This window comes from Sminthopsis crassicaudata, chromosome 5, assembly GCF_048593235.1.
Source record: "Sminthopsis crassicaudata isolate SCR6 chromosome 5, ASM4859323v1, whole genome shotgun sequence".
Lineage (NCBI taxonomy): Eukaryota > Metazoa > Chordata > Mammalia > Dasyuromorphia > Dasyuridae > Sminthopsis > Sminthopsis crassicaudata.
The window spans coordinates 205,568,776-205,640,864 of record NC_133621.1 but is presented as its reverse complement, the minus strand read 5'-3'; the positions used below and the strand labels follow the sequence as shown (position 1 = coordinate 205,640,864).

Below are 72,089 nucleotides of genomic sequence, written 5' to 3'. Positions count from 1 at the left end.
TTATAAACTTCTGGACAAGTGCTCATATGTATGTGTTGAAAACTCACCAAATTGACTATGAAACATTCCATTTTCCTTAAATCAGAGACACATCCATTTTTGTGTCAAGAATATGTTTAGCAATCTGGTGAAACCTATGGACCTTTTCTCAGAATAACCTCTTTCTATGAATAAATACAGTAGATTAGAAAGAAAATCAATTATATTAAAAACGCAATTATTAAAATATTTTTAAAGCTCACAAGCCCCAAGTTAGGACCCTCAGCCTTAATGTAATCTTTGCCTTCTTTGGCCACAGTAATCCATAATCAAAAGTAAGTTTAAAAATGGAAGAAAAAATTAAAAGGCAAAATAAGCATCTTTCTAGTCTGAACATCTATTCAAGGCCACAAAAAGTTGATGTTCCTGAGACAAAATAAGATCTAAGGCATCTGAAGACATTTTTTTATATTGTGGTTATCCCACTGTACAATAAAGGGAGTTCCCTTTTCCTCCTTGACTTATCTGATGTTTCTATGTACCCATTGTCTAAAGTCCCTTCCAACTCTGAGATTCTAAAGTACTCTTTTCTGATTCATTTTAGATATATCTGACTCACAGATGCCAAAGATATTTGGTAAGAAATGAAAACCTTAGTGAATCATTTAATTATTTAAGTTATATCTTGATAAGCAATTGGCTTCATTTTTTTCCTCTTGAGTTGAATGACTTTTTTTTTTTTTTACATTGAACTGGTTGATAGCTTTTTTATTATAAGAACACAGTCATAGAATCATGGCATTTCAGAGTTAAAAAAAAAAATCTCAGTGTCCAGCTAGTTTTATTCCTATGCCAGAAAGAATTCCCATTATGACACATCCGGTAAATTATCATCTACCTATAGACCTAAAAGGGGATTGAAAATGAGCCTATTTCACTTTTGGACAGCTCTGATTGTTAATAAGTTTTTCTCTTAACTCTGTTAGCCTTAGTTTCCTTCTCTATAAAATGAGCTGGAGAAGGAAAAGGCAAATCACTTGTGTCTTTGCCAAGAAAACCCCAAATAGGGTCAGGAGGAGTCAGATATGACTGAAAAACAATAATTCATTACTTCCAGTTTTTCTTCCTGGGAACAAACAAAACAAATTTACTCTCTCCTCCATATGACAGCTCTTCAAATACATGAAGACAGCAATCATGTCTCCTTGGAATCTTCTCTCCTTCAGTCTTTTAGTCCCTTCAAATTCAATCCCTTCTCAGTTCCTTCAACCATTTTTCAGATAACTAAGTGTCAAATGCCTAGCCTCCATGAACACAGAGTGTCAGTAATCTCTAACCCTAACATGCATAAAAACAGGGAGAAGAGCCCATAAGACATTTTTAAAGACTTTATTGTTACCAAATTTTAATGCAAGATCATCTTTGCCCTTTACTTTGGTAACTATGGCTTAGACCTCAGGCAACTTACCTATAGCCCAATGGAAAAGACTTTTCTCAGATACATACACAACATAAGGTGACAGAAATATGGACTCACAGAGAAAGCCATTTAAGTAAGTAAGTTCAATTCAATTAGGTTCCATAAGGTAGCCTTGCAGCAGTGCTCTGTGGTTCTGCCACAGATGCCTCACTACCTCAATTATTCCCCTTTCTATCAATAGGCCCATAACTGTGTCTGCCCTTATGAGCTGCCTACCTACTGGCAACCTTAGAGTGGTTAAATAAGCAGCATCTGGATTGTGATTAGTACAATATAAAAGGATTTCTGCTACAGAAGCAAAAGGAGGTGTACCTCATGTCACATGGAAGAGATTCCTCCTAGGACTCTCTCATTACATTAAGGCCTTGAGAAAAGGTTTGTTGAACCAGCATTTCTTCAGAGTTTTTAGGGAGGTAAGTATGGGAAATAAGCTGTTGTACTTTGGATATCACTCCTCTTCTGAATATCCCTATTTCTCTTCCTCACCCACTCTTTCCATTCACATAGCCATCACCCTAATGGATTTCTTTTTGTTCTTGTTCAGTTGTCTGAATCATATCTGACTGACTGGAACCCCATTTGGGGTTTTCTTGGCAGTGATACTGGAGTGGCTTGCATTTATCTTCTCCAGCTTATTTTACAGATGAGGAAACTGAGGCAAAATATTCAGTGACTTGATCACATAGCTAGCTAAGTGTTTGAGGTCAGATTTGAACTCAAAAAGATATTCTATCCATTATACCACATAGCTATGCTAGATCTAAAATTTATTCTAATCCCTCTATTTGGTTCTTCTCAACTGGACTATTAGAATAGCCTCCTTTTTGGTATCAGTCTCAAGACTTTCTGCCCTATAATATATCTTCCACATAGCTTTCTTTTTTTTTTAATTATTAAAGCTTTTTATTTTCAAAACACATGAATAAATAACGTTCAACATTCACCCTTGCAAAACCTTGTGTTCCAAATTTTTCCCTCCCTTCCCACTACCTCCTCCTCTACATAGCAAGTAATCCAATATATGTTAAACATGTGCAATTTTTTTATACATATTTCTCACAATTATGCTGAACAAGGAAAATCAGATCAAAAGGAAAAAAATGAGAAAAAGCAAAATGCAAGCAAACAACAAAGAATGAAAATACCATGTTCTGATCCACACTCAGTCCCCCATAGTCTTCTCTCTGGGAGCATATGGCTCTATTCATCAACCTATGGACCTCTTCTCAGAATAACCTCTTTCTATGTATAAAATTAAATACAGTAAATTAGAAAGAAAACCAATTATATTAAAAACACAATTGTTAAAATATTTTTAAAGCTCACAAACAAAAGAGCCACATTCACCAGCATTGATCATCATACAATCTTGTTATTGCCCTATACAATAATCTCTTGGTTCTTCTCACTTCACTTAGCATCAGTTCAAGTAAGTCTCTCCAGACCTCTCTGAAATCAGCTTGCTGATCATTTCTCATAGAACAATAATATTCCATTACATTCATATACCTTAACTTGTTTAGCCATTCTCCAATTGATGGGCATCCACTCAGTTTCCAGTTTCTAGCTACTACAAAAAGGGCTGCCACAAACATTTTTGCATATTTCACCTATCTTTCAAAGTGATTTTTTTTTACAATACAGTTCTGATCATGTCACTTTCCTCTCTTTACCCACTCAGTAAACTCCACTGATCTCCTAAGAATCCAGAATCAAATATAAACTTACTTGCATAGCATTTAAAAATTCACAGCCTGACCTCTTCCTATATCTCCTGCCTTCTTGCACATAATTCTCCTCCTAAAGGCAACCAGGTGGTACAATGGATAAAGAGTTAACCTTGGAATGAAAAAAACCTGAATTCAAATTTAGTTTCAGACACTTTCCTCAACTCTCTTCTTGAAATTTCTGGTTTTCTTTAAGACAGAACTCAAGTTTTAATTTCTATATGAACTCTTTCTGGATATTCCACACCTGGGACACAAAACCATCTTGTATTCATAGACTAAAAATGGAGAATATTTTAGAAGTCAATTCCAACCTGCTAATTTTACAGACAAGGAAACTAAGGCTGAACAAGTGACTTGCTCAGGGTCACATAGTTATAATGGATTGAAATCAGATCTTCCTGCTTCTAAACCTAGCATCCAGTGGGCCATCTAGACGCCAATTTTTGTATGTGTTTTATATAGACACATATATTTGAATGTATAGTCTCATCTGTTAGAATGAAAGCTCCTTTAGCAATTTGGAACTATACCCAAAGGGCTATCAAATTGTGCATACCCTTTGATCCAGCAATGTTTTTTCTGGGTTTGTATCCCAAAGAGATCATAAAGGAGATAAAGGGACCCACAGGTGCAAAAATGTTTGCGACAGCCCTTTTTGTAGTGGCTAGAAACTGGAAACTGAGTGGATGCCCATCAATTGGAGAATGGCTGAATAAATTGTGGTATATGAATGTTATGGAATATTATTGTTCTATAAAAAACAATCAGCAAGATGATTTCACAGAATCCTGGAGAGATTTACATGAACTGATGCTAAGCGAAGTGAACAGAACCAGGAGATCATTGTACACAATAACAGCAAGATTATATGATGATCAATTCTGATGGACGTGGCTCTTAACAATGAGATGATCCAGGTAAGTTCCAATGATCTTATGATGAAGAGAGCCATTTGCACACAGAGAAAAGACTATGGGAACTGAGTATAGACTACAACATGGTATTTTCACTTTTTTGTTACTATTTGATTGCATTTTGTTTTTTTCATATTTTTTCTTTTTTTGATTTGATAGTTCTTGTGCAGCATGATATTTGTGGAAATATGTATAGAAGAGTTGCGCATGTTTAACATATATTGAATTACTTGCCATCTAGGCAACAGGATGGAGGGAAAGGAGGGAAAAAATTTGGAGCACAAGGTTTTACAAGGATGAATGTTGAAAATTATCCATGAATATGTCTTGAAAATAAAAAGCTTTAATAAAAAAAAAAGTAAGCTCCTTGAGGATAGAGACTTTCACTTTTTCTTCAAGATTATATATGGTGAACTCTCATCAACAAGAAGCACAGATCCTCAATGCAAGAACTAAAATCCCTACTTGGAGGCTTATCACTACCACATTAGAAAGCAAAAGTTGTACCAGATGGGCTTCCTCCTAATTTCCTATCCTGAGGTAAAGGGGACCAATGCCTAACACTGTGACTATTACATATGAAGTCAAATAATTTGTGAATTAAGCTCTTTCAGTCATGACTAATCTTGTCATAGTCATTAGACATGACCCAAAGAAGTAATTTCCAACTTGAACTAAGGATTTCCTAATGTTGGGCCCAAGTTCAGATTAGGTTAAGATTCCACTGAACAACATTGACTGATTCTGATTGTGATCCCCACACTCAGGTTTGAAAAATAGTCATTTCAACTATTTTACTTTGAGATTATATTCTACCCATCATGGATAAAGATGGTGATTCTTATTGGATATTAGAATAATAATTGTAGAATTAGAATGAACCCCAAAAGCCATCTACTTTACTTCCTCATTTTTACAAATGAAAAAATGGAAGCCCAGAAATATCAAATGACTTGTCCAATGCCACAAAAATCACTTCTCATTTTCGGTTTTTACTTACAGTCTTCTGCATATCTATGTGGTAAATAGTTCATCAGTATTTGATGAATAAACGAAAGATAAGAAAAATACGTTCTCTCTTTAAACTAGTCTTCTTTTGAGTTGGTTTTTCCTTGGAATGGAAATTAGACAGCCAACTAATATGAACATTAGTTCAAGAAGAACTTCAAAACAGAGATAAGGAAAAGGTCCCAACAAAGTATCTTCATGACTTTTGAAATATAACCTGAACTTCTGATGTTGTCCAGCCAAATCTATTAAAGTGAGCCTTATTTATATTGTCCTCAAAGGACTTCATTTTCTGTTTCTTTTTTACTTTTATAAGTAAGATCAATCTTTTCTTTAATTCCTAATTCCTAAGATATTTAAGTTTAAGTGTCAAATAAATGAAGATACACTAAAATGTAAAGTTGTATTACTTCCTTCCTTTGTCCCTCATAGCAAATGTCTTCTACAGAGCAAACCAGATCAAGGATTTAGCCCATCTTCTTGCTGGAAGTCACATTCTCCAAAGAAGCAACAGAGGGATTCTTCCTGCTGCTTTCAATCAGCTCCAAACCCAAGGACCAACTTGTCAAACTTACAAGGTCATTTCACACAAAGTTGGGATCAGGAAAGGAAGTTTGGGGCATTTAAGAAACATTTATGCTAAGAAAATTAAATTGAAAGCTAATGATATTCACCAATGTCAGCCTATTGGGAAGAACACAGATGAAGTATTCTCTAGAGATAATCCTGGAGGAATAACTAAGGCCTTTTGGTGCTACTTTAATCACACTTCTAACAGGTAACTAAATCAGTCTTCTAATCCACAGACATAATTAAGACCATCTCAAATTCCTTCAGGGAGATGGTCTATTGACTATTGACTTTTCATTTTTGCTTACTATATATCTATCCATCAAGTCAATCCATCAAGTATATCTTAACACACTGCATGTTTCTTTATATTCAGCAAGAAAACATTGATTCACTGGGGACAACATATCCACTCAAAGATTTGTATGTCAAGATTGAGGAACCTTCAAGTCATGGACTGGACTTTGTATTTACATAAACAGGAAGCTAAAGAAGGAAAGAAGAAAAGGAAAAGGGAAGAGAGGAGAAGAAAGGAGAGGAAAGAAGGGGAGGGGAAGGAAGAAAGAAGAAAGAAAATCAGACTTTGAATTCTATCTCCCCCCTTCATTAATCAATCAATTAACATGTGTTAGATGCTTAAAAATGCTTGCTTAATTTTAACTTTTTGACTTAACAGCTAGGTTGTTGCAAGGATCAAGGAGAGAATTATATAAACATATATAATAACTATAAGGAATTATCAATTTTCATACAAAATATTTTAAAAATAAATATCAGATTTCTAGTGATTAGATAGCATGTGTCATTTTCAAAACTTACCTTGAGGTTGGATGTTTTATTATAATATTGCTGATGAAAAAAACTGGTTTGATGCACATATGGTCTAGAGCCTTAACGACAGAATCTCAAAGTTGGAAGGGTCCTCGAATGTGAATTTGGACTTGAACAAGAATCCCCTCCCTATTGAGCCCAGGGTCCCGGGGACAGTGGCCAGGAGCCTGTCAGGAAGGTGGACTCAATGAACGAAAGCCCATCCCATTGGCTCCATAAAGTTTTAGAACCTCCTTGTGCTTGGAGGTGAGGTGATCCCACCCTGCTGTGCACAAGGTTTGGAAAGACTTGCCTCCATCCAGCTCTTGTTTGAAGACCTCCCGGGAATGTCAAGCCTATTACCCTATCAGCCTGTGTCACTTTTTAAAAGCTGGCATTAGTAGGAAGATTTTCCTTATCTTAAACCCAAATTGCCTCTCTGCAATTTCTACCAGTTGTCCCTAGCTCTTTGATCTGGAAACAAAAGGTGCAAATGTATCTCTTTTTCCTTCCAACAGCCCTTCAAATACTTAGACATCTCTACACTTCCTGTATCTTTTCCTATCTTTCTTTCCTAAACTAAACATCCTAAATTCCTTCAGTCCTTCTTTGACATAATCTTGGGGTCTTGTTCTCATTACAATTATCCCTTCCACATTGCAAAGTTAGAGGAGGGGCACTCCTATGATCTAGAAAATCCCTGTGAAAGATTTTGGCTCTCCCTTCATACCAGAGCAGAAATATGTGTATCATAGCATTAAAAAGCAAACTACATTAATATTGCAAGTACTATATGTATATTTGAAGCATTTCTGATTTCCTACACTTTTGATGTCAACTGCTGGTCTTTATGTGTCATAAGCTTTTACAAAACTCCCCCAAAATTCTCGTTTAATTTCTTATGCTGATCCTCAATGTATTCAGAAAACATCAGGAGAGAAAGAATCATTTTTGCTATCAGGTCTGTCACAGAGTGCTATAAAGGTGATTTTGCCCAAGCATGCAAGGGTTTCTCTGATGTGGCTTTGCATTACTTTGTTATCCTGTGGTGGTATCTTGATCTTTGATCCTTTGTGTCAATCTGCAACTTACCATCTACGAAACCCTATCATGGGAAGACCAAATTCTCATATTGTGTAACCATGGACAGATAGAAATCTCCCCAATATTTTTCTGCATCAAGCAAACTATCCAGGTAGGCACAATATTCCTGACTGATTAAAATGATCTCCATTCTTACAACTTGATTCAATCAATGATTATGTGTGTAATTTCCAAGATAATGAGTTTTTCTGTTGTTAATACTATTAATTCGTATAACCACTTACCATCTATGCCCTTCTCTCAAGAGTAGCAGCTCTTATAGACTCTGAATTGTTCAATTTTCAGTGTGAGCATTTGCATCTTGGAAATCAGCAATATACAAATCAGGGCTTTATTTTTGTTTTGTTGATATCTAAACACTAGAAAATGATGGAGCAAGCATTAATAATATGTATAAAGCTTAGTTTTCAAAGAATCGGTTATTAGACAATGCACATAAGTTCAAGATCTTACCATCTCTTAATTAGTACAACTGCAAAAACTTCTTAATTGATCTCACTAGTTATTGTCTCTTTCCTTTGATCAGTTCTCTGCACAACCTTAAAGAAGATAACTATTTCCAAAAAGGCATTCTAAAAATACAGAGCTGAAGATATTGCCTCCTAGTAAAAAAAAAAATTTGTGTTTGTAATCTAATGTAGGATTAGCTTACTTTAATAAGAAATTATTTTTAAAAGGAAAAAGGACCCACAGGTGCAAAAATGTTTGTAGCAGTTCTTTTTGTGATGGCAAGTAATTGGACATTGAATGATGCCCATCAGTTGGGGAATGTATAAATGTAATATAATATTGTTTTATAAGAAATGATGAGCAGGCTAATTTCAGAAAAACCTGGAAAGAATTACATGAACTGATGCTGAGCAAAGTGAGCAGAACCAGGAAAACACTGTAGTAACAAGAAGATTATGTGATGAACAACTATGATAGATTTAGTTCTCAGCAATACAATGGTCAAGTAGACTTGGAATAGAAAATGTCATCTATATCCAGAGAACTATGGAGACTAAATGTTGAGCAAAACATATTATTTTTACCTTTTTGGTTTTTGTTTCTTTTTTCTTTCTCATAGTTCTTCACTTTTGCTCTGATTTTTCTTTCCCAACATGACTAACATGGAAATATGTTTAAAATTACTGTATATGTATAATCTATATCAAGTTGAGGGAAAAGAAAAGGGGGGACTAGAACTCAAAATCTTAGAAACATGAATGTTGCAGGTCAATTTCAACATATTTGTAATAGAGAGAATCATCTGCATTCAGAAAGAGGACCAGGGGGACTGGATGTGGATCACAGCATAATATTTTCATCTTTTTTGTTGTTCTTTGCTTGCTTTTTTCCCTTTCTCATTTTTTTTTCCTTTTTTGATCTGGTTTTTCTTCTGCAGCATGATGGATGGAAATATGTGTGGAGGAATTTAACATATATTGGATTTACATATATTTTGAAAATAAATAGCTATTATTTAAAAAATGAAAACTATTTTTAAATGTAATTTTTAAAATGAAATACTATTGAAAAGTTGTAAGGGGCCTTTAAATGGGTGCCACAGTGCATCGGGAGATTGAGGCCCGGAAGTAATTTCTGTGGATATTAGGACTGCCCTTGGGCGGGATCCTGGCCATATTGAGATAGCTTCATAATGGGTGACTCTCTCGCTGATTGGCTGTGTGTGTGACCTCACAGGCCCTATGTAAGCCCACTGCAGGCAGCAATCGCCCTCTTTAACCTGGCCTTCTTCACCTTGGCTTCCTAGCCTGGGTGGCCAAGCCAAGATGGAGAGCCAAAAGAGGTAAGGGTTTTGGTAGTGAACACATGGGTCTTCTGACCAGGTGTTCACTTGGGAACCAACAAGTCAGGGCATCAGTCAGGGCATTATGTGAGTAGGTATAATAAAGGCTTTTAAGATTACACGTGGTTGTTCTTGAGTGCGCTACCGGTTATTAAGCTATAGATTCAAGAGATTGTGGCCAGAGATCTTTGAAGGCCTCAGAGGAGGCGAGCCGGGTAGAGTTCACACTGCAAAGGACAGTGGTCAAAGGTACTCTGGTGGTCTAGGACAGACTAGTAATTGTAACTACCAGGAGAGCACGTTACAAAAAGTAAAAAAGAAATTATTTTTGGTTGCTGAATTTTAATATAATTCATTTTTTTGTAATGCTATGTGTTTCATTTCATGCATTTTTAATATATTCTTCTGAGAAGGTTCATAGACATCCACAAGCCACCAAAGGGATCTATGACAAAAGGAAGGTTAAGAACCCCAGGGTTAAAAATAGCACACAACATCCGTTGTGGTTTTGCCATTTGGTTCCAATTTGCCACTTGCTACCTGTGTGACTTTGGGCAAATCATTTAATTTCTCCAAGCCTCAATTTTCTTTCTAGTTTTATTATTACTTCCTTTTACATACTTTCCATTCCTATCAAAATTGCTAATTGTTCACCATGATGGTGTTGTTTTTGAGTCATTTTAGTTGTATCCAACCTTTTATGTCCCTATTTGGGGTTTTCTTGGCAAAAATATTGGAGTGGTTTGTCATCTCCTTCTCTAGCTCATTTTATAGATGAGACCATATAATAAGTAAGCATCTGAAGTCAGATTTTAAATTAAGGCCTCCTGACTCTAGGGCTAGTAGTTTATCTACTTCACCATTTCTTCCCCATACAATTCTCTGTATATATAACATTTAATCTCATACCAACATATAAGTGATACCCTTCATGTGGAACTTATTCTTTCCTTACTTCCACATGAAGGAATCTCAAGCTGTCTTCCAAACATAGCTCAAGATATACTGATTACATTCAGCCTTTCCTGATTTGCTCTCACTTTTTTTGAAATCATTTTGTATATGCTATGCATATATTTGTATATACATATACGTATCATGTATGCACATTTGTATATGTCTTACATATGCTTACTTATGTCTGTGCCTCAACCCTGTCCCTTCCAGGAGAATGCAAGGTCTTGAAGAAGAGGAATTTTTTTTTGCTTTTGTCTTTGGACCTCTTAGGCTATTGCAATACGTTGTACATAGCAGATATTTAATAAAATTGCATTTACAGAATTTAATTAAAATATACAAGATCCTGATATTCAAATGTTGATCAATTAATAAGTGTTTATTAAAAATCTGCTATATAACAGGTATGGTGCAGGCCCTAGGAAAACAAAGACAAAAGTAAAACAATCCCTGCTTTTAAGAAGCTTACATTCTAGGGCGGAGCCAAGATGGTGGAGAAAATACATGTGAATTTCTAAGCTCCTTTTTACCCTCAATACCAACTAGTTAAATCAGCCTCAAAAATACAAGGATTAGACCCTAAAATCAAAACGCCAAGAAATATAGTGGCCAAGTTCAAGAACCATCAAACAAAGGAAAAGATATTGGAAGCTGCTAGAAAAAAACAATTCAGATATGGAGGATCCACAATAAGGATAACACAGGATCTAGCAGCGTCCACATTAAAAGAACGCAGGGCCTGGAACATGATATTCTGAAAGGCTAAGGAACTTGGTATGCAGCCAAGAATAACTTACCCAGCAAGAATGAGCATCGTTTTCCAGGGAAGAAGATGGACATTTAACGAAATAAATGAATTCCATCTATTTTTGATGAAAAAACCAGACCTACATAAAAGGTTTGATCTTCAAATACAGAACTCAAGAGACTTCTAAAAAAGGTAAAAAGAAATCTTGAGAACTATACTTCTGTCAAAAAAATATGTAAAGAACATATGTACAATTTGTCTTAGAAACTAGAGGTGGAAAGGAGATTATATCATAAAAAAGTATAAAGTGGTGGTACTACATCTCATGAAGAGGCAAAGGTAACCTATTATATCTGAGAGAAAGAAAGGAGGGAGATGAACATAGCGTGTATCAATAGACATATTCGATTTATGGTGAAACTTCTTCCACTTCATTGAAAAGTGAAAGGGAAGGAGTAAGCTAAGGGGAAGGGAATACAGTAATTTCGAGGAAAAGGGGTAAAATAAGGGGAGGATCTTTAAGGTGGGGGAGGGATCCTAAAAAGGGAGGGCTGTGAAAAGCAAGTGGTGTTTACCAGTTTAATACTGGATAGGAGGGTAAAAGGGAAGGAAAGGGGAAAAGCATAAGCAGGGGTTAATAGGATGGCAAGCAATATAGAATTAGTCCTTCTAACCATAAATGTGAATGGGGCAAACTGCCTCATAAAGAGGAAGCAGTTAGCAGACTGGATTAAAAGTCAGAATCCTACTATATGTTGTTTACAGGAAACACACCTGAAACAGGATGAGACATTCAAACTAAAAGTAAAAGGGTGGAGCAGAATCTATTATGCTTCAGGCAAAACCAAAAAAGCAGGAGTAGCCATCCTCATCTCAGATCAAGCAAAAACAAAAATTGATCTAATTAAAAGAGATAAGGAAGGGCATTATATCCTGCTAAAGGGAAGCATCAATAGTGAAGCAGTATCGATATTAAACATGTATGCACCAAGTGGTGCAGCATCTAAATTCTTAAAAGAGAAATTAAGAGAGCTGCAAGAGGAAATAGATAGCAAAACTATAATAGCGGGAGATCTCAACCTTGCACTATCAGAATTAGATAAATCAAACCACAAAATAAATAAGAAAGAAGTCAAAGAGGTAAATAGAATACTAGAAAAGTTTGATATGATAGATCTTTGGCGAAAGCTAAATGGAGACAGAAAGGAATATACTTTCTTCTCAGCGGTTCATGGAACCTATACAAAAATTGATCATATACTAGGGCATAAAAACCTCAAAATCAAATGCAGTAAGGCAGAAATAGTAAATGCATCCTTTTCAGACCATAATGCAATCAAAATTACATTTAATAAAAAGCCAGGGGAAAATAGACCAAAAAATAATTGGAAACTAAATAATCTTATACTAAAGAATGATTGGGTAAAACAGCAAATCATAGACATAATTAATAACTTCACCCAAGAAAATGACAATAATGAGACATCATACCAAAATGTGTGGGATACAGCCAAAGCAGTAATTAGGGGAAGTTTTATATCTCTACAGGCCTACCTGCATAAAATAGAGAAAGAGAGGGCCAACGAATTGGGTTTACAACTAAAATTGCTAGAAAAGGAACAAATTAAAAACCCCCAGACAAACACAAAACTTGAAATTCAAAAAATAAAAGGTGAGATTAATAAAATTGAAAGTAAAAAAACTATTGAATTAATTAATAAAACTAAGAGTTGGTTTTATGAAAAAACCAACAAAATAGACAAACCCTTAGTAAACCTGATTAAAAAAAGGAAAGAGAAAAAGCAAATTGATAGTCTTGAAAATGAAAAGGGTGAACTCACCACTAATGAAGAGGAAATTAGAACAATAGTTAGGAGCTACTTTGCTCAACTTTATGCCGATAAATTCGATAACTTAAATGAAATGGAAGAATACCTTCAAAAATATAGCTTGCCCAGATTAACAGAGGAAGAAGTAAGTAGTCTAAATAGTCCCATCTCTGAAAAAGAAATAGACCAAGCTATTAACCAACTTCCTAAGAAAAAGTCCCCAGGACCAGATGGATTTACAGGTGAATTCTACCAAACATTTAAAGAACAACTAACTCCAATGCTATGTAAACTATTTGAAACAATAGGGATTGAAGGAGTCCTACCAAATTCCTTCTATGACACAGACATGGTACTGATACCTAAACCAGGTAGATCGAAAACTGAGAAAGAAAACTATAGACCAATTTCCTTAATGAATATTGATGCTAAAATCTTAAATAAGATATTAGCAAATAGACTTCAGAAAATCATCCCCAGGATAATACACTATGACCAAGTGGGATTTATACCAGGAATGCAGGGCTGGTTTAATATTAGGAAAACTATTAGTATAATTGACCATATTAATAATCAAATTAATAAAAACCATATGATCATCTCAATAGATGCAGAAAAGGCATTTGATAAAATCCAACATCCATTCCTACTAAAAACGCTTGAGAGTATAGGAATAAATGGACTATTCCTTAAAATAATAAGGAGCATATATTTAAAACCTTCAGTAAACATCATATGTAATGGTGATAAACTAGAACCTTTCCCTGTAAGATCAGGAGTGAAACAAGGTTGCCCACTATCACCATTACTATTCAATATAGTACTAGAAACTCTAGCCTTGGCAATAAGAGCCGAGAAAGAGATCCAAGGAATTAGAGTAGGAAATGAAGAAATCAAATTGTCACTTTTCGCAGATGACATGATGGTATACTTAGAGAACCCCAAAGACTCTGCTTAAAAGCTATTAGAAATAATTCAGAATTTTAGCAAAGTCGCAGGATACAAAATAAATCCACATAAATCCTCAGGATTTTTATACATTACCAACACAATCCAACAGCAAGAGATACAAAGAGAAATTCCATTCAAAATAACAGTCGATAGTATCAAATATTTGCGAATATATCTACCAAAGGAGAGTCAGGAACTATATGAGCAAAATTACAAAACACTTGCCACAAAAATAAAGTCAGATTTAAATAATTGGAAAGACATTCAATGTTCTTGGATAGGCCGAGCGAATATAATAAAGATGACAATACGCCCCAAACTAATCTATTTATTTAGTGCTATACCAATCAGACTCCCAAGAAACTATTTTAATGACCTAGAAAAAATAACAACAAAATTCATATGGAAGAATAAAAGGTCGAGAATTGCAAGGGAACTAATGAAAAAAAAGTCAGAGGAAGGTGGTCTAAGTGTACCTGATTTAAAGCTATATTATAAAGCAACAGTCACCAAAACCATTTGGTATTGGCTAAGAAATAGACTAGTTGATCAGTGGCATAGGTTAGGTTCACAGGACAAGATAGTGAATAAAAATAGCAATCTAATCTTTGACAAACCCAAAGATCCCAAATTTTGGGATAAGAATTCATTATTTGACAAAAACTGCTGGGAAAACTGGAAATTAGTATGGCAGAAACTAGGCATGGACCCACATTTAACACCACATACTAAGATTAGATCAAAATGGGTCCAAGATTTAGGCATAAAGAACGAAATCATAAATAAATTGGAGGAACATGGGATGGTTTACCTCTCAGATTTGTGGAGGAGGAAGGAGTTTGTGTCCAAGGGAGAACTAGAGACCATTATTGATCACTAAATAGAAAATTTTGATTACACCAAATTAAAAAGTTTCTGCACAAACAAAACTAATGCAAACAAGATTAGAAGGAAAGTAACAAATTGGGAAAACATTTTTACAGTTAAAGGTTCTGATAAAGGCCTCATCTCCAAAATATACAGAGAATTGACTTTAATTTATAAGAAATCAAGCCATTCTCCAATTGATAAATGGTCAAAGGATATGAACAGACAATTTTCAGATGATGAAATTAAAACTATTTCCACTCATATGAAAGAGTGTTCCAAATCACTATTGATCAGAGAAATGCAAATTAAGACAACTCTGAGGTATCATTACACACCTGTCAGATTGGCTAAGATGACAGGAACAAATAACGATGAATGTTGGAGGGGCTGTGGGAAAACTGGGACACTGATGCATTGTTGGTGGAGTTGTGAAAGAATCCAACCATTCTGGAGAGCAATCTGGAATTATGCCCAAAAAGTTATCAAAATGTGCATACCCTTTGACCCAGCCATACTACTACTGGGCTTATACCCCAAGGAACTACTAGAGAAGGGAAAGGGTCCTGTATGTGCCAAAATGTTTGTGGCAGCCCTTTTCATAGTGGCTAGAAGCTGGAAGATGAATGGATGTCCATCAATTGGAGAATGGTTGGGTAAACTATGGTATATGAATGTTATGGAATATTATTGTTCTATAAGAAATGACCAACAGGAGAAATACAGAGAGGCTTGGAGAGACTTACATCAACTGATGCTGAGTGAAATGAGCAGAACCAGAAGATCATTATACACTTCAACAATGATACTGTACGAGGATGTATGCTGATGGAAGTGGATTTCTTCAACATAGAGAAGAGCTAATCCAATTCCAATTGATTAATGATGGACAGAACCAGCTACATCCAGAAAAGGAACACTGGGAAATGAATGTAAACTGTTATTTTTACCTTCTGAATCCAATTCTTCCTGTGCAACAAAAAATTCGGTTCTACACACATATATTGTATCTAAATTATACTGTAATATATTTAACATATATAAGACTGCTTGCCATCTGGGGGAGGGGGTTGGGGGAGGAAGGGAAAAAATCTGAATAGAAGTAAGTGCAAGGGATAATGTTGTAAAAAATTACCCATGCATATGTACTGTCAAAAAATGTTATAATTATAAAATAAAATAAAAAATTAAAAAAAAAAAATACAAGGATTAGAAACACAACTTACCAGCCAAAGAGAATCTGGAATTTCATCAGAAAAGGTTGGTTCTGAGGGGAGGAAAAAAAAAAGACCAGCACAGACAGGGTTGGACTAGGGGCTAGCACATTGTGCCAAATGGGCTGGGAAGAACTCTGGGATCAGAGAAGCCACTGAGATAGAGGAATCTGGAATAGACTGATATCTCTACTCTACTTGTAAAACAGCAGATCAGTAGAGAAATCAAAGCCACTTTAAAAAAAAAAAAAAAAGGCCACAAACTATAACTACCTCAAACCAGAAGTGACCTAACACCGATCTCGGCATGGCTGTGCAGCTGCCTTCTGCTGTCTGAGGCTTTTCCTTGGGACAGTTAAGAACCTGAACAAGGGGTACACAGCCCGGGGCAGCTTCTAATCCACATAGTGCGGGGCTCAGCCTGAGGCAGTGGAATTCCCGCAGCAGCAAAACTCCCTCAGTAGCAAAACTCCCACAGCAGTAGAAGCCCCGCAGCAGTTAATGTGCTTCCCCGGCAGAGACTTCTGGTTTGAGTGAAGGGGCTTTTCCCGGGTCAGCTGCTAATATCTCTCTCACCTCATTAAAGGGGGGGGGGGGAAGGAAAAGGGAAAAGGAAAAGAGGAATAAGGGATGGGTACAAGAAAAGGGAAGGGACTTAAAAGGAGGGGGGAGGGATACTAAAAAGGGAGGGCTGTGTGACACAAGTGGGGTCCATAAATTTGGTACTGGGGAAGGGGTTCAGGGGGTTCAAGGGGAAAAAAGCATAATCAGGGGATAATATGATGGCAGGAAATACAGAATTAATAATTTTAACTGTAAATGTGAATGGGATGAATTCTCCCATTAAGTGGAGGCGGATAGCAGACTGGATCAAAAGTCAGAACTCTACAATATGTTGTTTACAGGAAACACATTTAAAGCCGGGAGATACATACAGAGTAAAGGTAAAAGGCTTGAGCAGAATCTATTATGCTTCAGGTGAAGTAAAAAAAAGCAGGGGTAGCCATCCTTATCTCAGATCAAGCAAAAGCAGAAAGTGATCTAATTAAAAGAGATAAGGAAGGAAACCATATCCTGCTAAAAGGTAGCATAAACAATGAAGCCATATCAATACTAAACATATATGCACCAAGTGGTATAGCATCTAACTTCCTAAAGGAGAAGTTAAGAGAGTTGCAAGAAGAAATAGACAACAAAACTATAATAGTGGGAGATCTCAACCTTGCATCTCAGAATTAGATAAATCAAATCACAAAACAAATAAGAAAGAAATTAAAGAGAAATTAAAGAACATTAGAAAAATTAGGTATGATAGATCTTTGGAGAAAACTGAATGGTGATAGAAAGGAGTATACTTTCTTCTCAGCAGTTCATGGAACCTATACAAAAACTGACCATATATTTGGACATAAAAATGTCAAAATTAAATGCAGGAAGGCAGAAATAGTAAATGCTTTCTTCTCAGATCACAATGCAATAAAAACTACATTCAACAAGAAGTTGGGGTAAATAGACCAAAAAGTAATTGGAAACTAAATAATCTCATCTTAAAGAATGATTGGGTGAAACAGCAAATTATAGAAACAATTGATAATTTCACCTAAGTTAATGACAACGATGAGACATAATACCAAAATTTGTGGGATACAGCTAAAGTGGTAATAAGGGAAAATTTTATATCTTTAGAGGCTTACTTGAATAAAATAGTGAAAGAGAAGATCAATGAATTGGGCCTGCAACTCAAAAAGCTAGAAAAAGACCAAATTAAAAACCCCCAACCAAAAACTAAACTTGAAATTCTAAAATTAAAAAGGGGAACTCAGTAATATTGAAAGTAAAAAAAACTATTGAATTAATAAATAAAACTAAGAGTTGGTTTTATGAAAAAGCCAGTAAAATAGATAAACCTTTGGTAAATCTGATCAGAAAAAGGAAAGAAAAAAATTAAATGAAATGGGGGATTTTTCCACCAATGAAGAGGAAATTAGAGCAACAATAAGGAATTACTTTGCCCAACTTTATGCCAATAAATTTGATAACTTAAGTGAAATGGATGACTTCCTCCAAAAATATAGGCTTCCTAGATTAACAGAGGAGGAAGTAAACTGCTTAAATAGTCCCATTTCAGAAAAAGAAATAGAACAAGCTATTAATCAGCTCCCCAAGAAAAAAATCCCCAGGACCAGATGGATTTACATGTCAATTCTACCAAACATTTAAAGAACAATTAGCCCCAATGTTATATAAACTATTTGAAAAAAAAAGGGGATGAAGGAGTCCTACCAAACTCCTTTTATGACACAGACATGGTACTGATACCAGGTAGGTTGAAAACTGAGAAAGAAAACTATAGACCAATCTCCTTAATGAACATTGATGCTAAAATCTTAAATAAGATATTAGCACAAAGACTTCAGAAAATCATCCCCAGGATAATACACAATGATCAAGTAGGATTTATACCAGGAATGCAGGGCTGGTTTAATATTAGGAAAATTATTCGTATAATCGACCATATTAATAATCAAACTAATAAAAACCATATGATCATCTCAATAGATGCAGAAAAAGCATTTGATAAAATACAACATGCATTCCTACTAAAAACACTTGAGAGTATAGGAATAAATGGACTATTCCTTAAAATAGTCAGGAGCATATATTTAAGACCATCAGTAAGCATAATATGTAATGGAGATAAACTGGAACCTTTCCCAGTAAGATCAGGAGTGAAACAAGGTTGCCCACTATCACCATTACTATTCAATATTGTATTAGAAATGCTAGCCTCGGCAATAAGAGTTGAGAAAGAGATTAACGGAATAAGAGTAGGAAATGAGGAAATCAAACTCTTTGCAGATGATATGATGGTATACTTAGAGAGCCCCAGAGATTCTAATAAAAAGTTATTAGAAATAATTCACAACTTTAGCAAAGTTGTTGGACACAAAATAAATCCACATAAATTCTCAGCATTTTTATACATCACCAACAAAATACAACAGCAAGAGATACAAAGAGAAATTCCATTCAAAACAATTGTGGGGAGTATAAAATATTTGGGAATCCATATACCAAAGAAAAGTCAGGAATTATATGAGCAAAATTAAAAACACTTGCCACAAAAATAAAGTCAGATTTAAATAATTGGAAAGACATTAAGTGCTCTTGGATAGGCCGAGTGAATATAATAAAGATGACAATACTCCCCAAACTAATCTATTTATTTAGTGCTCTACCAATCAGACTCCCAAAAAACTATTTTAATAACCTAGAAAAAATAATAACAAAATTCATATGGAAGAACAAAAGGTTGAGAATTTCAAGGGAATTAATGAAAAAAAAAAAAAAGTCAGATGAAGGTGGTCTAATGTTACAGTCTAGCTGTACCTGATCTAAAGCTATATTATAAAGCAGCAGTCACCAAAACCATTTGGTATTGGCTAAGAAATATATTAGTTGATCAGTGTAACAGATTAGGTACACAGAACAAAATAGCAATCTAGTGTTTGACAAATCCAAAGATACCAACTTTTGGGATAAGAATTCTTTATTTGAAAAAAACTGTTGGGAAAACTGGAAATTAGTATGGCAGAAATTAGATATGGATCCACACTTAACACCATATACCAAGATAAGATCAAAATGGGGCCATGATTTAGGCATAAAGAATGAGATCATAAACAGATTAGAGGAACAGAGGATAGTCTACCTCTCAGACCTGTGGAGGAGTGTTAGGTTCTTACTAAGTGCTTATGAGATAATGAGATGATGGGTTCTTACTAAGTGCTAAGTCGGTACTTAACAATTCTCTAGTTCCGGCCTTTGGGAGGAGTTTTACCCCTTCGAACCTCTGGGGAGGAGCTTGCATGTTTAAGAGGGGCAAGTTCATTGGTTGAAATAGAGTTTTTCCCAAAAGTCCCTGAGTTATTCCATGCCCATTTTCTGGGAATATAAAAGAGGGCAGCACTCGAGAGATTAGAAGTCTTGTCTGGGCCAGACCTGAGGTGGCTCTCTGGAGGGAGAGAAAGAGTCTCTACACGAGGTCAGAATTGGCAGCAGTTATGTCCAAAGGAGAACTAGAGATCATTATTGATCACAAAATAGAAGATTTTAATTACATCAAATTAAAAGGCTTTTGTACAAACAAAACTAATGAAAACAAGATTAGAATGGAAGTAACAAATTGGGAAAATATTTTTACAGTTAAAGGTTCTGATAAAGGCCTCATTTCCAAAATATATAGAGAACTGACTCTATAAGAAATCAAACCATTCTCCAACTGATAAATGGTCAAAGGATATAAACAGACAATTTTCAGATGATGAAATTGAAACTATTTCCACTCATATGAAAGTGTTCCAAATCACTACTGATCAGAGAAATGCAAATTAAGACAACTGTGAGATATCACTACACACCTGTCAGATTGGCTAAGATGACAGGAAAATTTTTTTTTTTTTAATTTATTTATTTATTTATTTTTTATTTTATTTTATAATTATAACTTTTTTTTTGACAGTACATATGCATGGGTAATTTTTTACATTATCCCTTGCACTTACTTCTGTTCAGATTTTTTTCCCTTCCTCCCCCAACCCTCTTCCCCAGATGGCAGGCAGTCTTATACATGTTAAATATATTACAATATATTATAGATACAATATATGTGTGTAGAACCGAATTTCTTGTTGCACAGGAAGAATTGGATTCAGAAGGTAAAAATAACAGTTTACACTCATTTCCCAGTGTTCCTTTTCTGGATGTAGCTGATTCTGTCCATCATTAATCAATTGGATTAGCTCTTCTCTATGTTGAAGATATCCACTTCCATCAGAATACATCCTCGTACAGTATCATTGTTGAAGTGTATAATGATCTTCTGGTTCTGCTCGTTTCACTCAGCATCAGTTGATGTAAGTCTCTCCAAGCCTCTCTGTATTTCTCCTGTTGGTCATTTCTTATAGAACAATAATATTCCATAACATTCATATACCATAATTTACCCAACCATTCTCCAATTGATGGACATCCATTCATCTTCCAGCTTCTAGCCACTATGAAAAGGGCTGCCACAAACATTTTGGCACATACAGGTCCCTTTCCCTTCTTTAGTATTTCCTTGGGATATAAGCCCAGTAGTAGTATGGCTGGGTCAAAGGGTATGCACATTTTGATAACTTTTTGGGCATTATTCCAGATTGCTCTCCAGAATGGTTGGATTCTTTCACAACTCCACCAACAATGCATCAGTGTCCCAGTTTTCCCACAGCCCCTCCAACATTCATCGTTATTTGTTCCTGTCATCTTAGCCAATCTGACAGGTGTGTAATGATACCTCAGAGTTGTCTTAATTTGCATTTCTCTGATCAATAGTGATTTGGAACACTCTTTCATATGAGTGGAAATAGTTTTAATTTCATCATCTGAAAATTGTCTGTTCATATCCTTTGACCATTTATCAATTGGAGAATGGCTTGATTTCTTATAAATTAAAGTCAATTCTCTGTATATTTTGGAGATGAGGCCTTTATCAGAACCTTTAACTGTAAAAATGTTTTCCCAATTTGTTACTTTCCTTCTAATCTTGTTTGCATTAGTTTTGTTTGTGCAGAAACTTTTTAATTTGGTGTAATCAAAATTTTCTATTTAGTGATCAATAATGGTCTCTAGTTCTCCCTTGGACACAAACTCCTTCCTCCTCCACAAGTCTGAGAGGTAAACCATCCCATGTTCCTCCAATTTATTTATGATTTCGTTCTTTATGCCTAAATCTTGGACCCATTTTGATCTAATCTTAGTATGTGGTGTTAAATGTGGGTCCATGCCTAGTTTCTGCCATACTAATTTCCAGTTTTCCCAGCAGTTTTTGGATGACAGGAAAAATTAATGATAAATATTGGAGGGGCTGTGGGAAAACTGGGACACTAATACATTGTTGGTGGAATTGTGAAGGAATTCAACCATTCTGGAGAGCAATTTGGAACTATTCCCTATTGTCTTTCTACCCAGGTTACTTATACCTTTGGAATCCAATTCTTACTGTGCAACAAGAAATTTGGTCTTACACACATATATTGTATCTAGGATATACTGTAACACATTTATTATATATGGGATTGCCTGCCATCTAGGGAAGGGAGTAGAGGGAAGGAGGGGAAATTTTGGAAAAGTGAATACAAGGATAATGTTGTAAAAAAATTATCCATGCATATGTACTGTCAAAAAAATTATAATTATACAATTAATAAAAAAAAAAGAAGCTTACATTCTAGCAAACAGGAAAAACATCTATAGACATACATAAATGTATATATGTGTGTGTTTTACATACATACACAAAACACATACAATTTACCCTGGGGGAGTTTAGAAACAGGAAAGAGTCTTGTGGAGTATGGTGCTTGAGCTAAATTTTGAAAGAAGCCAGAGTTTCCTAAAAAATAATGCTTATGATAATTTTACTTGCCCAAAAAGCAAGCTGAAACCCTCTCCATCTTGAGCTTCATTTCCACAATATTCAGAGCTGAAGGGAACCTTAGAAGTCCCATAGTCCAATCTCTTTATTTTATAAGGGAGGAAGGTGGGGGCTAATCCAATTAAATGATTTGCCAAGTGTCACCCAGTTAACCAATTTAAAAAAAAAAAACTGAACCCTTTAGCTATAAAATCAATATAAATAATTTTATTGTTGTCTATGACAGCACACTGCCTCATCTGGATTTTCTTGATACCTATATCTTGGATTTCCTGCCTTTCCCTCATCTCGCATATACCATTCTTACTCAGAGCTGACATCACTGATGCCTACAGTCTTAATATTTCTCTGTATCTCAAAGTTGGGGGACATAGCATATAACTGAATCAATTTTTATACTACCCATTCAAGATCCTGAAACACTGTAAAAAAAAAAATTAAAAGATGCTCTCTGTCCTCAGGGAGCTTATAAGTCGTTTGAAGAATTAAGTCATCATCAAACAACTAATATTTATACAAGGGAGTAGTGGAGGAAGGAGTGATATATAGAACCTATTATGTGCCAGACACTTTACAAATATTATCTCATTTGATCCTCACAACAACCCTGGGTAAGAGGTATCTCCTAAGGAAAATTGGATTTCGAGTTGTAAAAAACCTGGAAGATTATTCAGTGAAATGGTTGAAGAAACTAAGTCCCAAGGAGGCTGATCATTTGTCTGAAGTCATGCAGGAAGAAAGTAGCAAGGACAGGTTGTGTTGGTACTGATTATTTTTAGGATCAACTTTCTGAGAAAATACATAATTAATAAAAATGAATGGTTGTAGGAAGTTAAATGATAGTCAAGTGATAAGTTGTTCTTTTGATGGGAATCTATGAGTCTTTTCTGCCCCTTACCTGTTCTTTTGTGTGTAAGAAATAATTACCTGGGGGCAGATAGATAGTGCCTTGAATAAATCACAAGCCCTGAAGTCAGGAGGACCTGAGTTCAAATGTGACCTCAGACACTTAATACTTCTAGCTGTGTGATCATGAGCAACTCACTTAACCCCAATTGCCTCAGCCAAAAAGAAAAAAAAGAAAGAAAGAAAGAATTACTTGCCCCACATTTAATTTACATTGTACATTGAATGCTTTTTAAAATTCCCTCCTTTGGGAAGACCCTAGACTTAGGCCAATATACCTAAAATGTAATAGTCAATGGGGTTTGAGGGTTTAATAAACCTGAATATAAGAAAAGGAGACCACCTTCTCTTTAGGTGCTCCTAAAACTCAACCAGAGATCTATACTACCAGAATAGTTCCAGAATAAAGAAGCTTCTTGAAGAGATTAAAAAAAAAAAAAAAAAAAAAAAAAAACCTGAGAGGGTCAGTGCCACAATGGTTCTTAATGTTAGAGATGGGGCTTGGGTCAAATAATAGTTTAATAACTTTCCTTACTGTGAGGAGTGGTAAGTATGATTATCCCTACTTGATAGTTAAGTAAACTAAGATTCAAAAAGGATAAGTAACTTTCCCATAAACACACAATTAATAAGAGCCAAGACTTGATCTCAAATCCCACAGTTGAATGCCCATTCTCCCTTCTACCATTCTATATCACTACTGAAAAGTGACAGTGACAAAATGATGTAATGTGCTCTCCTGGCAGTTACAATTTCTAGTCTGTCCTAGACCCACCAGAGTACCTTTGACCACTGTCCTTTGCAGTGTGAACTCTACCCGGCTCGCCTCCTCTGAGGCCTTCAAAGGTCTCTGGCCACAATCTCTTGAATCTATAGCTTAATGACCGGTAGCGCACTCAAGAACAACCACGTGTAATCTTAAAAGCCTTTATTATACCTACTCACATAATGCCTTAACTGATGCCCTGACTTGTTGGTTCCTGAGTGAACACCTGGTCAGAAGACCCATGTGTTCACTACCAAAACCCTTACCTCTTTTGGCTCTCCATCTTGGCTTGGCCACCCAGGCTAGGGAGCCAGGGTGAAGAACGCCAGGTTAAAGAGGGCGATTGCTGCCTGCAGCGGGCTTACATAGGACCTGTGAGGTCACACACACAGCCAATCAGCGAGAGAGTCACCCATTATGAAGCTATCTCAATATGGCAGGATCCCGCCCAAGGGCAGTCCTAATATCCACAGAAATTACTTCCGGACCACTCAATCTCCCGATTTGCTGTGGCACCCATTTAAAGGCCCCTTACAATTCCCTTTCTCTTGTTTTGCGGGAACCACACATCTCACCAAGCTAAACTTTTAGCACCAGCTATAGTTCACTTGATCCATGAGATGACAGAGTGTTATGCCCAAGGAGGTACAAAGCAGCAGATCAGTAAACAGAAGTATGACAATAAGAACCAGGCTCAACAGTGGCCCAAGTGTTCAACCCATTCATCAAAGTCATACTCAAGATAATAAGCCAAAGAGGTTGGATGCCAATGAGGTAGGATGTCAACACTGAGGTGGGAAGTCAACAAGGTAAAACATCACAATTCTAGTTAACAAATATCAGTAGGTAGGTTGTCACAATTCTAGTTACATTTATCACAGTTCTAGACCAATTCTAGTTTCTTACAATTTTCTGTTGCACTTATTACAATCCTAGAACAATTCTAGTTTCTCACAATTCTCTATTGCACTTTTCACAATCCTAGAACGATTCTAGCTTATCACAATTCTCTATTGCACTTTTCACAGTCCTAGAGCAATTCTAGTTTCACAGGTGCACATAAGCAAATTCATGTCCAATAACATTGTCTCAATAACAATGGCAGGTGGGTGTGTTGGTTTTTCACCCACTAATTTAAAAGCATAGTCCTTCAATAGAAAGCATAGGGCAAAGCCTCTCCCCAGGCCACCATATGGCAAGTAGCCACGGGAGGAGCAAGCAGGCCCATTGTCCATTTACAGTCTTTATATTGCATATCACCAGAAACAGTCCATTTCAGCTGCAACACTGGAACTGGGTCTGGTGTCTCTGGTGTCACGGTCAGGAGGGGCATTGCTGCCATCAGCGTCTGGAGGGCTGCGGACATCTGGCTGGTCCCTCTGGGCTGTTGTCTGGTCCTTCTCTTGGATCCCCAGGTTACAAATGTCTCTGATGGGGATGAACTCTACTGCTGGATCTGCACCTAGGAAAGAATGTACCCAGGGTTTGGGGCCTTTCCAAATGCCATCCAGGCCTTTCCACATCACAGTGGAAACAAAGTTGTTGTCAAAAAGATGAACAAAAGTCAGTTTGTCACTTAGCTGCACTTTCTGTGTATGCCCGAAGTGCATTGCTAAGGTAAAAGGCAAAGAATTTAAAAATGTAAAACCAAAATAGTTTAAAAGTATAAAACCGAAATAGATTAAAAATATAAAACCAAAATAACTTTAAAATGTAAAATCAAAATACTTTGAAGATGTAAAATCAAAAGTGTTTAAAAATGTAAAATCAAAATTTTAAAATTGCAAGCAATCACATATACGTATTGCCACATCTTGTACATATCCCAAAATTCCCTTCTCTTGTTTAGAAGAGAAGATCTTGGGGATACAGTCTGTGCAGTAATGACTTTACTAGTAGGATAAGAAATGCCAATGGAATGGGCAAAGTCAAATTCAATGCAAAAACACCTAAAGGCAAAATATTTGTAAGCCAATCCATAAACTGTCTTAAATGCATGTGAAATTTCTACAATTGAAAAATGGTTGATCACATGTCTAGCTGCTTCTCCAGATTGGAATGAAGCCATAATGTCCATTGGTCTTAAAACATCCGCTCATACAGTTAATGAAAAAAGAACACTCAGCTATTTCCCTGAATTCTTTTGCCTAAAAATCAAAGTTTGAGTTTCTGATACCAAATTGTACTTCAGGAGTTTGAATCAATAAATCTGATGTTACTTTTCCTCCTGGGTCAAAGATCACACACTGTCTATTTATTCTAGTGATTAAAACAGCAATTTTCCAAACCATTCTAAACATAAACACTATTTTATAAGTACTCGTAGGGGGTTGGGAAATCAAGCCCACCTGTGGAAGTGAAAAATCCACGAGGTAAGAAAAGAGGAGTTCCAACTCTCCAAAGACGATCCTAGCAGTTTTACAAGTATAAACTCCACTCTCTCTAACTGCAAGTTCTTGTCCCTGTAAGGTTTCTTAGAAATTAACTGAACTGTATTTTTAAAACTTTTCTGATTATACTCAATACCCCACAATTCCTTTTTGCCTTGGGGCATAAAGCCTACTCCTGTCCTTTGAAATGAAGACACAGGAGTTTTGAATGGATTAATGGGCAGTGCTGATGGTATTATCGCCCTTCCTTTTCCTCCTCCCCCTTCTCCCTTGGCCCAAGAAGGTGAGGCAGAGGGAAGAAGAATTGGAAAATCCCCCAAAGGCTGATTTAAAATCAAACCTGAGCTTTGCACATAAAAAGAACTAAACTTCTTCTCAATGAAAGAGTAATCAATAAATTCCTTAAAACAACAATGCCTGAGGTAAACTAACAAAATGCTAAGAAGAATTTCTACAACTTTAGTCCAGGTGGTTCGTTTATTTCCTTCCTTAGTTTCAGCCACTGGTTTGAACTCTTCCTGTTCTATCTGTAGTAACCTAGCTTTTTCTTCTTTCTCTATCTCAATCTGCAGTTTAACCTGCAATTCCAGCAACTCTTGCTGTGGCATTTTATACTCTATACTGTCATATATACGCATTAGCTCTAGGTTGCTCCCACTCCGAGCTATATTTAATGGGTGTGGGGATAGCCTTCTGGGAGCTTGATTACAAGCTTCCTGCTGTTCTTCAGTGGTGATCTTTGTTAAAAGATCTTCCATCTGGCTCTTTAACCTCTTTATATAAGCATTATGTTCAGCTGTGTCCTTGAGCCTGATCCCAGAGTTACCTGGGTCCATATTGCCTCTCTGCCTTCCCTCTTAAGTGGCGTTTCTACCGGATCTTTCAGAATCTTAATTCTGAATATTAAATATTTTCAAAACCTGATAATTCCTGATGCGTCCACGTTGGGTGCCATTTGTAACGTGCTCTCCTGGCAGTTACAATTACTAGTCTGTCCTAGACCCACCAGAGTACCTTTGACCACTGACCTTTGCAGAGTGAACTCTACCCGGCTCGCCTCCTCTGAGGCCTTCTAAGGTCTCTGGCCACAATCTCTTGAATTTATAGTTTAATAACCGGTAGCGCACTCAAGAACAACCACGTGTAATCTTAAAAGCCTTTATTATAAGACTAGTCGAGTGCAGTAGTGAGAAGGGAGGGAAAGAGAGAACGAGGAGATCGATCTGTAACTGACTGTGAACAATCAATTGAGATAACTCACTACCTTCGGACCAGCCATCATAAGACTATTGTAGGACTTGAAAGTCTCAGGAATCATTGGATTCTCTGAGACATCATAAGACTATTGTAGGACTGAAATCCTCAGGAATCATTGGATTCTCTGAGACATGATAAGACTATTGTAGGACTGAAATCCTCAGGAATCATTGGATTCTCTGAGGCATCATAAGACTGTTGCTGGACTTCAAAACCTTGTGTGGATCATTGGATTCCCTAACAGTGAAGCAATGGACAATAGATTGGTTTTGGACTATCTCTTGGTTGCTGAAGAAGGGGTATGTGTGTCTGGTGTTTACATACCCTCCTTCTAGGACTTCTGGAAATCTCTTACAAAACCGTGTTGATTTATATTGTTTGTTATATCACTACTTGCCTGTACAATTCCTGTTTGTTACACCACATCGAGTCTGCACTGACTGTGGGGAGAGTCACCACTAATAGCCTCTGCGTTATTGCTATGTGCTTGTGTAATAACTTCCATGCTGATGGGTTTGTGCATACTTGTCTCTAATAAGGCCCTTCAATCCAGAAACCTGCTAGCAATCCCCACTTCTCTTTGGTGCTTCTCATCTCCCTTCCTGAGATGTCAGGGAGGGCGTGACTATCTCCTTTTTAGTGCTTTCATCTCCCCTCCTGAGAAGTCAGGGGGGGCGTGATCACCTCCTTTTTGGGGTTCTCATCTCCCTGAAAAGTCAGGGATGGCGTGACCTCCTGTGGTCTAAAACAAAAGAAAGCAGGAGATGTAAAGGGCTAGAACTGAGCAATGCACTTGGATAATGAAGCACGTGAGACTAATTGCCAATTGGACGGTTCCCTATTAACTTGTTTAAGGTTGACCCTCCCCAGCTGTTCTGTGCTGACTTGATTGGTGAGACAAAGAGAGGGAAGTGACTTGTGTGGGAGGAGTAAGAGAAACTTGGGTGGTGGAACTCATGCTCACTCGCACTCGTGACCTGGCATTGGAGGTGATGGTAAAGATCTAGAATAAAGACATTTAGTGATCCTGACTCCTGCTGATTTCTGGAAAGATAGAGTTCCAGCAGAATGAGACAAAAAATACTTGCAAAAATCATACTTTTATTTAACCATACTGACCATATATTGATCATATAAACCAATGGATTATTTCCCATTTGGGTGCACTTCCAGTTTTAAGTAGTATTCCATAACTGTAGTTGGGACATGCAAACTCAAATACCACATTTTTGAAAGGGTAACACATTCAAATATTGTTATACAGAAATCAAATAGAGGAAAACTATTGGCTCAGAATGCAGACTGAAGACTGAAGACTTTTTTCATTTATGTAACTTCATAAATTAAACAAATATATGTAGGTCTTTCCTGCTATGTGGACAATGATATCTTCCAGGCAGTAGTGAAATTCAGGAATCTGCATAAGAAAAGCCCATTTATGGGAAGTGGCAAGGGGATTTTGTCCTAGCTTGACACAGAATAGATGAGACATAAAAATCATAAATAAGAATTAAATATATATAGTAATAGATATTTTATTTTTAATTATATAATAGTTGTTATCATAAATAGTTGGCCAGTATATCCAAATATATATTTTATATAAATAATCTAAATTATTAAATATTAATAAATAGCAAATAACTTGAGAATTGTAGGTAGAATGGCTACTGTTTGATTTTTCCTTGGCTTTTGTAATGTCTTCTTTTTCTCCCGTTTTGATGAAGTTTGGGTGAGAAGTTACGGAAGACATAGACTAGTTCAAACATAGCTTTCCTTTGGACTCTGATGTCATTCACCTATTGCAAAGGAGAAAAAAAAATGCAATGTTAATTTCTGATGTCCCAGTCATTGGAATATCATATATGTGGAATATACTAAAAAATTTTCTAGCTAAAAGATACAAGAGCAAAACTCATCCCTTTTTCGAAAGAGAAATATGTAGTTCCTCTTAGATAATTTGCTTTGAATTTTGTTGATTTCTCCAGTCATCCAGAAAAAAATAAACTATGTCCCTAGTAAGGTAGTGATGGGTAATGACTATATGGGTGTGTATATACATATATATGTTTTATGTGTATGTATGTATGTTTATATATATATATATATATATAAAAACACATACATATTGCTGCAGAATTCTTAAAGAAATGAAGTGGAAGACAAGAGTTGAGTCCCTAGTTTCAAATCAAGGCACTATCACTAAAAAGCTCTAGAAATTTCAAAAATAGTATTTCACTTCTCCAGGTTTCAGTTTCCTTATCTATAAAGAGGGAGTGGGGTAGGGGACTGAACTCTCAATTCTTAAATACTTTCTAATACTTTTCACGTTTTCACTAAATTGCTTTTATATGCTACCTTAGAGAATCTATTAGTGTCAGTGTTAACATAATCCCAACAGAACAGAACAATAGCAATTTTTAAAACATGCAAACTTATAAGATTGTCTTCTCAAGTCTTAATACTGGTGTCCTCCAAGGAGCACATTTTACTATCTTTAAGGGCAGCAGATTAACAAAAAGAGGGAATATTCGACTTTTTTCTTCAGGGTGCTCCTAAATTTCCTTAAAGCTCTTTATTCCATTGTCTACATACTCTCCAAACTTGATTCTTTGTTGTCATCATCTCGTGTTACTGAAATCTGCAATAGACTGTCAGAGTTCTATAGGTCCCTTGAAATATTTATAGAGGATTGAAGAGAAAGTCAACCAACTAGTGAGTGACAGAACAAGGACTAAATAAATATAAGCCTCTAGACTCCAAATCCAAAATTCTCTTTATAATACTAAAGCAATTAGGGGACTTTTGTAAACTTACTGACTCACTGAAAACATACTATATGACTGTAGCCACTAATGTCTAGATAGAAATTTTAGTCATTCAAACCTATCAGTGTCAGAGGAGTTCCCTCAGGTTCCCCATATAACTAAAAGGAGAATCCCTACCTTTCTCCCACCCCACAACTACTTTAATTTGGCTCCAATCACAACAGGAAGAAATAACCTTATTGGCAGAATGTTTAAAGTAATATATACACTGTACCAGAGGGTAGAAATAAGACAGAAAGGTAGTAAGTGGAAGTTACAGGAAGATACATTTTGATTTAATTAAAGGAAGAACTAATAATTGTAGCTGTCTAAAAACAGAATGAACTCCCTATGAAGGAGAGAGTTTCTACAACAACCTCTTTGACCCAAAACTAATATGGTACTAGGAAGATAATTCAAAATTGCCTTAACTATTATTTCATATTGTATAAATTGTCTGTCTTCTCTTTTAAAATAAATAGATATATAAATATGTACATACATAAATAGAAAAATGATAGATATATGACATTTTTCTTCTCAATGACCAATGTCTCGATAACCCTTCCATTGTTCTCTTCTTCCCATTGGGAAGAAGCTGAACACAAGCTATTATTATAAAGCTTATTATAAAGCTTCACTTAAAGAGTGAATTTAATCCTATCTTTTTTTTCTCAGTACATGCAAAGATAGTCTTCTACATTCATTTTTGCAAAACCTTGTGTTCCAAATCTTTTTCCCCTCTCCCTATGTCCTATATCAAATAGAAAGCAATCTGATATAGGTTAAACATGTTCAATCCAATTCAACTCTATCTTGATTAACTTTGTCTATGGTCATGGATTCAGTGTTAGCCATTATGACCAACATTTCTCCAGAAATATTTATGTGATTTGTTAGACATCTTCCCCAAAATCACTGTCAATTTGAAGGGAAGAATTTTGGCTACAGCATCATTTATAGCATTGGGGTGACATTTGGTCCACTACTCTGGCGCACTCATGCCACAAGACAATTTCTAAAGCTAACACTGGGAGCCATGATTTCTCTTCTTGGATAATAATTGGCAAAGTCAAGAAACTCTCAAGCCTATTTTATCATAGAATTGGTTTGTTCATACACTGATGGTTTCCTTTTTAAACCAAATTCTATTTAGAAAATTAGCCAGAGAATTTCACTGTCCTCACCTGAATGTTGATGAGCTCCTCAAAGTCATCCACTAAGCTGGCAGTGTTGGTAGGAAATAATTTCATGATCATGTCCTCTTTGATATGCTCCATACTTTCTTTGATAATGGAGTTGTTTTTGAAGAGTTCAAAGATTTTGAAATAAACTTTGACAACATGGCTCATTAAGATTTTTTTGTCACAGTCCTAGGAGGGGTAAAGAGTAAAAGAGAATGTTAGAAATGTCCCTGGTTGGGGTGAAAAAGATGTAGACTCTAGTTTTAGAAGTGTAAACCCACAGAGCATTTTGAACTTTGCTTTTCCTCCTAGCTATGGAGGACTGCATATGGGAAATGCAAGCTGGAAAAGGTCAGTATTCCAGTGGGGCAGCAGAGTGTAAAACACTGTAACTGATGTGAAAATAGCTCACATAAGAAACAATAGCTCACCTCTTTCCAAGTCCTCATCCTGTCCATAAAAAGAGAAGAACCATCTGATATGTCAGATGTAGATGCATTCTGGAAAAAAAAAAACAGAAAGTAAATATGTTTAATGTAATTATGAATTGCCCTGAAATATACAATACACATTCTACTAAGCCTATGAATTCTGATTATGTTCATAAACATGAATTATTTGAGTTCTTAGGGATTTCACCTTTTTCAGTTGGCACATTTATTTCAAAAAAGTTATGTGTTCCCACCTTCATTTAACTTCTATCAATGTCTCATTGAGGTACTTGGAAATAGGCAAATGAATGAGATAAAACACATGCAATTTGTCTCACTTTCCTATTCTCTCTGCACCTCTTTTTACCACTCACCAATGAACTCTATATGGATGACTATTGTAATTGACAAAAATAGCAATAATAGCCTTAAAAAATCATTTTCCATATTTAAAAAATCTGCTAGATTTACTAGTCTAAGACTTGACCTACTAGGAAACACTGCCCCCTTGGGCATAGTACTCAAGAATATTTCTCTGACTAGGGCTAAGTTCCTACTGCAGGTATCACAGTCTGAGAAGAAGAAAAAAATAGGGGTAGAGGGGAATATTAAAATGAAATTTGTACAGAACTAAAAGCAATAAGTTACAATATTGTGTGAATTTTTTCAAAGCTGCAAAAAACTTTTAAAATGAACTGAAACAGTAAAGTAGTTCAAAAACAAAAATGACGACTTAAGGAAACTTACCAATGTGTACAATAGACAAATCTTGATTTAAAATCAAAAGACTTAGTTTCAAATTTTGATCCTACTATTTATTACTTTAATCTACTAGCCTCCTATGTGACATTGGGAAAGTTCTCACCTATCTCAACTTTAGTTTTCTATAAAATGATCATATTGAACTCACTATCCTCTAAGATCTCTTTCAGTTCTAAATGTAAGATCCCATAATTGTTAATCAATAAGGAAAAGAGCAAATTGACTTCATAACCACAATAAAAATTTCAGCTAATGACTGTTTGGGACAATCCCAGAATTGATGACTTGCAAACACATAGTACAATTATATTTAGATATAGAGTATCAGTGAATCCCGAAATGTTTTACTCCAATTGTTTCTTGAAATCTCTTCCATTAACAAAACAAGCTTCTGCTAAATATGCTTTTTTTTCTGATCATTTCCTAGTTGTCCAATAAACCTGAACTCCATAGCATGTAACTATTCTTTTCGATATGAACAGTATTATGGGCTTCATTTCCTAATAAATGCTCTTTCCCACCACTACTCAGTACTATTGGCAATGTCCTTATCTTTGTTCATATTTCTAGGGTGCCTTTCTCCAAAAATCTCAAGTCCATCCCAATTCCCTTATGAAATCACTAGGACCATAAAAAGTGGCTTAGAACCAGATATTCCAGGTGAAGTAGAGAATCTGATTAATGATCATTAAATTAATAGTTGTAGACACACATCCTAACTCATATACACCCAATGAAAGAACACTAAAAGCCATTTTCAAGAACAAGTAAAAGGTATTCAAGGAGAGAAGTAGAAAAAATATATGATCTTATAAGTTCATACTTACAAAGTAGTCATTAAGAGTTTGTATGTCTTCTTTGAGGTTAACTTGAGAAAGACAGCCAGAAAAACTCATAATGACACAAAGGCAGGATGCTAAGAGGTAGCTTGAATAATTCATTGTTTCAGCAAGAAGGTAACCAGGCAGGAAGAGTAGAAATCTAGTGCTTCCTTGTGTATAGAAGGTCCAAATCCAAGTCACTTAGCTGAATTGACTCTTCTTTCCTAATCACAAACCTGTTGATGATCAGGAGAAGAATGTACTTCACCTCCTTCAGCTGCCTGTATTTATATATGGCTGTTGAATGTCATCATCACAATTTTTCACAAGTTTTAGCAAGTGAGATGGTGTTAGATAGGCAGTGATGCTAGTTAGTTAGAGATATTAATAGATATGGGGTTGTGGTATTTTAGTCTTGTCATTAGTTTCCTTTAACTAACCTGGAGGCTTTGGATGATGGTGCTCATTGTCTCCACCAACTGTGTCATTATTGAAGAATCCCTAGAAAGAATTTTTACTTCACATGGAACTCTAGACTGGAAATTTTCCTTACACTAACCACTCAACGGTAGAGGGCTAGGAGGTAAGACTCCATTCCAGCTTTTGAGTCTTACAGTAACTTGGTTCACCAAAACTCCCTTATTGAAATCAAACCATTCTCCAATTGATAAATTGTCAAAGGATATGAACAGACAATTCTCAGATAATGAAATTGAAACTATATCCACTCGTATGAAAGTGTTCCAAATCACTACTGATCAGAGAAATGCAAATTAAGACAACTCTGAGATATCACTACACACCTGTCAGATTGTCTAAGATGACAGGAACAAATAATGATGAATGTTGGAGGAGATGTGGGAAAACTGGGACACTGATGTATTGTTGGTGGAGTTGTGAAAGAATCCAACCATTCTGGAGAGCAATCTGGAACTATTCCCAAAAAGTTATCAAACTGTGCATACCCTTTGATCCAGCAGTGCTACTACTGGGCTTATATCCCAAAGAAATACTAAAGAGGGGAAAGGGGTCTGTGTGTGCCAAAATGTTTGTAGCAGCTCTTTTTGTAGTGGCTAGAAATTGGAAGATAAATGGATGTCCATCAATTGGAGAATGAAGGCTATGGAATATTATTGCTCTGTAAGAAATGACCAGCAGGATGAATTCAGAAAGGCTTGGAGAGACTTGCATGAACTGATGCTGAGTGAAATGAACAGAACCAGAAGATCACTATACACTTCAACAACAATACTGTATGAAGATGTGTTCTGATGGAAGGGGATATCTTCAACATGAAGAAGATCTAATTCACTTCCAGCTGATCAATGATGGACAGAAACAGCTACACCCAGAAAAGGAACACTGGGAATTGAATGTAAAATATTAGCACTACTGTCTATATACCCAGATTACTTATACCTTCGGAATCTAATACTTAACATGCAACAAGAAAATTGGATTTACACACATATTATATCTAGGTTATACTGTAACACATGTAAAATGTATGAGATTGCCTGTCATCTAGGGGAGGGAGTAGAGGGAGGGGAAAATCTGGAAAAATGAATACAAGGGATAATGTTATAAAAAATTACTCTTGCACATATAATGTCAAAAATTATAATTATAAAATTTTAAAACTTAATTTTTTTTAATTTTTATTTTATTTTATAATAATAACATTTTTTTGATAGTACATATGCATGGGTAATTTTTTACAACATTATCCCTTGCACTTCTATTCAGATTTTTTCCCTTCCTCCCCCAACCCCCTGCCCCATATGGAAAGCAGTCTTATATATGTTAAATATATTACAGTATATTCTAGATACAATATATGTGTGTAGAACCGAATTTTTTGTTGCACAGGAAGAATTGAATTCAGAAGGTAAAAATAACAGTTTACATTCATTTCCCAGTGTTCCTTTTCTGGATGTAGCTGGTTCTGTCCATCATTAATCAATTGGAATTGGATTAGCTCTTCTCTACGTTGAAGATATCCACTTCCATCAGCATACATCCTCGTACAGTATCATTGTTGAAGTGTATAATGATCTTCTGGTTCTGCTCATTTTACTCAGCATCAGTTGATGTAAGTCTCTCCAAGCCTCTCTGTATTTCTCCTGTTGGTCATTTCTTATAGAACAATAATATTCCATAACATTCATATACCATAGTTTACCCAACCATTCTCCAATTGATGGACATCCATTCATCTTCCAGCTTCTAGCCACTATGAAAAGGGCTGCCACAAACATTTTGGCACATACAGGTCCCTTTCCCTTCTTTAGTAGTTCCTTGGGGTATTAGCCCAGTAGTAGTATGGCTGGGTCAAAGGGTATGCACATTTTAATAACTTTTTGGGCATAATTCCAGATTGCTCTCCAGAATGGTTGGATTCTTTCACAACTCCACCAACAATGCATCAGTGTCCCAGTTTTCCCACAGCCCCTCCAACATTCATCGTTATTTGTTCCTGTCATCTTAGCCAATCTGACAGGTGTGTAATGATACCTCAGAGTTGTCTTAATTTGCATTTCTCTGATCAATAGTGATTTGGAACACTCTTTCATATGAGTGGAAATAGTTTTAATTTCATCATCTGAAAATTGTCTGTTCATATCCTTTGACCATTTATCAATTGGAGAATGGCTTGATTTCTTATAAATTAAAGTCAATTCTCTGTATATTTTGGAGATGAGGCCTTTATCAGAACCTTTAACTGTAAAAATGTTTTCCCAATTTGTTACTTCCCTTCTAATCTTGTTTGCATTAGTTTTGTTTGTGCAGAAACTTTTTAATTTGGTGTAATCAAAATGTTCTATTTTGTGATCAATGATGGTCTCTAGTTCTCCCTTGGACACAAACTCCTTCCTCCTCCACAAGTCTGAGAGGTAAACCATCCCATGTTCCTCCAATTTATTTATGATTTCGTTCTTTATGCCTAAATCTTGGACCCATTTTGATCTAATCTTAGTATGTGGTGTTAAATGTGGGTCCATGCCTAGTTTCTGCCATACTAATTTCCAGTTTTCCCAGCAGTTTTTGTCAAATAATGAATTCTTATCCCAAAATTTGGGATCTTTGGGTTTGTCAAAGATTAGATTGCTATTTTTATTCACTATCTTGCCCTGTGAACCTAACATATGCCACTGATCAACTAGTCTATTTCTTAGCCAATACCATATGGTTTTGGTGACTGTTGCTTTATAATATAGCTTTAAATCAGGTACACTTAGACCACCTTCCTCTGACTTTTTTTTCATTAGTTCCCTTGCAATTCTCGACCTTTTATTCTTCCATATGAATTTTGTTGTTATTTTTTCTAGGTCATTAAAATAGTTTCTTGGGAGAAAATTTAATTTAATTTAATTTAATTTAAAAAAAAACTCTCTTATTGAAATAGCAGAGACTGCTTGTCAATATAATAAATTAATAATCTAGTGACTGAAGCAAAACGCAAACACTACTCTTGGTATTAAAAGTTAAACCCTTTGCATACTATTGCATACTTGCAATACCTGCATATGCTCTATATATCTCACCAAGAAGGGCCAATCTGAGGATATTCCTTGCCTTTTTATGTAGGCAGAGACAAAACTTTAGGACAGGAAAGAATATCCACAAGGAGACTAAAGGTATTTGAGAGAAAGATCCCTGAGATGATGGTATACTAAACTTTACTCTAATGTGTATCTCAACTATTTACATCTCTGTCTAAGTAATCAAGATCTGGGGCTTAATGGACTGAATCATTTACATCATGGCAGAATTTTATTAGGCTATAGGAATTTTAAAAGAGTGTGTACTTTGTATCAAACCTATGAGTATTTGAGGTATATATATTTGTGTCTCCGATCAATAAACTTCAAAGAGTCCATAATCAGGACTTCTCCACCTGGCCCCTGTATGTCACATCTTTCGTCACTACAGGAGCTGGACTCCAACAGTGGCGCCCAAACAGGGAAGGAACATGGACAGAGCTTCCATGGAAGGGTGCCCACTTAGACATGCATGTACAATTCAGGTTAGTGGGGAATTAAATAACAAAAAGTGAGGATAAAGTGGGAAAAAAAAGTGATCACTAACAGGCACTTTATCACTGGAAATAATTTGACATTAGAAATAGTTTATTATCAGGTTGACATAGGGGAAAGATATCAAATATCAGATATCAGATAAAAATATATATAATAAAATAAAATTTATAAGATTGATTATTGTCCAGCTGATATCAATACAGTATACATATTGAATTTGGAATTCAATCAGATAGCAGGGACTGAGAATAGTATCTGAAAGTATTAATTAATTAAAAGGAAAAGGTCTAGGAAAATATTCCAATTTTTGTATTCTCTATTTTGGTGTATTTCTCCAATCTTCAGAGACAGTTCCCTTAAATCCTTAAAGTAAATCCTTTTATCAATACCTTGGAGGAAGACAAGAGGGCAGAGACTATGAAATCTGCTGGAAAAGGGGAAGAAATAGCCCCTTCTCCCCAGGCTTCCTATTCAAATCTCTCTCATAGACACAGACCCGAAAAAAAGTCAAATTCTTATACCTAGGGAACTAGTTCAGGCTAATTCTAAAAGGGAAACTGGAGGGGATAATTTGATTACTCTAAATGATTATCAGGAATTAGTGAGAAATATTAATTGAATAAAACTGTATTTGAAATTGGGAACACATGAATTGACAAAATAATTTCAAATTTTACAAAGATATCCTAATCCAAATTCTAAAAGAAATCTTACCAAGTAAACTGTGATTAGTTGCAAACAGTGGGAGGAGCAATAAATTCTTGTTATTTGGACAGTATGATTACTAACCAGGCTCAGAAGGGCTCTGTTTGCCCTCAGATGGTGGTGATATTGATTCAAGGAGCCTTAAGGATTGGCAGGTTCTATTGAATAGGTACTAAGGTCTAATTGATAATATTTTTAGCTCTAATTTTACAATTCATGACTATCAGTGGATATTTCCAAAACTAACTAATAAAAGTTAGCCTCTTTGTATGTGTATTCATCCATCTGGATTGTAGATTGGGCCTTAAATCCCCTGGAAAAATAGGTTTGAGAGGAGAGGCTTGAAAAAAGCACTAAATTTGAGATGACCCAGCAATCCCAAAACTTTTTTGCTTATCTAAAAAAACTCTTGTCTCTTTTTCTGTAAAAACCCTCCTTAGCATAAAAATAGCAATGAAAACTTATTCAAGATCTCTGTCTCCCTACCCTTGTCTTCGAACACTATTACTAAATATGTTTTTTAATACTTCGCTTGAAAATACTTGAAAATAATAGGAGTTACATGCAATTATTACTACACTGTATAGCACTCAAGATTTTCTTAATATTTTTCAGATAACAAATTTTCTGGTTTTTGAAACAGCCCAAGTCCTGAATTCTGCTGGTTAAAAGAACAGTATATAATTATATAGTATAAATTAACAGTAATTTTTGTATGTGAGTGTGTAAAAGAATGGTTGATGCTTGCACGTGATAATAATGACAATATGTTTTATATTTTTCAAGTTTATGATGTTATACTAAGTTGGGACAATTTTTTCCATGTCATTTTTTTTTTGTGTCTATGTTTGTTTCTGCACAGAATGTCCATGTCATATATGTGTGTAAGCTAGATTTTGGAAAAAGTCATAGGCAACTAGCCAGAAAATAAACCTCTGTGCTGTAGTTGATATGCTGAAAAATTTCCTGAAAAAGAATTTAATTTTTTTCTGTGAATTTAAAACCTCTGGCCAAAAGTTGAAAAAATGCACAAAACAAGTGATTAGAAAATAAAATTAAAATAGTTATCTTACAGATTCTCAAAAGTTTTGTGAGCAAAACGCCTTAGTAAAAGTCTCAAAATTTTGAGAAAATTGATTATGGAATTTGGAAGTTAGTCAAAAACAACAATTAGGAAAATAGCAGTTTTTACTAACTTTTCTTTGAATCTTATCTTGTCTGGAGTTATCTCCTACTCCAGGTGGGAGTGAGATTCTGGAGAGATTGCTGATGGGATGGTTGTCATCCTTATCATTATTTCCTAACTTCTTTTAAATCTTAGAATAGTATAGAAAAAGCCTTAATAGCAGTAGACTCAAAAGCCTGCAAAAAATTCCTGCCCAACCAAGTTTGGAGGAACGCAGTAGGAGTCCGATGCCACTATTCTCAGAATCCTGTCTCCTGCCACCCCAGCTTCATCAGCTTCTGTCTCGCAATTGCCTGAGAAGAATCTGGATGCTCCTGATGGCACTCAGCATGGCAGCATGGAGTATGTAAGACACTTAAAATCTTTTCTTTTTTTGTAAATTCACTATTCTTTATTTCAATTACAGAAATGGACTAGCTATGTAATTTATGGTAAATTAATTTATTATATCTACACAATTTTCTGATTTGTAAAGACAACCTAATGTTGATTGTTTCTTAACAAAAAAACAAATGATATATGAATGCTAAATTGCTTCATATTTTGATAACTCTATTGATTTTTAGATGTGACCAATATGCAATGCTAATGTTAAGAGATATAATTTTGGGGGTGCATAAATTACATTAAGCAAATTCAGTTAGGCCTCACTAGGCCTAGGAAGATAATGTATAGAATTTTTTTCTCTTTCCTTAGTGGATTAAAGGAAGAAAAAGAAAATATGAATAATGCAATATAATTTGTTATTTGAGATATGATGATAAAGGTGGTTTTAAGGAACTTTAATCAAAGCCCATTATAAGAATATATAAATTGTAATCTATTTGCATTAAATTTAGGAAAACAGAAAAGAAATTTACAGCTAGCTTTAAAAGTGTCAAAAAAAAAAAAAAAAAAAAAAAAAAAAAAAAAAACAGCCTGCTTTTGAGTTATCTAGAATTAGACTTCACAGGGTCCAGACACACAAAAAAATTGCATCTTAACTTTCCTGGCTCACCCAGGAAAAATGATTTGTTGAAAATTGGAAAATATTCAAAATGGATATTCAGTTTGTCAGGAACATTTGATTGATATTTAGGAAATTTCATGAATTAAAGTCATATAAATATCAAAATTCTGTTTAGCTCAACAAAAACATATGTATGCATATATAAGTGTGTGTACAGGCATGTATCTACATATTTATACATACACTGCTTTGCCTTTTCTCTAACAAAAAAGTAAAATTATTTAAGGCAACGAAAATCATCTCTGAGAGCTTCTCAGCTCAGCAGTTTGGAGACAAAATAGATGTGGCAACTATTAAGAAGGTGAAAACTCTATTTAGCCTTGTTCATTCTATCTCAAAGTATTTTGTAAATGTAAATTAAGGAATTAGGTATGTTTCACTGCTGCTAGAAAACTAACAGAAAAATTACAAAAAGAAATTCTGTAAATTTATTTAATGAGCAATCCTTTACACCCAGATGAGTTTAACATATGAAACAAGTTAAACAATCTTTTATGTGTTTAAGTTTGGTAAACTTTTGGTGAACTTTGGTAAAAGAGAGAATTTATCTAGCTTTAAGTTGCAGTTAATTGAATTTGATATGGAAGATGAAACCTCTTGGGACAGCAACTGATATATTATTTCTGAGTTTTGAATTTTATTGCCTGATCATTAAGATTAAGATTTCATAAGCTACATAAGAGTCATAAGTCATAAGAGAAATATGACTGACCAAACAGGATAAGAGTTGGGAGATTTTTAGATATGGACCCACACTTAGCACCATATTCCAAGATAAGATCAAGATGGGTCCATGATTTAGGCATAAAGAACGAGATCATAAATAAATTAGAGGAACATAGAATACTTACCTCTCACACTTGTGGAGGAGGAAGGAATTTATGACTAGAGGAGAACTAGAGATCATTATTGATCACAAAATAGAGGATTTTGATAATATCAAATTTAAAAGCTTTTGTACAAACAAAACTAATGCAAACAAAATTAGAAGGGAAGTAACAAATTGGGAAAATAATTTTACAATTAAAGGTTCTGAAAAAGGCTTCATTTCCAAAATATATAAAGAACTGACTCTAATTTATAAGAAATCAAACCATTCTCCAATTGATAGATGGTCAAAGGATATGAACAGACAATTTTCAAATGATGAAATTGAAACTATTTCCACTCATATGAAAGACTGTTCCAAATCACTACTGATCAGAGAAATGCAAATTAAGACAATTCTGAGATACCACTACACACCTGTCAGATTGGCTAAGATAACAGGAACAAATAATGATGAATGTTGGAGGGGCTGTGGGAAAACTGGGACACTAATGCATTGTTGGTGGAGTTGTGAAAGAATCCAACCATTCTGGAGAGCAATTTGGAACTATGCCCAAAAAGTTATCAAACTGTGCATACCCTTTGATCCAGCAGTGCTACTACTGGGCTTATATCCCAAAGAAATACTAAAAGAAGGGAAAGGGACCTGTATGTGCCAAAATGTTTGTGGCAGCCCTTTTTGTAGTGGCTAGAAACTGGAAAATGAATGGATGTCCATCAATTGGAGAATGGTTGGGTAAATTATGGTATATGAAGGCTATGGAACATTATTGCTCTGTAAGAAATGACCACTAGGATTAATACAGAGAGGTTTGGAGATGCTGAGTGAAATGAGCAGAACCAGGAGATCACTATACACTTCAACAACGATACTATATGAAGATATATTCTGATTGAAGTGGATATCTTCAACATAGAGAAGAGCTAATTCACTTCCAGTTGATCAATGATGGACAGAAACAGCTACACCCAGAGAAGAAACACTGGGAATTGAATGCAAACTGTTTGCACTATTGTCTTTCTACCCAGTTTACTTATACCTTTGTAATCCAATTCTTACTGTGCAACAAGAAATTTGGTTTTATACACATATATTGTGTCTAAGTTATACTGTAACACATTTAATATGTATGAGATTGCTTGTTATCTAGGGAAGGGAGTAGAGGGAGGGAGGGGAAAATTTGGAAAAAATGAATACAAGGGATAATGTAAAAAAATTACTCATGCATATGTACTGTCAGAAAAATTATAATTATAAAATTAATTTTAAAAAGGGGAAAAAAAGAGTTGGAAGATTTTGCTCAAAGTGAGATCTTTCTGACTCAGTTTCCCAATTCTGTTTCTTTGTTTCATACTTGATTATTCCTGAGTCTGATAAAGTAATACTATTAGAATTGGATATCAATCTAAACTAGAGAAGTTTTATTTTGTCATGTGTGTGCTCTCAGGCTGAGACCTGAAGAATCAGTTTTGATGGTATTACCATACCTCCATATTTTCCATTTATAACAAATTCCTATGATAAGAGCAAATGGTCAACACAAATTCAAGTATATAATATCTTGTTGTTTTCAATATTTAGTCAATATATCCTAAATAATTTGATGAATGAGTATTTGTCCGAGTCATCCATTTGTTATAGATACATATATCATACATATATATATATATATGTATGTGTATATATATATATATATATATATGTATGTGTATATATATATATATATATATATGTATGTGTATATATATATATATATATATATATATATATATATATATATATATATACACATACATATATATATATATATATATATATATATATATATATATATATATATATATATATAATGTTTGGTGAAATAAATTCTTTATAGGTTTCCAAAATAATGTAAGAACAATTAACATGATTATCCACAAGAATGAACTATTATTTTATTGTTCATTTGAAATTAAAACTGAAATATCTATAAGATTGGTATATGTAATACAAATATATTTCATTACCTGAACATTGCTTCTCCATATACATTGGTCTTTGTACATCTTATAGAAGGCCTTGTGGACTTATCCTTATCTCAGATCATCCTAACCTGTATTTGTTAGAATCCTTTTGTATTCTAGATTTTGGTCAGTTATGCTGCTTTGGCCAGCTTCATTTAATTAAATCAGCCTTTGGACACTTCAGTCAGCTCCAACTTGCCAACCCCTCCATAAAAAGATGGGCCCCTACAAGTGACTCAAATCTATGCCCATTCTCAGCAAGAAGCAGTTTCAGAAGATGAGATCATCCCCCTGGTACCCAGAGGACTTTGAGCCCCATTTGTTTAAAGGGGGAATTGGAACTGATTGGTGAATGGACCCCAAATTATCTAGTCTCTGGATGAGTCTTCTGTTACAATGCATTTGAGAATGGCTCAAATTTTCATATTTCAGATATGGGATTCCATGATGTTTTTCAAACCCCTCAGAGATATACTGTACAACATATTTTAAAATAACCATAGATATTCCTAACTGCAGATACTGTTTTAAGGAATGGCATTAGAATCCAGATCATGAATGTGTTAGAAGGATATATTGTAAAACATTACAATTGTATTTTATTCCAATGTTTTACTTCTATTCAAATGTTTGTCAAATTCCATACCCATGATTGTTATTATGAAACATCCATCCTATGTAATAATGTTAATAAGATTAATCAAAATTGGTATAAATCAGCAGGTGAACGGGTCTGAGACAATATCAAAGAAAATTAGAAAATAGTAGTAGTAGAAGAGATTTGTGGGATTACTCACTAATGGAATTCTAGCAGATATATCAACTATTACAACACTTGCTATTTCAGCTACAGTTCTTTTTTTTTTTTTTTGTATTTAAAAATTTTTTTTTTTAATCTGGTAAATACTTATACATATACATAGGTAAATATACCTATACATATACATATACTTATACACATAAAAAAAACTTTTTGGACAGATCCTTAATAATTTTTTTATAATATATGCAATTTATTAATTTTTTATTTTTTTTGGAGATTCCAAGTGGGATTTTTCTTTTTTTTTTCTTTTTTTTTTTTAATTTTTATTTTTATTTTATTTTATAATTATAACATTTTTTTGACAGTACATATGCATGGGTGATTTTTTACAACATTATCCCTTGCACTTACTTCTATTCAGATTTTTTCCCTTCCTCCCCCAACCCCCTCCCCCAGATGGCAAGCAGTCTTATATATGTTAAATATATTACAGTATATTCTAGATACAATATATGTGTGTAGAACCGAATTTTTTGTTGACAGACAAATCAGCAAAAAGTATATCATAAGCTTTTTAGAACAAATTAATATAGATTATGAGTTAAAACAAGAATTAAACTTAGTGGAACAATCATTATTATAGTTAGGGAATCATGTGAACAATTTAGAATCTCAATTACAGCTAATTGTTTTTCTTTTTCTCTTTTTTATATAGTTTAATAATTTTTATTTACCAGATATATGCATTTTGCAACATTGACAATTGCGAGACCTTTTGTTCCAATTTTTCCCCTCCTCCCCCCACCCCAGATGGCAGGTTGACCAATACATGTTAAAAATGTTAGAGTATAAATTACATACAATATATATATATATATATATTGTATATATATATACATGTCCAAACAGTTGTTTTTACAGCTAATTTTTAGCAAAAAACATGGCAAGAAGCAATGTAAAAAAATTGATAATGTAGCTAACCAAATATGAGTGGTTAAAAAAGATGAATACTGTACGTAATCTGACATCTATGCTTTTGCATTTTGTTCCTCTTGCATATTTTATTTTGCTATTGATTGCCTTAGCCCCTTGTGCTGTCAAATATGTTCTGCAATCATTCTCAATTATGAGAACTGAAGAAGACAGACTTTATTTTTAATTAAAAAGGGAAGAATTGTAGAGGGCCAGGAGGTAAGACTCCATTCCAGCTTTTGAGTCTTATTGAAATAGCAGAGACTGCTTGTCAATGTAACAAATTAATAATCTAGTGACTGAAACAAAATGCAAATACTACTCTTTGGATTAAAAGTTAAATCTTTTGCATACTATTACATATTTGCAATACCTACATATGCTCTGTATATCTCACCTTTTATGCAACAGAGACAAAAATTTAGGACAGGAAAGAATGTCCACAAGAACACTAAAGGTATTTAGGAGAAAAATACCTGAGATAATGGTATGATAAACTTTACTCTGATGTGTATCTCAACTATTTACATCTCTATTTAAGTAACCAAGATCTGGGGTTTAAGGAGTTTAATCATTTACATCGTAGCAGAATTTTGTTAAGCTATAAGAATTTTAAGAGTGTGTACTTTGTATCAAACCTATGAGCATTTGAGGTATATATATTTGTGTCTCTGATCAATAAACTTTGAAGAGTCCATAACCAGGACTTCTCCGCCTGGCCCCTATATGTCATATCCCTGATCACTACAGAAGCTGGACTCCAACACTCAACTTTGTGTTAGGTTAAGGATGTCTCTTCATTAGCAACACAAACTGAGAATTTGTTTGTGGTTGGTAATAAGCAGAAAAGGAAATTCTGGTTTAATCTACGAGCAATCCTACCCTGACAAATGACAAAATGGCAAAAAAAAAAAAAAAAAAAAAAAAAAGCCAAGAAAGACAGCGGTTAAGGGGTCAACATGAGGAGTAAGCTTTTAGAATTAGTTGAATAATATTATTAACCATCAGCTTTCATACATTCTAACAGATGTTCTTAAACTGGATCCTTTTATAGATTTCAAGGGGGGTATCAACTTGGATGATTAAAAAAACCTGCATCTTTATTTTCACTAGCCTCTAATTGAAATTTAGGATTTCCTTCAATTTTTTTTAAAATTTCTGAGAAGCAATTCATATACTTCACCACAGCCTCTGCCTTTGTGTGTCCTTCTCTATCTGTCTGTCTGTTTCTCTCTCTCTTACACATCACATACATACATACATACATACATATATAGAGAAAGAAGCTCTAGAATATTTACATATTAAACTAGGGAGAAGAGGAAAGGAAGTGATTTTTATTCATTTATTTTTATAAATGCAACAAGTAAAAATCTTTCATTAATCCTATTTTCTATTCAAATGTCATGTTTTGAAAAAAAAAAACTTTGCATTGCAGTAGATACAATGCATACTTTGTTCAAAAAAATTGTTAAGATCCATTCATTTCATTGTTATGGGTTCAAAGATTGTGACTCTCTATACCTTCATTGGCAAGCTGTACTAATTACTATGGTTTAATAATATAATTACTATAGCCACACAGTGGCCAGCCTTTCCATATTTAATTGGGTTGGTCTCCAGGTGGCAGACATATAGTCCATTGCCAGTTTAGTTAAAACTTTATCAATCTGGTAGAATAGCAAAAACTTGTGCTGTGTTAACATAGACTCCAAGGATCCATGACCCTGATGAGGCACTGAAGTAATACTTTAGTATAGGTCACATTAGATATGAATGCTTCAATCAGATACCTATTTAGATGAATAGACCCAAATACTCAGATTAGGAAAATTTGGTAGGGCTTAAAGAAAAACAAGTTATGTACAAATGGGAATTTGATTCCCATTTGAAAATTACATTATATTTAACAGACATTAATTAAATATCTGAAATATATTAAATGAAAGACCATATGTCACCATGGATGAAGAACTGGTATCAATTCCAGGAGGACCTGAAGAAGTTCCTCTTCTGACACATCCTGACTAGGGGACCCTAAACAAATCATTATCAGTTTTAGAGCAAGTGCTTACCTGAATTGATTCATGAAGTTCTCTATAACAATAAAATCGTCATAGAATACAAATAGAGCTGAAAGGCAGCACAGAAGCCAAACCTCTCACTTGGTAAATGAAGGAAAACAAAATCCAAAGAAATGAAGGGATTTGTTCAAGCTTATACTTTGAAGTCAATAACAGCCAATATCTGAACTCAGGTCCTCTAAGTTCTTACAAAGATACAAAAATAAATGTGAAATAGGCCCTGATCTCAAGGAATTTCATTCTAATGTGGAAAAAATATGTGCAAATAAGTATTACAAAATATAGATCAAGAAATTTTGGCCAAGGTAATGAAGGCAGAGTACTAATAAGTAAAGGTGTCAAAGAAGGTCTCATGTAAGGGGCGGTAATTGGTTGGTTAGTTGGTTGCTGTCCTTGGTTCTTGTAGCATATCAAAATGGCATCATTAAGAGTCAACGTACAATGTGTCTAACTGGCTGATCACACCAAGGCTCTACCACAAGTCAGACAAAAATAGTCCATATGAACATTGGGGGGGGTAAATGTCTCTCAATTTGTGCAAGTGGATGGTAATTGACATATATTGAAAAGAGCTAGAGAATTCCAGCTGTAGAAGCTAAAATTTGGAACATTTCAGGCATTAGGACAAAGGCATGGGCAAAGACATGGAGATGTGAAGTAGAACATCTTATACAGGAAACAGTCCAATTTTTAAATAAAGAGCATAATAAGAGCATGAGGGAAAGTTATATTACTTATCAGCCTCTCAAAGAGAGTTTAAAATTATGATGTGAAGAGCTGTAAAAATAGTTTGTCTTAGAAGCAATAGAAAGTCTTTGAAGGTTCTTGAGAAGGGAAGCAGCATGGTCAGAATTCTGTTTTAGGAATAAAAATTTTCTATTCCTAATAATTTCTCATAAAAACAGCTATATGGAGTATGGATAGGACAGCTAAGTAGTACAATGGACAGAGTTAGAATCATGAAGACTCAATATCCTGAGTTCAAACCTGGCCTCAGACACTTAGTAGCTATGTGACCCTAAGCAAGTTACTTAACCCTCTTTCCCTCAGTTTCTTCATCTATAAAACAAACTGGGGAAGGAAATGACAAACAACTCCAGTTTTGTCTGCCAAGAAAATCACAAATAGAGACACAAAGAATCAGACATGATTGAAAACAACCAGCAATGGAATACATATTGAGGTCAAATTATACTGGACACAAGAATATCAACTGATTTTCTGCTCACAGTGATATAGATATGATATATAAATAAATATTAAAAGAGACAAGGGGTGTTTTAATGAGCTGATATCTATGTCTGTAGTTATGAAGACTGCATCTCTACAGATTAATATGATTGACAAATAGATAGCTAAGATATATTGAGATAGATAATTAAGAAGAGAGCAAGAGAGCTAGAGACAGAGGAAGGAAAGATATAAATATAGAAACAGGGATGGAAAAGGGGAGGAAGAAACATAGAAAGGGAGAAAGTAAGAGAGGTTTCAGTTTTGTCATTATTTTCCTTTAAATAAGTTAAGGTCTTTGGGCAATGGTTGCTCATTGTCTCCATCAATTGTATCATTGTTGACATATCCCCAGAAAGTATTTTTATTTCACTTCAGGCTCCAGAATGGAAATCTTCCTTACACTACCCCCCCAATTTTGTTTAAATAAAGAATAGTTATTCTTCATTGATTGAACAAACAAAAGTTTGTGATTGACAATGAACTGAAAAGAAATTCTGTTCTAACCTAGGGGATATCCTAGGTTATATGCATATAATATATAAAGACACATATACATACACAAAGGCATATATATGAGATCTATAGACATAGAAATGTGTTTCTATATCTCTAAATATTGATATCTAGAGAGATATTTTATACATATAGAGATAAATCAAAATCTGTATAACTTCTCGGTGCCTCAGGCAATTCTGTAAGATTATAAATTTCCTCTGACAGAGAAGACAGACAGAAAGAGGGAATTCAGCCAAAGTGTTCCCTGGTTCATTCTGCAGAGGGGCATTTTCTCATCTGAAGTTTCTTACAGCAAAAGAAATCACAAGGAGCAGAACCTGCCAGAGCTTGGAGAGCTTAATTTTAATCATAGGAAAACTGGATCCTGGAGGCAACTTATCCAAGATCACACAGGTATTAAGTAGAACAGTCAGAATTTGAACCCAAATATATTTCTAGACTTTAGGCTGTTGTGAGTAGAAGACATAAAGCCAAGGAGAGTCCTGTTTTTTCTGCAAATGTCAGGGTGTCCTCATTTTGCCAATGGTAGATTTCCATCCTCTGCCATTTGTGATACATAGAAACAAAATGGCATGTGCTTTTGGATAAGCCTTTTTTTTGCCAAGCTTACTACTAAGGGAAGAAAATTATTTCTTTATTTTTTTCTTTCCTTTCCTTTCCTTTTCTTTTCTTTTCTTTTTCTTTTTTGCCTGCCAAGTCACCTAACATTGAATGCAAAACCAGAGGTTTCACACCTTTTCCTTCTGTCGTTTTTGAAACAACAAAAAAAAAGAAATTCACCCCTTAGCTATCCTTGGAAAGTTCTACAAAGCCACCAGTAGCCCAGATGAGACCACATTACCAAAACAAGCAACTCTAGACTTGGTTTCTCTTCAGCTAAACATTCTTTCTGAAAATTGGCTATGAAGCTACCGAGAGTCAGCAAAACTAGAGATGGTATCTCATACTCTAACCTTTCATTAATAAGTATTCAGTGTCTCAACTGATACAGCAAGCTCATTTCTTCCCTCTACAATCAGCATTTACTTTAGGACTCAGACACTTAGACCTCAATTCTTCCAATTAGATTCACAATTAGATTTCTTTTGTGGATCATGAGTCATCATGGAGTGATAAATGGATTCCTCCTGTACTCTCCTGGAACTCCTGACATCAAGTGTCCCCAGCAAAATGAGCATGTACGTTAGGAAAAAAAATATCAGCATTGTCTCATAAAGTTCCCTCTCTTTGCGGAGAGTTTTCAGAAACTCCCTCTTCCTGCCAGACCTGGCTTTCCAAACGTTGGTTACACTATATTCTTGTAGCCTTTAGAATTTTCACACTTCATCAGGGTTATAATGATGACATATACGATCACAAGGAGCATCAGTAATCTAGAGAATGACAAGGGAAACCATCACAATATTTTTATTGGTTGTAAAAATTCTCAGATCATGACCTGACACTCATCCACTCACTTATTTTTTCTTTCATGAAATGTTTATTAAGCCCCTTTTGGATGGAAGATTGAGTAGACCCTAGAAAAATACAAAAGTAATTAAGACATGGTCCACGTCTTTATTGAATACACAAACTAATAGAAATTAACATGAACACAAGTAACTATAATAAAAACAGAATATTGTAAATACATGAAAGAGAAAAATCTTAGATGTATCTGGGCTTAGCCTTTCTTGTTCTAGGCCACATCTGTTCTAGATTTACCATCATCTCCTGTCTGCTGCTATTAAGTGGGTCCTTGTAACCTAATGCTTTGATTATTTTTTCCATTTTATCATTTTATTTATTTTTAATGTATATTGTTTTATGAATTATGTTGGGAGAGAAAAATCAGAGCAAAAGAGAAAAACCATGGAAAAGATAAAAAAAAAAAAAAAAGAAGTGAACGTAGCATGTGTTGATTTATATTCAGTCTCCTTAGCTCTTTTTCAGAATGTAGATGGCATTTTCTGTCTAAAGTCTCTTGGGATTGCTTTAGATCACTGAACTGCTAAGAAGAACCAAGTCTTTCATAGTTGATCTTGCTGTTACTGTGTACAATGTATTCCTGGTTCTGCTTGTTTCACTCATTATCAGTTCATGTAAATCTTTTCAAGCCTTTGTATAATCAGCTTGTTCAGCATTTTTTATGGAACAATAATATTCCATTACCTTCATGTACCTCAACTTGTTCAGCCTTTCCCCAACTGATGGGCATCCATTCCTTTTCCAATTCTTTGTTACCACAAAAAGAGCTGCTACAAATATTTTTGCACATGTGGGTCCTTTTCCCTCCTTTATGATTTCCTTAGGATACAGACCTTAGTAATAGCACTGCTAGGCCAAAGAATATGCACAGTTTGGTGACCCTTTGGACATAGTGCCAGATTACTCTCCAGAATGGTTGGATCATTTCACAATTCTACCAACAATGCTAAGGCTTTGATTATTAAGACAGCATGCTGGTGGGTCTGGTTGTTTCAAGTCTCTCCTCCCTCCAATCCATCCTCCATTTGGCTACCAAAGTGATTTTCCTAAAATTCAGGTCTGATCACCACATACACATTTGTAGTAATAACTTTAATCTCCTTGGCCTTGGAAGTCCTGTAGTTCTACAAATATTGCTAGCTGTCAGATAATAAACCATTGGTCAGTGATAAAGTTTCTGAGATAATAATGAGGTACATACTAGACCACTCCTCAAATCTACCTCTAAGCCATAAAATTAGCATATCCAGTGACATGAAGCACTGGGTCCCTCTTTTTCCTATAAATTTATCTTATTGCTCCTGGTTCTTTGCTAAATTCTTTTGGAACTTAACCCACTTTAATTGGCATTACATTATAATAAACTTTTCCCCTTGACTTGGAGATGGGTCCAAGTCTGCAAATTCTTTTGAGATACCTTGTGACACTTATCTGGAATCCCAATCTTTTGGGGGTCTCCTTTGAACCCCAACATTTGGTGGCCCTGTATGGGGAGAGTCTGATCTCTTCTAGATTCACCTCCTTTTTTCAAGGTAAGCCCTCATTATTTTCTCCCTCTATTCTATAATTGGGACACCTCAAACACCTAGAAAGGCTTGTCAGGTCATCAGGAGCTCCATACTCAGCAAACTTTCCCCGACTGGGGACATCTGGTCTTGGGAATTTTTGCATTTCTTGGCATAATTCCTCCTGACTTTTGCAACCTTTTCATCCTCTTTGGTATGAGGTGAGGTGTTATAGGAATAGAAGTTTTATGGCTTTTGGCCAAGCCATTTTGTCTGTATCTGTGTCTGTGTCTTTATGCAGAAAATCTGTCACATGAGCTAGATTTTGTTACCTGGAAAGATTTAAAATGCAGCCAGCAAGAAAAAAGCTTCTACGCTGTAGTTAGGACATGGAAAGATTTCTTAACATTCTTGACTCCCACCTTAAAAAGGGAAAAGCCTGATTTTTTTCCTGTGGACCCCAGTTCTAGCCAACTCAGGATTACAGAAATAAAGCTAGCTGATTAAAATTATAGAACTGCTAAAATAACATCTTGGCAGATTCTTAACCTTTTGAGAGCAATGATTAAGATGTTTGGCAAATAGCCATTTTAATATTGCAAGAAAAAATATTCTGAGACATTGGAGATAATTCCAGGATTTACTCCATTCTGCAAGAGGAGAGTGGGGAAAAAAACTGTAGGTAAATAACAATTTTTTGCTAACCTTTCCTTAATTCTTATTTTGTCCAGAATCCTCTTCTGGAGAGGAAAATATGGTTCACTTTAGATAAAAGCTAAAATAGATGCTAAAAAGGAAAGTGCCCCAAAACTTCTCCATAACCCTGATCACCCAGAATCCTGTGTATCATAATTGTAGGGAATGCTAACAAGATAGATATAGCCCATATCCTTCTGTTAGTTCCTCTCATCTCAGATCAGATTAAGAAAACACTGAAGAACTATAGGGAAACTCAAATTCTACTCCACCTGTAGAAATGGGAGAAGCAGCAATAGCAATGTAGACCTACACACAACTCTAGTATCTTTGCCAAGAAAACCCCAAATGGCATCATGAAAACTGGGACATGGCTGAAACAACTGAACAACATTTATCACATATAAAGCTTCATTAGACTGTAAACTTCTTGAGGGAAGAGACTTTTTTTCCCTCTTTATTCCCAATGCTCAACTCATTGCCTGGCACACAATGACCTCCTTCAGGATAGGAATTGTTTTCTTTTTGTTTTTGCATATCTAGTTATTCAATAAGCATTCATTAAGTGCTTCCTCATTAAGCACTATGAATGTACAATGAAAGTGCCATTTGTGTCTGGTATATTAACAGACATCTGTTATTGATTGGTTGATTGATTAATTGATCAATGAAAGAAACTGTGTGAGAAATGACCCAGACAAGCTTCCACCAAAACAGGAAGGGAATGAGAGCCTTGGATTAAGGTTAAGGGAAAGGAGAAGATGCTTCATTTTGGGTCACTAAACTCTTTCTTCCTCTTCTTCTCAACCAAGTTTCTGACATCTCCCCTGTACTCTCCACACACAATTTTCACAACATCTGATCATAAATGTCTCTTGCCCCTCCAGAGAAATGATTTTACCTTTGTACACTGGGTAACAATTTCAATGCACTTGAACTCATCCCACCTTCCAACTTCAAAGCTTCTCTTCACCCATCCCAAAGGTATGTTAGAGCTCTTTTGAAGGCACATCATTAAATTTTCAGAAATTAGATAAACACTACAAATTAAGACTTACTGTATTATTTTGCTTATTATTTCAGTTTGTGAAAGTTGAGATAGAAGAAATATTAATTGTTCAAATTAAACTTCAAATGGGTCGTCTTTTTTTTTCCTTCTGGAAGACCAATTGTTATACATCTACTAGAACACTTTTGCTGCTTTTTCAAGATTATCTTAAATTAAATGCCTTCAGATAGGATAGGAACCTGTATTAAAGTAATATTGCTTTAGTATCATTATCCTGTTTGCTTCTTCAATGAAAATTTTTCTGTTCAAAGAAGTGGCTACAATGGATTGGTCCAGAAAAATCTAAATAAAGTATCATGAAAGTTGAGCAGAAAGAGATGTTATTTGACGTCAGAGAGTTGTTGTCTAATAATGTCCCTATTATATGGAAATAAAAGAAAGGTATAAAAAATGGACCCCAACTTTCAAGAGATTTTAACAGAACTGAAAAGATGGAATAATTTGTCATATAAAGGTTATTGGGTGGATCAATAATAAAACAAAGGAAAAAGTCAGAAGACCAGAATTCTAATCTTGACTCTGTCACTATTTATATGACAATGAACTAGGCATTTTATCTCTCATGACCTTGATAATCTCAGCAGTAAAATGGAGCATTTAGACTATGTGACTGATAAGATTTTTTTAATCTTCTCAGCAGGGTTGTCTTACCTAACTTAGATGAACCCATAAAATACAAATACCAATTTTCCCATCTTTCCTGACAACCCAATGGACATCCAAGTTTGTAGCCAATATCTTTTCCAAGCCAATTCAATTCAATGAACATTTATTAAGTGACTATGTAGTTGAATGGAGTTGTACTGAGTACTGGGTATAAAAAAATTAAATTGTAATTCCTACAGCTTAGTAGGACAGGTAGTAGAATAAATAGCAATAATAAAGATTAAGGAGTAAAGACAAAAAAGTCCATAGAATTTACTATCTCTTTTCAAAACTAGAGAAATCACTTTCATCAAGAAGGATCAAAGAAAGCTTCCAAGACAGGTAGCAGTATAAGGGTTTAAAAAGTGTTTTATTTTAACAAGAGTAGTTATTCTGCTGGTGCAATGTTCTCTGTTTCAGTTTTCTTGGGGGTCTCTGGGAGCAGCCTTCGTTTCAGTTCAGTAATCACCACATGGGTAGTCAGGGGTTAGAGTCCAAATCCTTTATTGTCTCCTTCAAAGTCGTTTCTCCTTCACTTGGGGCTCAGTTAGCTTTCTTAGAGGCCTATCTTTATCCTTGATTCCGAGAGCTTGAGCTCCTACCTCCTTCTCTGCCCTCTGAATCTCTCTGAATTTCTCTGAATCTCCCTGGCTGAGGCTTCTAGCTTATAAGCTCCACACTGAGTACAAACCAATCATTATATCACTAGGAAACCATTATTTGTTGTAGGATTAAATCAATGCTAAACTAGATTTAACCATTTGTCTCCTCAATTCCACTCAGGACCTTGTTTCAAGTTCTGGCCCATAACAGTCTGGGATGCTTCCTAGCTTCACATGGGCAGGAATCCTTTTCTTCGAGTCCTCTCTTCAACCAATCCCCATGGATGCAGCTCTTCCTGAGTCAATATCTTCACATTTTTCCCTCAGAATTAGAAGAGACCTTTGAACCCACTTGAGAAAGAACAGTGAGAAAATAAAATTGTCTGAGGTTGCTCCCTTATGAGAAGCATCCTTCTTCTATTTGTAAAAGCAAATTTTTCTATAATACTATGATTTAGCTCAATTTTTATCCAGAACTGTGTGGTATCTCCTTTTATTCTTTTTTTGGGGGGGGGATTATTGAACAATAGGAACAATGCCTTTTGTTGTTCCAAAACAAAGATTCTAACATTTTTGTGTATAAGCCCTACACAAGATGGGATTTTAATTAGGACTTAAAGGAAGCCAGGGAAACCTGTAAGCAGAGATGAGGCAGAAGAGCATTTCAGGCATGGGAGACAGTCAGAGAAAAATGCCCAAAGAAGAAAGATGGAGTGTCTTATTTGTGGAACAAAATTTCCTGAGTCTTAATTCAATACTTTTTCCTTTGTTTTATCTTTGATCAACCCAATAGCTTTTTTACAATAAATTTTTCCATCTTTTCAATTCTACTATAATGTTTTGCAAATCAGGATTCATTTTCTGATACCCTTCTTCTATTCCCCATATAATAGTCTGATGAAAATTTTCTCAGAGTAATATTTTAAGTGAAAAATATAAAATTCCCAGGATTTCAAAGAAAATCAATTACATGGAAATAAAGATATTTGTTTTTCTATTCAAATTCACTGAGTCCCACCCTAAAATCTATCCATAGATTCCTTAGGGGTCCATGGACTCTAAGTTAAGAACACCAATTCTAAAGCCTTATCTTAGCAAGTTGCCCAGTCTCTCCAAAACTAAGCATAAAGTAACTTTCCTTTGACCTGCTAACTTCTTTTTCCCAAGATTTCTCAGAAAATCTTGTTATGAATTTTGGCATTAAACTTGCATATTATACTTTCATTAGTTTCTGCTTGAGTTCTTTTGGGCTGAAATTGTAGCTAGCTGGAAAGTTTCATTTAACTTCTCTTTTATTTGAGAAATACCCTGATAAGGTGATGCTCAGTTTTTGCAGGAACCGGGACAACTTATTCTCTGGTTCCATCTCCCAATCCTTCATCTCCTATTCTCATGATCTTGTGTAGCACTTTCTTTATACTGTAATTCATTATCTATAGAATTCCCATCTACCCTATCTATGCCATTCCTTTATGTACTTAGCACATCTTAACTTAAATTTCTGGCTAGCTGGTTTTTTTGTTTTGCTTTTTTTGTAGGAAATGGTTATCTTCCCAATCATATGTTTAACTCCTTTAGGACAGGAACAATATCTTGAACTGTTTTTGTATCCCTTACAATGTCTGAGATAATAATCCATAATAATAAAATTATAAAACATGACACTAAGTATATCACTGGTATCTTTAGCTCTTCCACTAATACTGACAGCAACTTTCTGGACCTTAGCAGTTGGACATCATAAATTGCCTTCCCCTAGCAGCCAAAGAAGATTCATCCTCTCTGCCTTTTTATTTTTATATTACAAACTATTCACCAACTTAACCCACTGCAGTCTTTTACACAATTAATTAACAAATATGAATCAAAAAAATAATCACGATCAGTTATGCTTTCATGAGAGGCAACATGGTATATTGGATAGAGCAATGGACTGGGTACAGGGAAACCAGGTAGGAGGCTCTTGAAATATTTAGAGTGAAAGGTATTAAGAATTCATACTAACATTTGTCACATGAATGAAGAGAAGAGAATAGATGCAAGTGGTATTGGAAAGGCAGAAATGAAAACTCTTGACAACTGATCATATATGTAGGGCAAGGCAGGATGAGCCATCAAAGAATGATACTGCAGTGAACTGATATAACTGGAGATATTGTGTTTCCCTTAAGAAAATTAGAGAAGCTAGGAAAAGATTGGATCTTGGTAAAAATGATATTTAGTTTTGTTTTGAACTTCTTGTATTTAAGCTGTATTTTTTCCAGACCATCTAATATCCAATAGTCAGGTGGTTGTGAAGGGTTAGAGTTCAGAAGAGAGGGAAGGTTTGGAGACAAATAAATGGATCACTGAACCACTGAGAATAACTAAGTCTTTCTATAAATTACTGACAAAGCTCATCAGCAACAAATAGAAAAAGACATTCCATTTAAAATTACTGTTGACAAAATAAAATACTTGGAGGTCTACCTACCAAGATAAACTCAAGACTTATATGAGCACAATTACAAACACTTCTTACACAAATAAAGTCAAATCCAAACAACTGGAAAAATATCAATTGCTCCTGGGTAGGCCAAGATAATAAAATAAAAATGATGATTCTGACTAAATTGGTCTACTTGTTCAGTGGCATCCCAATCAAACTGCCAAAAAATTATTTTATAGAACTAGAAAAAAAATAACAAAATTCATTTGGAAGAACAAAAGATCAAGAATATTTAGGGAAATAATGAAAAAATACAAAGGATGGTGTCTTAACAGTATGAAAAGTCACTTTCATCTCAAAATCTTTGATCCTAATGCATCTATTTTTGTGCCAGAATGGTATTTACAAAGTGGCAATCCTTTTTAAAAAGAAACTAAGGTCTGGTGTCCTTAGTTGCTCAGAAACTTTTGATTTTGTGTGCATCTAATAAAGCAAAAACAAAAACCCACAATCAGTGAAATAAGAAAAACTCCAAGTGATACAACAGCAAATAGTCAAGGTGAGAGATGACTATAACTGAAAGAACTTATGGCAAGGAATACTGATCCTCCCCTCCAGTGTGACATGTGGAAGGGTAGTTTCCTACAGACTTGCAGTATAGTGGTATGTCTTCTGTTAAAAAAAAAAAAAAAAAAAACCTGTGGTTCTGGGATTTCCCCACACTTCTTCCACGTCTTTAAAGTAACTGGTGATTCTGCAGGTTGCTTTTCTCCTTAGTCACATAGGAAAAGGATTGCCCCCAGCAAAGGTGTGAAGCCAATTTAACCTGATTTCCTCCCTCCATTCCCATAGCCATCCTCTGAAAGGAGGAAGTCTCTTCATACCTCCATTCAACCACTGATGTCATATCTCCCCTGCCCCACAACATTTTTGGTTTCTGTGTTTTAGTGATACTTTTCAGATTAATGGAGCGTACTAAGCACCTTGGCCCTCTGTAGTCAAGAAATCATTGTTTAATTTCTTCTTATCTGAGCTGTAGTTAAAAAAAAAAATTCTTATCCAGAAGAAATTTCTTGGCCTTAGTGGAAACACTTTTTATCAAATTTATCCTCACCTTAGTTAACTCTGCATTGTCACTCTCACAATAGCCTTACTCAATGGATGGTGAATTCTTGATCTCAAAAATAAGTTCGAAAATGAATATTATGAAAAAAACTTATCTTTTCTTTTTCATATTCTCAGGCTTCTCCTTCTGTGTCTCTTAATTCTGTTGTTGTTGTTGTTTTATCTTTCTTGTTTTTGTTTTAAGATTGGTTTTCCTTAAATTACTCAGCCTGAAAACATCAGTCATCCATAGGCAGATCCAGTTCTTGATCAGCACAGGTGTTTTGGCTTGAAACATCCACCCTGGACTAGTTTGCTCCTCCCTTGGCAACCTCATGATCCACTATTCCCAGGAAATCACCATATTTGTGTCTTCCTTAGTATGAATAATTACCATTATTATTATTATTACTTTTATTACTACTATTATTATTATTATCAGAACTCTCATCTTTAAATGATGTGTCAGTCTCAGCCGGCTCCATGAGAAGTCCCCTAACTCCTACTCCTTGGTTCAACCCCAAGCACATTAAGAGACCTGGACATAGAACCTGACCTAATGATAAATTTAAGGTCCACGCAAGATTGGTGATATTTATACTTTTACTTCCACTCTTCTGGTCCATTCTTATTTTTCTCTTTCCATGACTTGTCTTTTTAAAGCTCAGTCCTAATGGTAAATCCATAAGTCTGCCTAGGAAAAACTTTTTTTTAGTCATCTAGACCTCTCAGTTAGGTAGTCAAGAGCAATCCTGGGCAAAATTGCAAGGAAGATGAGTTCTGTCTAAGGCTATATTGGCAAATGTTCAACAACCAATTCTCCAAAAATGTATACAATATGTATTTTTAAATTTAGTTTACACAATGATCCAAGACAATTCTAAAGGACTCATGATGATGCGTGCTATCCACCTCCAAAGAAAGAACTGTTAACTATCTGATTACAAACTAAAACATGCTATTTTTTGCTTTCTTTATTTTTTATTCAAATCTTCTTGTATGGAAGTATTCTAATATTGAAGTGTTTTATATGATTACACATGAATAGCCTATATCAGATTGCTTACCATCTTAGGGAGTGGGAGGGAAGGGAAGGAGGGACAGAATTTGGAACTCAAATTTTTGAAATTTTTAAAAATTTGTTTTAATATATAATGGAGGGAATAAAATACTATATATAAGAAAAGTTTAATCTGCATTAATATTTTCTATATCATTTTCTTAAGCCTAGGCAGTCAAAAAAAACAATAAATCAAACCCTGATTTTTAACATTTGCCAGTTTCTGAGATATAAATGCGTATAAGTAAAATTTAGCAACCAAATTTTATGATTTGGTATGAGCTAGCTCCAGCACACTCTGTTGCTTGTCTTTGATGCCCCTACCTTCCCAGCTTGGTCAGCTACTCTTCCCTACCTAACTAGTGGTAGTTCATCCCAACAAATGTAGTCTTCTTATTCTTCCTTCCTCAGCTTCCCTGGAAGAATCATTATCCTACCTCATGTTCTAGGCCTTTCCCATATTCTCTGCTTTATCAAAACTTCCCTTTTATGTGGTATTCTATGTGGGCCTCTTCTAAGAACCTGATAAATATATTAACTACAAGATATGAAAGTTGACAAAGTTATTTAAGATCAATAACAAGGATAGCAATTCAAACATAAATGTAATGTGCATAGACTAGAGATGCATTCACCAAAAGGAAACCATATCTGCCAATAAGATAATTGAATTTTTGGTAATGACTTTCCATAGATAGGATTCTCCCATTACATATATATTTCCTATCTCTTTCCATCTAATTTCCTCTTTCTGTTAATTTTTATTTTTTGTTATTCTATACTTTGCAAACACCAACAAATGTGAACATTTCCAGATGTCAAAAAGTAGAAAAAGGAGGATAGATGAAAACATGAGATTCTGTTACAAGTGGTTTTTTTTTAAACATATGATAAATTCAAATGTTAGTTGAAAAACGATTCAATTTGTCTAAATCTACTTCTGAGCTTCCTTCTCTTCTCTTTCACTCATTTTTTTAAGATTCAATTTTCTTCTGTTCTTTTCTTCTTCTTTTTTTTTTTTTTTTTGGCCAAACTATCACAAGATTCTTTCTTCCTCCCAAACTCCCCTCTCCTTTTTTTTTTTAAAGACTCTAGTTTGTACCAAAATAGTAAAATCAGACAAAATAAATCCACTTATTAGCCAGCTCCAAAATATTTCATCCTCAACTCTAGTGTATCCTTTTTCTGTCAAAAAAAAAAAAAAAAAAAAAAAAGCAGGAATGAGACTTCATCCTCAGTCTTCTGGAGTTGTACTTGATCATTATACATCACAAAGTTTAAGTCATTTAAACTTGCTTTTTTTTACAATATGACTGTCATTGTGTAAATTGTTCTCCTGGTTCTACTCACTTCACTCTATGTCAATTCATACAAATCTTTCCTGAATCTGAATCTGGTTTTTCCCTGATTTCTTATAATATTTTGTTACATTTAAAAACCATCATTGATATATATTGTTGTTTAATCATTTCAATTAAGTCCAACTCTCCATGACTCAATTTGGGATTTTTTCAGCAAGTAATTTTGCCATTTTCTTCTCCAGTTTACTTTTTACAGAAAAAAATTTTACAGAAGAAAAAACTGAGGCATACAGGGTTAAATGACTCACTCCAAATAATATACCTAGTAAGTGTCTAAGGCTAGATTTGAACTCAGCTCTTCAAGACTCCAGATCAGGTTCTCTATTGTTCCACCTATCTGCCAATTTGTTCATACATCTCCCTTATTTTTCAATTCTCTATACCAAGGAAGAACTATTTTGTGAATATTATCTCTTTGAGGATTTATGGCTAATAATGTTATTATTGGGTTAAAGGACACATTCAGTTTAATGAAATTTAAGCATGTTTTAGGCCTAAAATCTTTCCAGAATAGCTATAATTATTCACAGCTTGACCAATAGTACATTAATGGGCCTGTCCTCCAATAATTTTTCCATTCATAATTATTTTCCTTTTGGGTCATCCTTTCTAATCTAATTAATTATGAGGTAAAATTTTGAGTTTATTTAATTTTCCACTTCTCTTATTATTATATGAATATAGCAGATACCTTGCTTTTCTTTCCTCAAAAGCTAGCTGTTTATATCCTGTGACTTTATATTTGCAAGTGACTCTTATTCTTACATCTTTGAATCAATTCTTTATAGGTTTTAGATATCAGACTTTGATTGAAAAAACTTTTTGGAAGGATTTTTTTTCTGTTTTCTGCTTCCCTTATAATTTTAATGCATTGATTTTTGTTTTCAATTTTATAAAATCAAAATTTTCCATTTTATATTCCATTCTCTATTCCTTATTTGGTAAAGGTATCTTCTTTCCTGCTTTTCTAAGAACTGATTGAACTTAGCCAAATCTTTTCATCTCTTTCTCAGCCTCATTTTCTTCATTAATATAAGGGGGATTAATAACTCCTATCTGTGATGCAGAAACTCAAAGACCAAGAATCTAAAGAGACCTCAAGGAACATCAAACCCAATCTCTTCATTTTAAGGATTAAGCAACTAAGGCCTAGAGGGGTAAAATCACTTAAAGAATATCACGGGTAATAAACTCTTGTACATTTCACTGGATTTTATGAGGATCACATGAAAAAATACATCATTGTATAACTCTCAACTAGTATTATTCTAATAACATTTGCTATCAGGTTCAAAATCTTTGATGAAAATTAGAATTAATTGCTTTTGTATTATTAAATGACATCATCTGAGGTCTTCAAGACCTAGTTCTTTTCTTTATTAATCAGGAAAAAAAACCTAAAACTATGATCATATCTTCTTTTCATTTGGAAATGGACAATATGGGAAACAGAACTACATTGAACACAGTGAGATAATGCACAAATTGCTTTCAAATCTGATACCCCATTGTTCTTTCTAATGCATGAACCTGATACCTACAGAGAAACCTATTTTTTAACTGTCTATTTTTTAAACTGTCATTCAACACTACATTTTTCCCCCTTTTGCCACAATTCATCATTATCCATTGATTTAGAAGCCCCAATAAAAATAATCCATTTTACTAAGAATCTTTCCTCTGAGGTCAGATGGTAGGCGCTATTCATTATAATTTCCATAGCGTAGATTACGTGTGGTTTTGAATTAAGTATTTTTCCCTGTGTATAAAATAAACCAAAAACTCACCCTTGGTAATAAAGTGAGTAATAAACCAAATTCATGGTTACTTCCTTTATACATTTTCTTTCTTCTAAACTGGAAAATGTAATTCCCTAAGAAATGCATCACACATTAGCATAAAAGTGAGCATTGTCAAATATTACATTTTGTCTAGGAAATAAGAGTTAATTCTTTACTAGTGGTTAAGGGAAATGAGCTGTGGTAGCACCTAACACTTTGGGTGGGGATGTGTGGAGTTTCTTTTCATTACATAAAGAGGAGAAAGCAGGAAGTAATCAGAGAGGCAACATCAGTGTTAATTGGTGTATGCTCAATATCATGAAATTAGTTTCATTTTCCTATATCTGTGTCAAATAAAACCATTTGAGGTTATCTCCATTTTTACTACATCAATCACCTACACAAAAGTCCTATTTCAATGACTTCATTGCCTTGGGTTCTCAAAAAAAAAAAAAATGCCAATGGACTAATCTCCTTTCAGAAAGCTCTAAAAAGTTCCACGATGACAGGAAATCTTTGTGCATAGTTCAAGCTACAGACTTAGTCTTCTTTCCAAGGACCAGTTCCACCTAAGACCAATAGGAATAAACTCATCACCGATAAACTACAAACTCTGGCCGAGGCAATCCATGAGACAGAATATAGAAGAGATTCTCTTTCTGCTTCTTAAACATAATGACAAAGAGCTCAGAAAAAAAATTTTTTTTTCAACTGCCATTGTTCCTCTTTTAGCTCTTCTCTAAATATCCAGCACTCTTCACCCTACATCATGTACCTCCTGGTTCTAGGAATTAAAACCTTACATGTAATAACTTGACATAGGATTCTTTCCAGGACCTCCCCAAGACTTGTATCTCCAACCATTCATGAAAAAAGACCACTCCGTAGAAAGTCCTAAAAACACCAGAGCTATCTGAAGGTCATTTTATATAGCAAGCAAAGATGATGAAAAATAAACTAACTAGATGTTAAAAGTCAATAAAAAGGAAAAACAGATAATTTATTATAAAAAATAATCACTGTTATACTATAAGACCTTATGTCTTACAAGGATCAGAAATTGAAAATATTGACTATTTCTGTGTTATGAAATGAAAGATTGTGGCATTCAAGTATATGATTTATTGGAAAACACTATTGATTATGATAAATCACAAAATCTGTGATTTGGAAGATAACTTAGAAGTCATCTAATACAATCTAAAAATTCCCGCTCTAACATTACTGGCAAAAATCACCCAGCATACATATCCCATTTCCCTTTAGAAGTTAAATATTAAAAATTATTAAGAAATAGTATTAAGAAATATGTCATAGAAGTTGTGGAGGGTTGTTCAGCTACTCTCATTCATAAAAACTCTATACTAATTCATCTCTCAGATGTATTACCAGGGATAAACATTTTTTTCCTCTGGGAAGTTATTACAAATAGATCTTGAATTCTCTTTTTTTTTTTCAACTTTAAACTGCCAATCAAAGACTTCATTATTGTTGCTCAGTTTTTTTTTGTTGTTGTTGTTGTTTTTTTTATGTCCCTCTCCTTGTGACTTCATTTGGAGTTTTCTTGGCAAAGATACTGAAATGGTTTCCATTTTTTTCCTCCAGCTCATTTTATAGATGAGGAAACTGATGCAAACCGGGTGAAGTGACTTGCCCAGGGTCACACAGCTAGTAAGTATCTGAGGCCAGATTTGAACTCATGAAAAGGAGTCTGCCTAACTTCAGCCCAAAACTCTCTAGTAGTACCCACCTAGTTGTCCCAGTTCTCTACCTAAAGACTGTGTTCTGAAAGGAAAAAGTGGAATGGTGTAATTTATCTGCCATTAAAAAAGGGAATAAAAAGCTTTGACAGTGGAGGAGAAGAAGAGGAGGAGAAAGTGAGTGAGTGAACTTTACTCTCATCAAAATTGGCTCAGAAAGGAAATAACATAGACACTCAATATGAGCATAGAAATCTTTCTTACCCTGCCTAAAAATTAGGTGGGGAATAATCAGTAGCAAATCACTTTTGAGGATGGGCAGAGTGGAAGGAGAGAATAAATGGGGGGAAATAGTTAACAATATCAATTGTAAAAAGAATTTGAAGCAAGTTTCTCCAAAAGGTCTTATTTCTCAAACATAAAGGGAATTGAATCAAATTTATAAAAATAAGAGCCAGGCTCCAATTGATAAATGATCAAAAGATTTGATCTATAACCAAAGGGCTATAAATTCATGCATATTCATTGGTCTAGGAATACCACTACTCGGCATAAATACCAAAAGAATTTCTTTTAAAAAGGAAAAGGATCTATATATTTGTAGCAGCTGCAAAAGATGTTAGTACAAATTTTTTCATGATGACCTTTTTTGCAAATAATCATGAATAGCTCAACAGAATGTTATTTCTTTTTACCTTTGATAACCTTTGATCACAGTACAAAATCAACACTGATCGATTCCTTTTTTGCCTCTTTACAGAGAATTTGTGAACCATCCTGCCAATTATCCATAACTGACTTAATAATTCTTCTGGTTTCGTTTATACCAAAACTGTCCAATGATGTTATTTCATTTCTTTAAAGTTATATTCATTCCCTGATCATTTGACAAATCTCTTATTTAGAGTACTGATAAACAATTTAACATATATAGATAGCTTAAAAATTGTGTGATTCCTAGGATACCTTGACAGCACCATGTATTTGTGGAAGGTGATCAATACTTATTAAGCACTTTGTATATTCCAGTACTGGTGATATAAATAAAGATAAAATATAGGTACCCTGCTCCAAAGATCTTTTATTCCAATGGGAAAATTAACATGGAATTAATATGTACATAAAAGATAAAGGGTTTAATGATAAAACATGCTATCCATCCCTAGATAAAGAGCTGATGAACTCAGAGTGTACATTAAGTCCAAGGTGGGACACAATGGCCAACGTCTACCCTAGAGTAGCCGTGTATATAGAGAGGGGTCAAATATAAGAAGTTGTAGAGGCAGAATTTTTGATGACATATTGGATGTCCAAGGAAGGTGTGAATGAGGGGTTGAGAGTTTCAGCAAGTAAGTTTGAGTGCCCACGATAGTAATAGGGAAAGTTGAAATAATGAAGGGTTTTGAAAGAAAGAAAATTCTAGTTTGAACATGTTGACTTTGAGGAGCATCCAACTTGATACTGACATTGTCAAAATGCAGTAGATTATGGGAAAAGTAGGGTTTAGAATAAAATTAGGGTTCGATATATAAATAAGGAAATAATCTATGCAGATTTTATGATAGAACCCATGATGACATCCCCAAATGGGATAAAATAGAGGAAAGAAAGAGGGAGATACCCACAGTAATGGACATGATGAAGACCAAACCAAGGAGACTAAGAAGGAGCAGTATGACAAGTAGGAGAACTGGGAAAGGGCAATGTTTGAAAATCTAGGGAGGAAAGAATATCAGAACAGATTATCTTCCATGACCATAAAAAGGTCAAGAAGGAGAAAGACTGAGAAGAGTTCCTTAGATTAAGGTGTAACTTGGGAAAAAGCACTTTCACTTACATGATGAGGGCTAAAGCCAGATTGCTAAGTGAGAGTGGAAGTGGGGGTTCCTAGCAGATAGGGCTTTCTCAAGGAGCAGCTAAGAAGAGAAGGAAAGACAAAGACTGATACCTGATGTGGATGCTCAGATCGAGAGAAGGATTTTTTTTTAAATAATAATAGCTTTTTGTTTTCAAAATACAAGCACAGATAGTTTTCAACATTCACCCTTGCAAAACTTTATGTTTCAAAGTTTCTCCCTCCCTTCCCTCACCCCTTCCTTAGACAGCAAATAATCTAGTATCTGCTAAGCATGTAAAATTCTTCTATACATATTTCCACACTTATTCTGCACAAGAAAAATCAGATTAAAAGGGGGGTAAATGAGGGGAAAAAATTAAAAAGCAAGCAAACAACAACAAAAATGATGAAAATACTATGTTATGATCCACATTCAATTCCCATAGTTCTCTATTCTAGATGCAGATGATTCTCTCAATCACAAATCTATTGGAACTGTCTTGAATCACCTCATAAAAGAACCACGTCCATCAGAATTGATCATCTTCTTGTTGCTGGGTACAATGTTCTCCTGGTTCTAATCACTTCATTTAGCATCAGTTCATACAAATCTCTCCAGGCCTCTCTGAAATCATCCTACTGGTCATTTCTTATAAAGCAAATAATATTCCATAACTTATTCAGCCATTCTCCAACTGATGGGCATCCATTCAGTTTTCAGTTCCTTGCCACTACAAAAAGGGCTGCCACAAACATTTTTGCACATGTGGGTCCTTTTCCCTTTTTTATGATTTCTTTAGGATATAGATCTAGTAGAGACAGTGCTGGATCAAAGGATATGCAGTTTGATACTTTGGGGCATAATTCCAAATTGCTCTCCAGAATTGTTGGATCAATTCATAACTCTACCAGTTTTCCCACATTCCTCCTTGTCTTTTCCTGTTATCTTAGCCAATCTGAGACATATATAGCGGTATCTCAGAGCTGTCTTAATTTTCATTTCTCTGATCATTAGTGATTTAGAACATTTTTTCATATGGCTGTAAATGGTTTTAATTTCTTCATCTGAAAATTGTTCCTATCCTTTGACTATTTACCAATTGGAGAATGCCTTGTATTTTTATAAATTTGAGTCAATTCTCGATATATTTTAGAAATAAGGCCTGAAGCAGAACCATTAGATGAAAAGATTTTTTCTCAGTTTTCTGCTTCCCTTAAGAGAATGTTTTTTTAAAAAAGATAAAGGACACATCAGTACTATTGTAGACAAAACAAAAATGAACCAATAAACAGAAACAGATTAGATTAAAGGTTAGAAAGAAGGGAGTGCTAGCAGGATCAATCTGCTGAAGACTGAATGTAATAGAATCAAAGATATATGTAGAAGAGAGTATTACTCCCAAATTCTACTTCACCATATTTGGTAACACTGAGCTTCCTTTTGTTCTCTATTGCAATGGATAATAACTTTCAAGATTCCTCATGCCTTATTTTATTCATGCTGGCTAGAGCTGGGAATTTCAATTTCTATCTACAATGGGTTTTGCCCATCCCTTTTTGCACTCACTCACTTCCTTACTCAGTTGCCCTTAATCCATAATTAGGAAATTCTTAAAATAATGGTAAGATATAAAAATCCTGCTTTCTTCCGTTTTTTGAAAAATCAGAAAGTCAACTCCTAATCACTTCTTACCTCTTCCTTTATCTCCTCTTCTCTCATCACTTCTATCCCTGCCTTGCCTTTTTTTTGTTGAGGGAAAATAATACTTTTAATTCTAAGAACTAGAGTGAACAACTGAATTGCATACAAGAACTTAATTTTAAAATGAGATGCTTATTCACTCCTGCTTGGACTTTAGTGAATTTTAGATATCAGACCATTTGTCATTATGTTTTCTAAGCATCTACGAAGTCTCTTAGTCTTTGCGATCTTAATGAACAAGGAAGACTTTCTCCAATCAAATCACAAGGCCATGAGGTACCAAACAGAAGGCCTAATATGACCATGAGGTCTAATTAAAAAATCAGTTCTAGATCTGCTTCTCACAAAGTTGCACATAAGGAAATTAAACTATATATTTGATAGTGACAATTTTGATGGTTAATGATAGGTACAGAGAAGCTTAAAGTTAGAGCTAGAAGGGACCTTAGCTCAGGGAACTTAGATCTAGTTTAATTCCCTCACTTTGAAAGGAAATGACTTGTCCAGTGTCACACAGGTAGTATACAACAAAAGAGAAGATTTAAAATCAGGTCCTCTGATTCATATGCAGGATTCTTTATACGATTCAATTAATTTTTCAAATCAGTTTTATTAAGCACCTACTTTATCACTAAGTTGAGAATTCATCCTCAAGATTAAGTGAAAATATTTCTATTTTCTTTTAAAATTTCTTTTAAAAGAAATTAAAAGATGATTATCCACATTATTATTATATTTACTATGAACACTCTTCTATTTGTAAGGGCTTTTTTCTCAATAGTATTTTATTTTTTCAAATACATATAAAGATAGTTTTTAAGACTTATTTTTGTAAAATTTTGTATTCCAAACTTTTTCTCCCTTCCTCTCTTACCTCTCCCTCCCCAAGACAGCAAGCAATCTGATGTAGGCTAAATATCTATAATCCTTTTAAACACATTTCCATATTTTTCATGTTGTACAAGAAAAATCAGACCAGAAGGGAAAAAAACTCAAGGAAAAAAAAAAAACAAGCAAACAAACAACAAAAACAAAAAGATGAAAATACTATGTATACATCAATCCGCATTCAGTCTCCATAATTCTGTCTCTGAAACTTTACATCCTGAGTCTATAGGAATTGTCTTGGATCACCACATAGCTGAGAAGAACTAACTATCATCACACTGTCTTATTACTGTTTACAATTTTCTCCTGGTTCTACTCACTTCACTCAGCATCAGTTCATGATGGTTAAAGCCAATTAGGAATATTATTTCTCCAAAATAACAGTTCAAGTCAAATGGGAATTAGTATTCAATTTATAAAAATTCAAATTATGATAATTTTAAAAGATACAGTGCATGTGTAAAGGAAATTGTGCCTATGTTATAATAGCATGTCCAATGATCCTACCCTAAACCAACAAATTCAAATTGTGCAAGAAAAAAAGGAAAAAATTCCTATCTCTTTTTCTTCTTTCAATCTTTTATTCTATATAGTAGTAAAAATTTTCTTTATATGATTGTGCTGATCATCCTTAATCTTCATGTAAAGAAGGTGGTCAAGAAGGGTCTCAAATCTACCCCTCTGACCATATTTAGCAATTTTGTAATTATCACCATTGAATTATTGATTTATATAGCATTCCCTTCTCACTATTAGGAATAGGGACCCTAATAATGACACCTCCTTCCACACTAAGCTCCCTCTAAAAGCAATAAAGCCTTGAAATGTCTTATAATTGAATTGAGGAAAAAGCTTTTTGTTGCTAACAGGGTAATGTCCTGGATTCAAAAGTAAATTGTTCTTTTAAATAGGGTAGTTCTCTCAAATACCCAACACAACTGGGAATACAGAACTTGTAATTTTTGTTTTTAATCATTTTATATGTGTGTGTGTGTGTATGTGTGTGTGTGTATAAAACTTAATAGGCTACAGTGGTGAGCAGAACAGATTGAGCTGATAATTATTTCTTAGTTTAAGAGCTCTGTGAGATGGAAGGGATCCCCTCCTTTCTTTCACAGCAGCAGGGATTCTTTCCTAACAACTCACCCTCCCTCCATTCTGGTAGGCAGTTTCCCTGGTGGCTCACTCTTATTTAGGGTCATAGCTTTCCCTTCAAACCCAGCTGATCAAAATGCCCGTGCCTGCTGTGCTCATTCACCCTGCTGCCTTCTGCCAACTCAATTTTTGCTGAAGATATTTTCCTGGACAACTTAATTGTCTTCTCTATTAAAACAACCAGCCTTTTACACTGGCATAGTCCACAACAATGGGGTCAAATTCAAACAGAAATAGCTCCCTATTACACCATCAATTATTTATCTTTATAATATTATATTTTATATAAAATATATAATATATTGTTAGATAGCATATCATATGCTGCATGTTACACAATACACAACACATATTCTATATATTATGGGATATATTATGTAAATATATACAAATATATTATTTATTCTGTTAAGCATTTCCCAATTACATTTTAATTTCATTTGGCCTGAACTGGAGAGTTCCGCAGGGCCCAAAGGCTATACTTCTAGTCCATAATGAGCTAAAGGATTTAATAATCATTTTGTAGAGAAAATTTGAAACTCAAAATTGTTTTTAAAATGTCTTTACATGTAATTGGGGGAAAGTAAAATACCAAATAAACAAAAATTATAATAATCTCTTTTGTTTAGTTATTTCAAATGCATCTGTCTCATAACTCCATTTTGGGGCGACGTGTTCTTAGCAGAAGTTCTAAAGTGATTTGCCATTTCCTTCTTCAGTTTATTTTACAGATGAGGAAATTGAGGCAAACAGGATTAAGTAGCTTGTCCAGGATCACACAGCTAATAAGTGTCTGAGGTTGGATTTGAAACCAGGAAGTTCTCATGAGTCTTTTTGGCTTCAAACCTGGCACTCTATTCATCCACTACCTAGCTGCTTTTAATAATCTAGCTCTCCTTTTCCCCTAGACTTTCTCTTCCCTCTCCCATTTCTCCATTTCTATTCAAATAAACACATTGAAACACACTTGTTAGCCATGCACTTTAATACAATCTCAAAAAGTCAAAATTATTGTGTAAAGGGAGAGGAAGAACAGACAGCATAGCTTCCCTCATTCTTTGTTCTAGGTAGAAGGTAAATGCAAAGAGATGAGAACAAATGACGACATGTGGAATTTGTCCCCACATGAGCACAAGGAGAATCACCAGGTAAGTCTGACCCACAAATACCAGTGGCTTCATGCCCAGTTAGATCTAGGAGGCTCTGAATCCCTTTTGTCATTGAATGGGATAAACCAAGTAAAGAAGAGGAATGTAACCCTGAACTATGCACTAATTGTGACTTGGGACTTGGCAATAACAAGTTGAACTATAGCTAAAAAGCTACAGATTGTCTTGGATGAATATTTTCCCTTCTGTTTTCCCCAACCTCTTATTTAGCATTTAAGTACTTCTTTTAAAGGCTATGATGGCTTTGAGAATTCAGGTAACAGAATTCTCTCATCCAAAAATGCCTTGCTTGTATAGCTAGGAAATTTAAATTAATATTCTTTTGTTTCTGGGGATAGACTTCCATATTTAGAATGCAAGCCTGGGAGATAATGAAAGAAAAGTCTGGGAGGGCTAAGGGCGTCTGTGTTCAGGGTCTATTTAATCTTGTGTTTTGCAGTTTGTGCTTTGCATTCGTCTATTGAGATCTTGTCTGTTGGGAGTTGCCCTTTCTCGAGAAATCATAATAAACCTTTTTTTTTCTTTGTTTTTTTCAGTCGTCTCTGATTTTAATTTGGGTAAAGGTCACTGCCCCACACATATCATAGTGTACCCATTAGAACTACTACCAAGTCACAATTAAGAGGGAGGATGACTTCAGGATAGGATTCCTTACCTCCTTTCTGGTTCAGGAAATTTTCAGTACATAAATCTTAGGTAGGCAGGTTTCTTGTCTCAAGCTTCCACCATTTCTTACCATTTTCAATGTCACTGCTAGTCCACTTGTCCCCTACCCAAAGTCAGCATAAACCCAAAAGTCCACTCCAGATGAAATACCCATTTTTG

General features: G+C 34.8%; 2 protein-coding genes across 2 annotated transcripts; both read right to left on the bottom strand.

The window, feature by feature from the left end:
- Positions 1-24,233: 24,233 nt before the first annotated feature.
- LOC141542690 (uncharacterized) lies at positions 24,234-27,501 on the bottom strand. Its single transcript, XM_074267272.1, has 2 exons — positions 26,452-27,501; positions 24,234-25,565 (listed from the first exon to the last, which is right to left on the bottom strand). Exons 1-2 carry the CDS (start codon positions 27,327-27,329, stop codon positions 25,520-25,522), a joined length of 924 nt encoding a protein of 307 aa, XP_074123373.1. The 5' UTR covers positions 27,330-27,501; the 3' UTR covers positions 24,234-25,519.
- A 1,330-nt stretch (positions 27,502-28,831) lies between these two features.
- On the bottom strand, positions 28,832-34,023 carry IFNG (interferon gamma). Its single transcript, XM_074269694.1, has 4 exons — positions 33,762-34,023; positions 32,173-32,241; positions 31,745-31,930; positions 28,832-29,549 (listed from the first exon to the last, which is right to left on the bottom strand). The coding sequence occupies exons 1-4, from the start codon at positions 33,873-33,875 to the stop codon at positions 29,418-29,420; spliced, it is 501 nt and encodes a 166-aa protein (XP_074125795.1). The 5' UTR covers positions 33,876-34,023; the 3' UTR covers positions 28,832-29,417.
- Between the last annotated feature and the right edge of the window lie 38,066 nt (positions 34,024-72,089).

Coding starts and splice junctions, on each gene's coding strand:
- LOC141542690 (XM_074267272.1), bottom strand. CDS start 27,329: ATGGACCCAGGTAACTCTGGGATCAGGCTCAAGGACACAGCTGAACAT. Junction 25,566..26,451: donor TGGATTTTTCACTTCCACAG/GTGGGCTTGATT, acceptor ATTCTTTCCTAG/GTGCAGATCCAGCAGTAGAG.
- IFNG (XM_074269694.1), bottom strand. CDS start 33,875: ATGAATTATTCAAGCTACCTCTTAGCATCCTGCCTTTGTGTCATTATG. Junction 32,242..33,761: donor AAACTCTTAATGACTACTTT/GTAAGTATGAAC, acceptor TTTTTTTTCCAG/AATGCATCTACATCTGACAT. Junction 29,550..31,744: donor AGGAGCTCATCAACATTCAG/GTGAGGACAGTG, acceptor CCTTTGCAATAG/GTGAATGACATCAGAGTCCA.